At 40.0% G+C, this 72089-nt stretch overlaps 1 protein-coding gene and 1 pseudogene across 2 annotated transcripts; both read right to left on the bottom strand.

Annotated features, from left to right (window-relative positions):
* Positions 1–2651: 2651 nt before the first annotated feature.
* On the bottom strand, positions 2652–2764 carry LOC133086121 (U6 spliceosomal RNA; annotated as a pseudogene).
* A 4593-nt stretch (positions 2765–7357) lies between these two features.
* Positions 7358–50676, bottom strand: KIF5B (kinesin family member 5B). Of its 2 annotated transcripts, none has more exons than XM_061178072.1 (26): positions 50550–50676; positions 44080–44167; positions 35944–36017; positions 34833–34937; positions 34247–34295; positions 33668–33723; positions 33496–33583; positions 33207–33331; positions 31675–31779; positions 31220–31365; positions 30431–30579; positions 29842–30035; positions 28919–28987; positions 26713–26919; positions 24625–24768; positions 18910–19095; positions 18142–18259; positions 17545–17606; positions 17339–17448; positions 16475–16576; positions 15413–15473; positions 15231–15302; positions 14978–15082; positions 13884–14100; positions 13223–13339; positions 7358–9807 (listed from the first exon to the last, which is right to left on the bottom strand). In XM_061178072.1, the coding sequence occupies exons 1-26, from the start codon at positions 50673–50675 to the stop codon at positions 9791–9793; spliced, it is 2892 nt and encodes a 963-aa protein (XP_061034055.1). In that variant the 5' UTR covers position 50676; the 3' UTR covers positions 7358–9790. The 2 variants fall into 2 exon arrangements, with proteins under 2 accessions (XP_061034055.1, XP_061034045.1); XM_061178062.1 differs by having other exon boundaries at positions 18910–19098.
* Positions 50677–72089: the final 21413 nt, after the last annotated feature.

Consider the following 72089-nt stretch of genomic DNA (forward strand, 5'->3'; position numbering starts at 1 on the left):
TGGCCTAGACCTCACTGGTACTGCTATATACATACTATGTATTATCTTTTCTAAATTCTGAAGAACTCAAAATTCCATAAAACATTTGTCCCCAAGGATTTCAAGTAAGCAATTGTGGACTTTATGCACATAATGCCTGGGGTTTTTTCAGTTCACTTTGGACGTGTTGAATTGCAGGTGCCTGTGGGGTCTTTAAGTGCAAATGGCCTGCAAGCATTTGGATACATGAGTTAGGAATTTATGAGAGCAATTAGGCTTGGAAAAGCAGATTTTGGATTTATCAGCATATAGATAATATTTAAAGTCATGAGGGTACGTGTCAGAAGGCATGTTCTGCCAGAAGAGCGATGGGAACATCCAAATCCAAGGGATGGATGAAGGAGTTCCTGGGGGAAAGGGACAGAGGGAAGAGTGGAGAAGAAAGTGTGAATTGGACAGGGTAGAGGTGCCTCGTTCTGGGCTGGGCCCAAGGCTGCAGCCGTGAAGACACGGCAGTGGAGCTGCCAGCCGCAGAGTTCTCAATGGAACGATTGTTAGACATCAGAGTGAAAACAGACCCTGGAGTGTGTGTGGCGGGCAGAGTAGGAAGGCTCTCTAATGGTTGCCTCTGTGTCCAGGCTCAGGAACCAGGACCTCAACATTCCTGAATAACCAAGCATCCTTTCATCAGGCTTCCTAGGCGGGGGTCTCCAGCCCTCCTTCCTCTCCTGTGAAAGTCCTCTTAAAGGGTCTGCAGCAGCAACATGGATGGACCTAGAGATGATCATACTGAGTGAAGTAAGTCAGACAAAGACAAATGTCATATGATATCACCTATATGTGGAATCTAAAATATGACACAAATGAACCTGTCTATGAAATGGAAACAGACTCACAGACATAGAGCACAGACTTGTGGTTGCCAAGGGGGAGGGCAGTGGGGAAGGGATGGATTGGGAGTTTGGGGTTAGTAGATGCAAACTACTATACATAGGATGGATAAACAACAAGGTCCTACAATATAGCCCAGGGAACTATATTCAATATCCTGTAATAAACCGTAATGGAAAAGAATATGAAAAAGAATATATATATGTGTAATGGGGTCACTTTGCTGTACAGCAGAAATTAACACAACACTGTAAATCAACTATACTTCAGTTACATAAATTAAAAAAAAAGAAAGGGTCTACAGCAGTGTCCCAGCCCTGTCAGACCTCTGTGGGCCCCGCTGTCCAGCAGGCGGCTCGGACCTTGGGGTTAGCAGGTGGTTCCAGCGGTGGGTGTGGGGAGGAGCTGGCCCTCCCCCCCACGGGGCCGGCGGCACCAGAGAGAGGGCCCCGCCTCTTCCTGTTTATTCCTGCAGAGGGGCCACCTCGGGGCCCCTGACAGGGGCATTTAGAAAGTCCTTGCCAGTGGGCAGCCGCCTTGCAAAGAGGGGACTGCTGAGAGGCCTCAGGTCGGCCCCCAACCGGCCTGCTGCAAAATTTTTCCGGCTGGTTTTCTATCAGAAGATAAATCCGTTTTTCATTTTCAGTTGAATGTTCTCAGCCTTCAAATGTGCGCCTTTTGTTCATTCTAATTCGCCTACATTTGCATAAAACCAAAGTTCATTTTCAGAGCAGTATGCAGGGCGGCTGTGCACAATTCCAGTTATTGTATAGAAAAGTTGTGTGCCTAACTTTTTATTCGGCAAGAAAAGAATATATCTAAGATGGTAACGTGGGTGTTTCCTGGAACTCATACTGGTGATGTCTTGTCTGCCTCTCAAGAAACAATGGGCACTTATTTGGGATTTCTCAGATTTAGTTACAGTATTTTGATTTTTCATTTCCAATGGCTCTTGACTGTTAAATGGGTGAAAAAAATGAGTTAATTTCTTGAATATTTTAAATACTTGTCCTCAGTTCTGATTTTACCTACAGTGGAAACATCTGAAAGTTTATAATGTTAATAACATCATTCCATCAAGCTAATATGAACTGAAGAACATTAAATAAATATTTTGGTGTAGACCATGACACAAATATTTCCAGTCCTGAGCTGATTTCTGTGTACACACACACACAAAAACCCCCAAACCAAACACTTTTCTTCCAACACTACTGAACTGTACACTTAAAAACGCTTAAGATGGTAAATTTTATTTTATGTGTATTTTACCACAATTTTTAAAAATCCACTTCTCTTCTAAATCTTCAAAATTTGGAAGCATTCATTTAATGAAGAAAGAAGTACTTTCTGGGAATTGCCTGGCGGTCCAGTGGTTAGGACTTGGCGCTTTCACTGCTGAGGCCCGGGTTCAATCCCCAGTCGGAGAACTGAGATCCCGCAAGCAGCGCTGTGCAGCCAAAAAAAAAAAAAAAAAAAAAGTACTTTCAAGAACTGCTTACTTCAGTTTGAGAGACCTGTGGATTTATTTCCATATAAAGTCAGTGATTAGGAAGGCTTAATTTCTTTCTTTCTTTTGCAGCATGCAAACTCTTAGTTGCGGCATGCATGTGGGATCTAGTTCCCCAACCAGGGACCAAACCCCAGGCCCCCAGCCTTGGGGGCGCAGAGTCTTAACCACTGGACCACCATGGAAGTCCCTGAAGACTTAATTTAAAATAAACAAACCTTTCAGATGTGATCTACATATATATTTTTTTGAACTCAGAGGACATTTAATTAAAAGTAGGCAACAGCTCCACGAATTTGTGCGTTATCCTTGTGCAGGGGCCATGTTACTTAATCTTTGTTGTTTTGTTCTAATTTTTAGCATGTGTACTGCTGAAGAGAGCACCAGATGTTATAACTCTAGACGAGATTACTTGGCATCTCAGAATTACAGAACAAGAGGCCTAAGAGTCACCTCGAGGTTTTCAAGTGTTTTTCTACAAATGGGCAAGTTGAATTCTAGGTTGGGTCAAGAACCTGGGACATGCTTCTGAAGCCATCCTTGGAGGAGAGCCACCCTACAACAGGATACAAACTGAGCCCTGAAAAGTCAAACACGCTCTAGAAAACTTGTTTCAAAAACAGAGGTTCCTTCCACCCCAAACAAAACAGCGGTCCCCTGCCCCACTTCACCTCTTTCCCACTCTCCAGAAGCAGCCACTTTCATTTTGTTTCATCTCCAAATCTCGGCTACTTATTGATTAGTCATGGTTAAGTGGTGCCAGTTGTCTCATCCTGTGGAAGATGAGGATTGAACCCTCTTTCACCACCATCAACACATAGACACAACCCCTCTTCCTCTCAATAAGGTCATGTTGTAAGTTTAGTTACTAATCCATGTTTCCATTACTACTACGATGAAATGTGCCAATCACAGCTGAGTCATGTAATATATACTATGGTGACTTTTCCTCTCTTGCTTATCTTAGGATTCTTTTTTTTTTTTGGCACTTATTTAAAAAAATTTTAATACAATTTTTAAATGTTACTTCTCATTTACAGTTATTACAAAATATTGGCTATATTCCCCATGGTGTACAACACATCCTTGAATCATCTCACACCCAATGGTTTGTGCCTCCCACCCCCCCAATGGTAACCACTAGTTTGTTCTCTATATCTGTGAGTCTACTTTCTTGGGTTATATTTAGGAGTCTTTTTTTTTTCTGTTTTATCATTTGAATTATATTTATTATTTTATACAGCAGGTTCTTATTGGTTATCTGTTTTATACATATTAGTGTATATACGTCAATCCCAATCTCCCAATTCATCACAGCACCACCACCCCCGGATTCTTTTTTGAATAAGTAATTCTTTTTTTAAAAAAAATCAATCAATCAATTAATTAATTAATTTATTTATTTATGGCTGCGTTGGGTCTTCGTTGCTGTGCGCAGGCTTTCTCTAGTTGTGGCAAGTGGGGACTGCTCTTTGTTGCGGTGCGCGGGCTTCTCATTGCGGTGGCTTCTCTTGTCGCGGAGCACAGGCTCTCGGTGCGCGGGCTTCAGTAGTTGTGGCTTGCGGGCTCAGTAGTTGTGGCTCACGGGCTCTAGAGTGCAGGCTCAGTAGTTGTGGCTTGTGGGCTCTAGAGCACAGGCTCAGTAGTTGTGGTGCACGGGCTTAGCTGCTCCGCAGCATGTGGGATCTTCCTGGACCAGGGCTCGAACCCGTGTCCCCTGCATTGGCAGGCGGATTCTTAACCACTGCGCCACCAGGGAAGCCCTCTGACTTTTTTGTGTGTATGACTTTGTCGGCAACTTTCTCAACTTCATCTTCTAACCTTCCTATTGTTTCTATTTTCAAGACTTTTTTTTGTTTTCTCAGTATTTCTTTCTTATGACCCCTTGGTTTTTTGTTTTGTTTAGTGGAGACAAACTCTTTTTTCACTATGTCAAAATCTTGAGGCTCTTACTATTAGGTTTTTTTTTTTTTTCCCCAAGTTCTAGAATTTATATACTAGTGCTATTCTCAATAGACACAAACTGAAAATCACTCATATTGTAATACACATTGGAATAAATTGTTAAGTGTTTACACTATGGAATCCTATGTAACAGTGGCAATGCATGATCACAACAGGCAACCATATAGGTATATTCACAAACAACATAAGGAATAAAAAAGCCCAATCCAAAAGTGGTTATACTGTGCCATAACATTTATATAAAATACAAAATACAGGTAAAGTTACATTTTTGTTAGATACCAGGACAATAGTAAACCTTAAGGGGAATCACTGGAATGGGACCAGGGGGAGCCTCTGAGTATCTGGCAATTTTCTGTGTCTTTATCTAGAAGCTCTGTATACAGTGTATTCAGATGCTGAATTTTCTGAAATTTGTCATTTCCTTACAAACCGTGCATGTTTCTAGTTGTTTTTTATACATAACAAAAAGTAAAAAAGATAGACTAGGGAAGGTAATTATATTAGCACTTTAATATCCATGCTTTTCAAGGTGGAAGTGAAAGGTACTAAATTTAGTATTAGTTTTTAAAAATGTTTTCTTCCCCTTTCATAGTTCCACTTTCCTCCATATTATTATTATTATTATTATTTTCTGTTTTGATCCTGTCATCGTAAAGGCTTTCTTCACAGGCTCCGTGATCCTCGGCTGTCTGTACATATTTAAGGTGGGGACACGATGAAGCTGACTGGAAGCAATTGGTTCATAGGAGTAGGACTGTTGACTGTCGCATTTCTGAAACTGTGCTTCTTTGGGTACTCCTTGTAACAGCTGTCAAACTTTTCACCGAAGTCTTCTCATCTCCTGGCTGGAAAGCATAAGCCTGGTTGCCAGCATTCAGGTAACCAAGCAATGGAAAACGGTTGGGGTTTTAAGTATTCTGATTACAAACGTTCATATTACCCTCTGTATCAGGCCAGGTCAGAGGGGGTTAACTATAAATGGGTACAGAGAACTTTCAAGAATAGTCTAGGGCTAAGGGAGAGTACCCAGGGAAGGAACAGACTTGGAAGGGGCTCCCTCCCCATGTCTGGGGTTCAGATCTCATTGCAAAGGCATGGCTGCAGCCCACTGGATGGTGGAGAAGCTTGCTAGGTTTCCCAGGCTAGAGCTGGTCCAGTCACTAGGTGAGCGGGAAGCATCCCTCTGGGGTGCGGGCAGGGTAGGTCGAGACCCTGGCTGGGACTGGGGGGGCAGGAAACACCTCACTGGATCCCAGTGGGCCAAGGCTGCCCTTCCCCCACCCGCCACCATAGATCAGGTGGGCAGGAAACTCCTCTGAGGCTGAAGGGCAGGCTCCCAGAGGGAGGCCACCTGCTGCCGGAGGGGTGGCCATGTGGCCCGGGCTCTTCGCTAAGGGACCGTGTACGCCTGGTGCCCCCCACCTGCCCCCTTCACACAACTGACAACTGGATGGTATTAGCAAGAGGCAAACCGAAGGAAAGAAAGGAGGACTGCTTAGAGGGTCCAGCTCACTGCCAGTGTCGGCAATCACATGAGTCTGCTCTGCTGGGGCTGAGGAAAGCAAGCACCACAGACTAGGCGAGGTAATAGAAATGGATGGTCTCACAGTTCTGCAGGCTACAAGCCCCAAACCAGGGTGTTGGCAGGGTTGGCTCCTTCAGAGGGCTATGAAGGGAGGACTGTTTCAGTCTCTCCATGGCTTGTAGATGGCCATCTTCTCCGTGTGTCTCCCTCCACGCATCTGTCAAATTTCTCTTTTATAATGTCACAAGTCACATTGCCAAGAGCCACCCCGATGACCTTTAACTTGATTACGCCTGAAAAGACCGTATCTCCAAGGAAGGTCACATTCTTGAGGACTGGGACTTTAACATAGGAAGTTTGAGGGTACACAGTTCAACCCCTAACAGCGACGAAGTGTACCTCTGGCAACGAGGGAATACACTGCTAACTGGCACACTCCTTGTTTTCAGCGCGTCCCCCCACTCTCAACTGCTGCCAGCGTCTGCATCTGGAGACGCTCTATTTCAGCCTTTCTGGGGAAGAAACAGGCTCACGCTGGGATGTCAGAGAGGCAGTGGCAAGCTGTGTGGCGCTGAAGAAGGGACCTGCGGGTCAGACGGAAAGGTCTAGACAGACTTCCGACTGGTCCGATTTCAGCCTACTTCCACTCCTACTTGCAGAGGTACGGAGGTCATATTCATGACCATTCAGGGGTGCTCTGGGGGGGGTACCGAGTTGCTCCCTGGCGTTCCCCACGCTGGTTGAGTCAGGTGTCTGCTGAGTTTTGCTCTCCTGCTTGTGGTCTCCTCTGTTGTTCTTTGTGGCTTGATGCCTTATAAATTAGTAAATAAACCTTTTATTTCAGAATAATTGTAACTTACAGAAAAGTAGCCAAGGTAATACAGAGTCCCCCTCATACTCTTCCTCCTAATGTACCATCTCACATCACCACTGCACCTTTGTCAAAACTAAGAAATTAACTGGCACATTACTGCTAACAGATTTCACCAGTTTTCCCCGATGTCCTTCTACCGTTCCGGGGTCCAACCCAGGACACCGCCCTGCGTCACTGCGTCCGGCTGTCAAGTCTCCCAAGTCTCCTCAGACTTATCTTCCTGGTTTTCCACGACCTTTACACTTTGGAAGAGTACTGGTCAGGCATTTGGTAGAATGTCCCTCTATTTGGTTAGTGTGATGTTTTTCTCATGATCAGACTGGGGTTAACAGTTTTGGGGGAAGAATAACATGGCGAAGTGTCCTCATCACGTATCAGGCTACACTAACGTAAAATAACGTAAGTGAGACGGATGGTTCATCTCTAGCTCTTAATTCTTCAGCCTACATATTTAATACTTGATGTCCAAAGCATATACAATACATTAGGAGACAAAATACATGTGAATATAATGACATATTAGTCACTGTTCTGTCAAGAAAGAAGGCCACTTTGTCATGTAAAATCAACCTAATACGTCACTGAATTGAGTTTTAAGAAAGTCATCACATTTCAAAACATTTTTTCCTCTTTATTTAAACGTAGAAGACATTTACAGCATGCAGGTTAACTAAAATTATATGGCGCCTTCCCAAACCAATTATCTTTGAATGTATCTTCAAGCACTGAAACGAAACCAACACATTCCACAGGTGGACTCAGACTCTTTTCTATCACCTCCTGTCAAATTGAGAGTTATGCACAGCAGTTTTCTTAAATTAGGCAAATAATTAAATTGATCACCATGAATAAATATTACTTTTATTTCACTGAGTTTCTGTTCTGAACCATTTATCAATACCATTCAGAAGAACATTAATATAGTCAGTCAAAAAAAAAGACACTGCAAATTGAAATAAGTGTCAATGTTCCAGATGATCAGAAATTTTCATTTATAAGAGTAAATGCTGTGTTTAATGACCTACCATAGCAAAAGCAGTTCAGTGAAAACAAATTTAGGAAATTCTCTGTACATTTTGTGAAAGTTTGAAATTATAAATAGAAAAGAACCATTAAGATTTTAAAAACCCTAGCATTGTATACTCTGAACCACATGCTAGTTACAATTCATTGTTTGTTACACAGCACCAATACCATGATATATCTTATAAGAATGACACTACCATATTCAGACAAAAGAGAGAAAAAAAATTCTGCTTCATTTAACAATATTGCCCAAAAAAGCAAGCTTTCGTTTGAAAACAAAATACAAATGTCTATGGGAATGCAGCCAAACATTTCTCCATTTAGAAAACTATCACCACAAATAGGCGGTAGCACTTTTTTTTAGTGAACTGCACTGCTTCAATCTTGCTGCTCTACAAGGTTTCATCTCAATTTTTGGAGTGTTTCTTTTGATCATTCCTAAAAACAATACAATAATTTTTAAGGTTGCAGATCATAACAGCAAGGATTTTTGACTGTTAAAAAAATAAATTTATCTTTTAAATCAAAACTATTATAAAAGTGGAAATTGCAACAGTTAAGGAAATAGAAAAATATGCCAATTATGATCTGAGTCTTCTGACTACGGCTCCAAATTTAATACAAACATCTGTATATAAAACTTTTTCGAAAAGTTAATTCTGCCACCCAGATCCTAACACAGAACTTTCCAACTTTCTCTTCTGAGTAACCTTAAATCCCCATTCTCTGCAAATTTCTGCTAACACAGTTGCAGTTACCCACCCCCAAATGATGAAGCAAATATTGAAATCTCTTTCCCTGTTACTTTTATAGCTTCTAAAACAAACTGCTGACTTAGTTTAATCATCTGAGGAAGAAGAACAGGTACACTTAACAACAAAATTACCAGCTACCGCCAACAAAATAATTTATTTGAGGATTGTTAGTGACTTGCAAATAATTTACTACTTCTAGACTAAACAAGAAATAAATTATAGTGTATGACTTAGTGTACCAGGTAAAAAACCTCAGGGATTTCAGACCAAAATTTAACCTATGTATTTATAAATTTACCATATATTTGTCTTGTCCTTCCACATTTTTTCGCAATTTCCATAGGCTATAATTTAGATCAACCAATATGGTACTAACAACATAAAATTATGTTTAATCCTATAGTATCTTAGTTCACTTCACTATATTAAGATGACAAATCATTATCCATCCAATTCTTAATTAGTGGGCTCACCAAAACAAAGCAGGGTGTTTTCATTCCATCAATCTATGTGGATTAAAGCACTGGGAAGAACAGAAATAAATTCCTTTTCCAAACTCTCCTTCTTAAACAAAAGCAAAAGATCTGCTTTTGATATTGTAAAGTATTTCTATTCAAGATAATTCGACAACAGTCATTTCACGAGATAATTAAGTAGCCTTGCTCAGTCTCAAATGTCTAGTTAGGCAGTTTTAAAGGTTACAGTGCTCAAAGAGTAGTTTTCAGAAGCAAACTTCAGAGATGATACAGATAATTTTTAACTCCGAAGTCATTTCAAGGGATTTTAAAGTACAGTACTGACCTGATATAATTTGTGGGCATGTAGTGTTATAAGTGGTAAAATTTAAGACATTTAATCTAAAGGTTCCATTTCCCCTAAAATATTGTTTTAATAAGAAAAGAAAAACAACAAGCAGTAGCAGCTAGGTAAGTTAAACTGAGATTAAAAAATAAACACAAAAAAACAAGTACAAAAAGCACAGTCCTGTATGACACAGTTAGGTTGGCACAGTGAAGACTAAATTTAAGACATGAAAGACAAACTGTGTAATAAATAGGGCCACAGTTGTAAACTGTCGTTTTCCCTTCTAAGACACCAAAATTGCACTCTAGTTGTGTTGGGAAGCAGCAGAGTTTACGAGAAGAGAGGGCAGGAAACAGCTGTACAGGCCAGGTACAATTTATACACTAAAAAAAGGTTGTAATTCTAAAGTTCCCAAGGGATACAGGCTATAGTCATTGATATAATGTCCTCTTCATACTTCAATTACTTTTAACACCTGAAGATGGAAGAAAGCACAGAGAAAAATATTTTTATTTATACAAAACTTGTGTTTGAGATAATCATGAAAAGAATTAAATAAAATATACCAATGAGTTTAAAAACATTTAGCCAACAGCTTCAACCACTTTCCCCAAAACAGAAAAGATGGCAACATTAAATGATTGAATTTCTTTTCCTTTTATATGCCTCCTAAGCAGAGCCATTTAGGGACAGTACAATATTGAAAGGAGGTCACCCTGCATGTTTTTACTCCCCACAAGAGCTATGAGTGAGTGGATGTATAAGTTAGATTTTTTAAAAAAAGAAAAAGATGATTAATAAAATGGCAGCCAGTAGACAGTGGCAGTGACATTAAGCCAAGGACCACTAACTAACTAGTAATGTTACATACATGGTAGCTGTAAGAAACAAAAAGGGGTGGGGTAGGGATAAGCAAGAGGTACATGTGGTGGGGAAAGTGACAGTGAAATAAACAATCCCAGGGACTTCCCTGGCGGTCCAGTGGTTAGGACTTGGCGCTTTCACTGCTGTGCCCTGGGTTCAATCTCTGGTCTGGGAACTTAAGCAGCTGCAAGCCGAGCGGGTGTGGAGAATAAAATAAAATAAAATTAAATTAAATTAAATAAACAATCCCAGCAGCAGGTGTTACCTAGAGGCATCCTTGTGTTCAGCTGCCTATTTACCTCCGTGTTTATTAGAAAACCTCCACCTGTCCAAAGCATTACGCAGTTAGAAGAACCAGCCATGTAAAACTGGGTACTGAAGGTATCAGTATCATTCATACATTGCCATCTTTTCCCAAAATAAACCCAGTGTTTTGAAATGTTTTTCTTAATAATTAATTTTAAAATCTCTACAAAGTATCTAATTTTTTCAACAATTTATCACTTATGTAGACCATATACTCCTCAATCATGGCTTAAGACTGATCGATGCAAGACTTTAAAAAATAATAACCATTATCCTTTGGACCAGAAATGAAACAAACCTGTAGGTGGTTATACTTTTAGTTACTTCAAGTCTTGAAAACCTGGGTTAGCTAGGTTAGCCATCTCCCTCATGTGCTTAAGTGCTGTCATTACACTGCAATCAGCATTCTGCTTTCAAGCTAAAACCTAGCTATATTTAACAAAGGCCATGGACTATCCTCTCTGCAAATGAGATAGGAGTTCAAAGTTCACGTGTGAATTTTAACGTGAGGACAATATCCAAAATGGATAAACTTTTACCTGTATTTATAATTATCCTTTGAAAATTCTTTTGCCCACCTCCACTTCCAGAAAAGGCAGCTTGCATCTACTCAGCACCCGTGCTGTACTAGGTAATGACATCTTAACTTGCGTAATTCTCAAGAATGTCTTTCATTTTATTAGTAAAGGGGCTCAACAAGGTATTAATCCAAAGGGGGAAAAACAGAGGCCATCTCTTAATTGGCAGGAAAACTCCTGTAATGCCTGCTGATGTGACACAATATTAAACACGTATCACCCACAGTGTAGTCTGTAAACATGTTTAAAAGAATCCAATAAATGCTTCTAATAAACAGGGAATTGAGGAACAAGGCAACTACATACAGAAACAACCGAACACATCCGAGAAGGCATATGCTCAAGGAAACTGGCCTAGTCTATTTAGTAAGTCAGTGTCATTAGAAAAGGGGGGGTGTTACTCTAGATTACAAGAGACTCAAGGGAAATAACCTCATGTAAACATCAGTCCTGGATTATTCCCTGGTGTAGACAAACCAGCTGTAGAAGACTTAACCATAAATAAATAATTAGAAAAATCTGAATATGGATTGGTATAATATTAAAAATATTTTGTCAAGTGTGATAATGTTATTGTGGTATGTAGAAAAATGTTTTATTTCAGAGATACATTAAATAGGTCATAAATCCATAATTTACTTTTACACTTAAGAATATTTTAAGAATTTTAAAAGGAGTCAAAACAAGACAAATTAACTGTTAAAAAGTAACTTGCTCAAGCTCATAAAAGTAGAAAAATCAGGATGCAAACTTAGATGGGACTCCAATATCTGTACTCTTTTCACTGTATCAATCCTCTACCGTGTGGACAAAAAACTGTATTAAATTTATGGAAATGTGATTCCTCCAGAATACTGCATAATTTTCCACTCAAACTGAGAGCCAATGTTATGCAAAAATGACAAAGTAAAAAGCAGGATTAAAATAAACTGACTTTAGTACTGTTAGAAACAAACCCAGTCACTATCTCAAAGTTATCTACTGCTTTTAGTTTCCAAACCACCTACACACTTGGGATTTGCTGAAGAATTTAATCTGAGTTCCTGTCATATGATAAAATATTAGGCAGCTATAATCAGTCATGCCGTATAAGAAAATGTTCAGAATATATTGGCAAGTTAAAAAAAGCTGGCTACAAAGTAGCATATATAGAATAGCGTAGTATGTTGGTAGTATGTTATATTAGAATGTTTATTAGACACTTTAAACTTTCTAATTTAAAAGTTATAATATGTAAAGAAAGCTCCAGAAGGATATATACAATATATTGGGTGGTGTCTCTGGATGACATTTATCTTCTTGATAATTATTTTTTTGATAATTCTTCATCCCCCTACAGGGAACAGATATTACTTGTATTTAGAAAGAAACAAACAAGAACTCATAAATCAGTTAGAAAAACCACTCACAACAGGTAAATGGGAAAGGACACAGAAATAATTCACAAAAAACATACGTATATAAATGGGCCAATAAATATACGAAAAAATCCAAATTCATTAATAAATCAATGAGACGCTTATTTTAGCCTATTAAATTGGAAACTTAAAAACTATTAATACTCAGTACTGGCAAAGATGCAACAAAATGCAGTGTCCTTGGCTAAATACAGTTTGGTGCAGTCTTTCTGAAGAGCAGTGTGTTAGTATATGTAAAGAGTCTTAAAAATGTTCATTTTCTCATAATTCCACTTATGAGAATCTTCTGGAAATGATCTGAAAGTGAGGAGGTATAAAAAGATGTTTCATGCTTCAAATTTCATGCACGGAAATTTCAATTTTGGAAAATTTCAAGTATGGAAAAACTGACATAATTAAATGTCCAGTAAAATAGTTATAAACCATGGTATATTCATTAGACAATACCCAGAGCTTTTAAAAATGACCCAATATTACGTTAAGAACAATAGGAGCACAAATTTGAATATACATATAGTATGATCTGAACTATGAAAAAACTAGACGAAACCATGCTAAGTTACTTTTATAATCCCATACATTAAAAAGAAATCATAACACTACTGTGAGAATCCAAAACGCTGTTTAGCCACCAATGGCTGAACATCTCCACGGACAGCTGTGACTCTGAAGCCAGACAAAGAGCACAAACTGGAGGGCGCCACGTGAAGCCACGCCTGCTCACCTCCTCCGCCTCGCACGGCCGCCGGCGGGCCGTTCTGCACAGAGGCACCTCCCCCACGAACTGCGCTGGGATGAGCCGGAGAAGCTGCTGGATGTTGCCCAGGACGAATAGGTTTAGCTGGGATGAAAAACAAACACTGACTTCAGAACAAATAACACACGACCCCAATGACTTGTTAAGTCTCTTTTCTTATTTACAACAAATTCCCAAATGTCTTGTTTTTCTTTGCCTTCTTGTTTCTCAGCGAATCCCTCTATCTCTCTTTTTCTTTTCAGTTACATCCTTTTCTCCAGGACCTATACAATCCTTAGCCTCTTAAAAACCTTATTCCTGCATCAATGCCTAGCAATTAAAGCGTGAAATATCGTGCATGACATTTTCCTGCAAGTCTCTTCATGCTTTCATAACATCGCTCTACACAGTTGCTCCTACACCTGACCAGTCCTGCTTGTCTAGTTCTGATTTATCTCCTTGTCCTGTTAATTAAGGTGGCTACTCCTCAATGCTCTGCATTCCCAACAATGCCACTCTTTGGTAAATTAGAAAATACAAACAAAAACCACCGTGACATCACATAACAAATCAATCAGATTACGTTCTCAAGTAAATAAAAACATTCAAACCAAAGCAAGGTTTAAAGGTTTTATTGTGTCCTACTAACCAATTTGTGCAGAATGCCCTCTTCTGGCCATATTCTTTGACCTGACTGCTTCCTTTATACGATCTACTTCCTGCTGATAGCGTTTGCGATCGCGAGATGCATTTTCTTTGGCCTCTTTCAGCGCCGACTCCAAAGCTTTCACTCTCTCAGCTGTAGCTCTGAGTCGCTTTTCCAGCTTAGGAAGCTCACAGCGAAGATCTGCATTATCACGTACCAGCTAAAGGTATATAGGAAAAATAAGGATTCTGACTTTAACGATGATTTGAAAAAACAGAAACATTTCGTAATTTCTCTTGAAAGAAAAACTACATTTTATATTAAGGTTTTTCCCACTTAGCTAATTTAAATAATTTTGACAGCAACAAAGAATACATATACCCATAAATATCATCCTCACATATGTTTCTCCCCAAAATATAATTTCACTCAATGCTGGGGGACTGGGGAGACTGTTCTTTCTCCCTATGACAATAATATGCTACAGCACAGTGTTAGGTCTCCTCATTAAGATACTGATCTGGTGGAAACAAATATCTTTTTAGATACAGCAAGACCCACAAGTACACATAAACTTGGCAAGTCCAAACATCAGGTTTCTAGTAACAAAGACATACAACAATAAAGTATGCCAAGAAACTTAAGAAGTAAGTAACTGAATCAAATATCAAGCCTTAATAAAAAATAAGCAAAAAACCCCACAGTAAGCATTATTTTAAAAAAAAAATATGAACTGCCTCATTATTGTAGTATTTCAGACTCCGGGGCATTAAATGTATAAAGACCAAAAAAAAAAAAGGGGGGTATTTTAACTCAAAGACTTGTCTACCAGAGATTTTAAAATGACCATGAATAAATTAAGAAAACTAACAGACCTGAAACTCTACAAAGGAAACAACACATGTTTTCATTGACCTCTTGCTAAAGCTTGTTAGGAATATTAACTCCCATAAAAACTGCTAGTTGTTTGTTTATACAATTGCGTGATAAAATAATGGAATGGCTCAGGGTATGAAAATCCTTAGGACTCTGAAGACTCAAATACTTGCCACTCCTCAGATTTTATTGCAGCGAACACCAAATATTCTCCTTGTTACCTGTTTGTGGACTTTGGTGAGTTGTTCAAGATTATTCTCAAGAAAGGAGATTTTTTGCTTCTGAGCAGCACTGCCTCCGGTGTCGTCCGAATCAACCTCGGCGCTCTAGAGAAGACGGGCAAGTGTTATGAGACCAAATAAGGGCGACGCTTACCCCCCCACTCTTATGACAGTGTGAGGCTACTCCACTCAGAATGCAATTAGACACAGTAAGCACCACTATATAAACACCGACCCAGTATTATTTTATTACCTTTTTAACCCTGGTGGCCAGGTCCTGAACAAAGAGCTTCCGCAGGTTGTGTAACGTCTGAAGTTCCTTCGCCTTGAATTAAGAAAGCAGTATTTTTAGAAGTAGGTCTTCAAACTGAGTATAACCAGGGGAAGAACCCATTAAATATTCCCCAATCCTATTTATATCCAAGTTTTTCTTACCACCGTCTCTTCCAAACCCTTCAGGTCTTGTCTCGCTTGTTCTCGTCTATCTTGCATAACCCTAAACAGTGGAAGAATATACAAATACGCTTTCAACTCTGAGTCCATAAATTCTAGATTTATTTAGCAGAAATACTGAATCAAATATTTTTATCTGACAGGATCAATGCTTACATTCAAATAAGTAAAAGATCATCATAGTTTTAAAAAACAGCTTACCAATGTTGTGTCTTTCAAAGAAATTTCTATATGCCTTGTAATTTTCTAAATCTATGGTTTATTAGAAAAAAACTGTCCTAATATAGCAATGGAAGCGATGAAAGAAAATGTGGCAGAATTCAAGGAATAAGGAGTGGTTCTTTTTATATTTTAAGAATATGCATTATCATATAGCATACTGATCTTTATCCAAAATAATTCTGATTAACTGAAAATTACAGAGATTATAAATTATTGCAGACTAAAACATTTTATGCATTTTAAGTTAACGTAACTCTAAACAAAATTATGGCTGAGATTCAGTAGAATTGTTAAAAAATCAACTCTGAGCTGGTCCTGTTGGTGCGCCCATCCTAACCAACTGTTCCTTTGTAAATTGTCTCTGATAAATTCAAGGTATGTGAAAGTTATAATCGTGAGTTTTCTACCTGCTCAGATTACAGAAAACTGTGTGTTGACTATACTTTTAGTCAGTAAATCAAAAACAATAAATGGCAAAAACCTCTGTTCAAAAGGCAAGGCTAAAACAATAATGTTCTTTTATTTATGCAAGATCAAATCTGACAAAAATTCAGTTTTTGTGGCAGATCCTGAAATCTTCTAAATTACCAAACGTCATGTTTTAGGTGACAACCAGTGAAATATTAAGACCTGGCTTTCACTAAAGTATAAGAAAGTATTGCAAGTTTTTAGGTATAAATCAAACCAACTCAGAGGGTTTAAGAAAAACACCCTTTAGCCTACACGAAGTGAAAACTTTATCCACTGGATATTTCTGAGAGTAGTGCCAGTAACTCTCTCGTTTAGCTTTTATTTTTATACTTGAATTAAGGGTCTACTCACGTAAGTTCCCGTAGCTTTCTGCTCTTGTCCTGCTCTGCGGCTTTCAGCTTCTCGTGCTCCGCTCTCAGGCGCCCCTGCTCCAATGCCATCTTCTGGTTCTGGCTGACAAAAGTAAAAACCTCGCAGCGTCAACATCCCCATCTTCTGGAGGCTGCCATTAGAGCTTTCCAACTCTTCAATTCCATAGTCTCACCATTCAAACACGGCAGGCCTCCTCTGTTAGGATGTGCCCCCCAGCAGCAGAAAGAAAGAGGGCTGGGCTACGTTCAGCCACACAGTACTTTTTATACTTTGGTTTGAAACCATAACTTGATTCTGTATCTTTCATCTCCCTGAATTCTTGTCCCTAAATCCATTAACAATAAGCCCCATGTCCCAAACTTTGCCATCGTTTTTTGTTACTCTCCTCTGGTTCCTACTCAAATCATGATTTGGTCACAGATCTCAAATTTCTATAAATTCTGTGCTATACGCATATGGTTCTGGAAGTAGGAAAATGTGTCCCAGAAAAATGGAGACGACAACTCCTATTAAAACACACACTTCTAAAACCCACAATTTCCAATAAAGTTTTTCTCAGTTAAGAATATTTTTTAAAAGTTAAGGAAATGATTCGGAGGAGACAGTGGTATCTATTTGCAATAGTGGCTGAAGTTGGGAATTCTTTACTTTTTACTGAATATTTACATCAAAAGACCTAAGAACATTTTTCAATAATTTCCTATGGAACTTAGAAGTTCCACTCATAAACGAAAAGAATCTTTATTTTCAAGTCAAAAATTGTTTCAAAGAAAAATGCAGGTTTCTAATAAGGATATATTGTCCACCAGTAGTTTCTGCTATCTCAGAGGAAAGCATACTTACTCTTGAAGATCAGTGATAAGTTTTTCTTTTGCCTCGACTTCATCTCTCAAACTACTAATTTGTTTTTGATGCGTTTCTCTGTGGCTTTGGATCTGCTGTTCAACAGCTTGCTAAAATCATTGGGGGGAAAGGATATTAAGTCAGATTACTCAAGATTAACAAGGATGAATTAAAACTGTGAGAATCCAATGCTACATCAAACTTGCCTTAACTTCATTTGCAGTCTGAACTTTATTCAAGTGCTCCTTTTCCATTTCATGCACTTTCTCTGTTTGGGTAGGGAGAGAAAACAGAAGAGAGGAAATGAGCCTTAGAGTTCTTGATATAAACCAAGGGGCAAATGGGTTTTATGAGGCTATGTTCCTTAACAGTACTTGACTTTAAATTATCCAAATGCCAAACGGTAAATCTTGCGCTCTACGCTCAAGACATACTGACTAGTAACCTTAGTTATAGTCTTTGTGTTGATATTATGGTTTCCTTTACTTTCTTTGCCGAATCCTGGAACAGATGGGTTAGCACATGGTAGGGAAATGAAACAGCTTTCCCCTGTGTCAGGACACACACACACACACACACCACTTTATAACTTTGTGGGAAATTCCTAGACTGGCCACTTGACTATTCAAACACGATTTCAAAAGTATGTTTCAAAGGCACATTAAAATGTGTTATTTGTTTACTATTCCAAGTTATCTGTATTCCTACTAATCTCTATCAGTGTGAATGCTGACTACAATTATACTAAAGTCGGTAATAACTTACAATAGAGATATAACTCATAAATAACTGGAAGTGAGTACCTTGTGCTCGAAGCTGGACTAGTTCTTCACTGAGGGAATCCACAGACTCCTCCAGCTGTCTTTTCTTTTGCTCCACATTTTGAAGGTATTCAGTCAATGATCTGATTTTGGCTTCATGCTTTTGGGAAAAACATACTGATATGAAGTGGAATAAAATCTGACACATACTTTGTTGTTCAGAATATTTGAAAGTAAGCAAGTTTCATCGACATTATCTAAACATGTAATACATTTACAGAATAAGATATTTAAACCTAAAATGTTCAGGGGCAAGATTTACAATGATAAAGAATTTAATCAATGAAATGGTCATGTGTACAAGTTTTTAACACTTACAAAATAAGGCACTAAAGGCTGACATATGAGATAATATTCTTACTGTTATCTCCAACTAACATTATTACCCTCATCCCTCCTGCTACAATTCCTATCTTGGTGAATGGTCTCACCCATTTAGTTGCCAAAGCCACAAAACCAGCCCTGCATTTTTATTCACCCTAGAATTCTTCTAGATTCTTCAATAGTCAAATCAGTCACAGCTTTCTAGTAAATTCCTATACGTAACATACACATTACCAAACATAACCCACTTAAATCATTCATGTTATTTTACTGCAGCTAGAGTAAGAAAAACTAACTGAATTAACCTTTTAATGTTGTTACTCAAAATAACCTACAGAAGGTCATTTTTATTAAAACATTTACAATAAATAAAATTTACATACGGCTGTTCAAAAAAATGAGGAAACTTTGTTCTGTAACACATACTTGAGAGATACGAAGCTGGCATGCTGCTAACTCCTTTTCATTTTCTTCCATTTTTTTGTTGCTCTCAGTTTGTGTGCTTTCTAGCTGTTTGCAGCGTTTCACCATGGTTTTCACTTCTGACTTCATTTTGCTAATGTAGAGCCTTGCAACAGTGAACTCTTCATCTATCATGCCAGTTCCCTCAGGCTGCTGTGAGAAAAAGGGAAACAGAAATGAAAGACAGAAATGTCCAGTTTGTGTTTACCCAATTACAACTCTAAAATCTTAAACAAAATTAAATATTTTTAATACTACTCAACATTTGTAGGAAGTCTGGAATTTTTCCTTTTATTAAATATTGTTTTTAATAAAGGGTGAGTAAAGCAGAGCTTAATTTTTGCCTTCCTTACTTCCTAAAACTTAATGTTAATACATGCCTACAAGGAAGATGGATGTAAGCGTAAAAACAAACAAACAACACTAATGAACCCTGCCTCTTTCAATTTTTGGATTTCCTCCTCAAAGGCCCTCTTCAGTAAATTCACTGTTAATCATGTATATGTCCAGTTCAAAACTTAACAAATAATGATGTTTAGGTGGCAGGGAAATGATGACTTTTAAGTTCTCCAAGGAGGAACTGTGGTCAGTGTACATTCCTTAGTAACTTTCATTACAAAATTTCAGTACAATATTCAGTGTCAAAAATAAGGAGCTCAGGGGAATTCCCTGGTGGTCCAGTGGTTAAGACTCAGCACTTTCACTGCTGGGGCATGGGTTCAAGCCCTGCTCAGGGAACTAAGATCCTGCAAGCTGCACAGCACGGCAAAAAAATAAGAGCTTGACCTTCCTGCTAAAATCTGGAACAAGACAAGACACTCTCACCAATTCTATTCAACACAGTATTGGAAGTTCTAGCCAGAGCAATCAGACAAGAAAAAGAAGTAAAAGGTATCCAGACTGGAAGGGAAGAGGTAAAACTGTCATTATATGTAGATGACATGATATATACTATATATAGAAAACCCTAAAGACTCCACACAAAAACTACTAGAATTGATAAAAGGAATTCAGCAAGGTAGGAGGATACAAGATAAACATATACAAATTGGTTGCATTTCTTTACACTAACAATAAAACAACAGAAAGGGAATGTAAAAAAACCAGTATCTTTCAAAATTGCACCAAAAAATTAAAATACTTAGGAATAAACCTGATCAAGTAGGTAAAAGACTTAACTGCCAAAGCAATCCTGAGGAAAGAGAAAAAGGCAGGAGGCATAACCTTCCCAGACTTCAGACAATACAAAGCTACAGTAATCAAAACAGCATGATACTGGCACAGAAACAGACCTATGGAGCAGTGGAAAAGAACAGAGAGCCCAGAAATAAACCCACACAACTACGGTCAATCACACAGCTTTGACACACGAGGCAAGAATATACAATGGGAAAAAGACAGTCTCTTCAGTAAGTGGTGCTGGGAAAGCGGGACGGCCACATGTAAATCAATGACGTTAGAACACTCCCTCACATCATTCACGAAAATAAACTCAAATGGCTTAAAGACTTAAACATAAGACATGACACCACAAAACTCCTAGAAGAGAACATAGGCAAAACATTTCTCTGACAGAAATCGTACCAATGTTTTCTTAGGTCAATCTCCCAAGGCAACAGAAATAAAAGCAAAAATCAACAAATGAGACCTAATCAAACTTAAAAGCTTTTGCACAGCAAAGGAAACCATAAACAAAATGAAAAGACAACCTACGGACTGGGAGAAAATATTTCCAAGTGATGTGACTGACAAGGGCTTAATTTCCCAGATATACAAACAGCTCACACAACTCAGTATCAAAAAAACAAACAACCCAATCAAAAAATGGGCAGAAGACCTAAACAGACATTTCTCCAAAGAAGACATACAAATGGCCAAAAGACACATGAAAAGATGCTCGACATCATGAATTATCAGAGAAATGCAAATCAAAACTACAATGAGGTACCACCTCACACCGGTCAGAATGGCCATCGTTAAAGTCTACAAATAACAAATGCTGGAGAGGGTGTGGAGAAAAGGAACCCTCCTACACTGCTGGTGGGAATGTAAGCAGCTGCGGCCACTATGGAAAACAGTATGGCAGTTTTTCAAAAAATTAAAAAAAGAGTTGCCATATGATCCAGCAATCCCACTCTTGGGCATCCCCTTTTGGTTGCCAAGGCGCAGGAGGGGAGAGAGGAGTGGGAGTTTGGGATTAGCAGATGCAAACTATTATATATAGAACGGAAAAACAACAAGATCCTACTGTATAGCACAGGGATATATATTCAATATCCTGTCATAAACCATAATGGAAAAGAATATGAAAAAGAATGTGTGTGTGTATATATATATATATATATATACACACACATATATATATATAAGTGAATCACTTTGGTGTACAGCAGAAATTAACACAACGTTGTAAATCAACTATACTTCAATTTAAAAAAAGAGAGCAAAAAAATAAGGAGCTTGAGAAGGAAGAAATAAACCTGTCTTTGTCTGCAGATGACACGGTTGTTTAAATGTAACATAATATGTATAAGATCCAGATGACAAAAGAAATCAAAGAAGGACTACATAAATGGGAGACGGTCCATATTCATGGATAGAAGACTCAATATTGAGATGTCAGTCTTTCCCAACTTGATCTACAGATATAATATAATCTTAATCAAAACCCCTCCAAGTTATTTTGTAGATATTGACAAAGTGATTCTAAAGTTTAAATGGTAAGACCTTGAATAGCCAACATAATATTAAAGAACAACAGAGCCGGAGGACTGATGCCACCCAGCTTCAAGACTTATTATAAAGCTAGTAGTAATCAAGATGATGTGGTATTGAAAAAAGAACAGAAAAATAGGTCATTAGAAATGAATGGAAAGCCTAGGAATAGACATACACAAATACAGTCAATTAATCTCTGACAAAGGGAATTCAATTCAATAAATTGTGCTGGAAAAACTAGTCATCCACATGTAAATACAGAAAAATTTAATTTCAGAAAAAAATTAACTCCAAATGGATCATAAACCTAAATGTAAAGACAAAACTAAAAAACTTCTGGAAGATAACACAGGAGAAAATCTAGGTGACCATGGGCTTGGAGATGAGTTTTTAGATATAACACCAAAACCACAATCCATGAAAGAAAAAAATTGGTAAGTTGGACTTTGTCAAAATCAAAAACTTCTGCTCTACAAAAGACACTTAAAAGAATGAAAAGGTAAGCCAGACTGGGAGAAATATTTGCAAAACACATATCTGATGAAGGACTATCATCCAAAACATACAAGGAGAACTCTTAAAACTGATGGTAAGAAAACCAACAACCAAATGCAAATTAAAACAACAATGAGGACTTCCCTGGTGGCGCAGTACTTAAGAATCCTCCTGCGGGGCTTCCCTGGTGGCGCAGTGGTTGAGAATCTGCCTGCCAATGCAGGGGACACGGGTTCGAGCCCTGGTCTGGGAGGATCCCACATGCCGCGGAGCCACAATTGCCGAGCCTGCGCGTCTGGAGCCTGTGCTCCGCAACAAGAGAGGCCGCAATAGTGAGAGGCCCGCGCCGCGCACCGCAATGAAGAGTGGCCCCCGCTTGCCGCAACTAGAGAAAGCCCTTGCACAGAAACGAAGACCCAACACAGCCATAAATAAATAAATAAATAAATAAATAAATAAAATGTAAAAAAAAAAAAAGAATCCTCCTGCCAGTGCAGGGGACACGGGTTCGAGCCCTGGTCGGGGCAGATCCCACATGCTGCGGAGGAACTAAGCCCATGCGCCACAACTACTGAGCCTACGCTCTAGAGCCTGCGAGCCACAACTACTGAGCCTGAGTGCCACAACTACTGAAGCCCACGCGCCTAGAGCCCGTGCTCTGCAGCAAGAGAAGCCACCCAATGAGAAGCCCGGGAACCGCAACGAAGAGCAGCCCCCGCTCACCGCAACTAGCGAAAAGCCCGTGCGCAGCAACAAAGACACAAGGCAGCCAAAAAAATAAATAAAAAACAAAAAACACCACAGAAAACCACAACAATGAGATAATATCACACATCTGTTCGAATGGCTCAAACTAAAAAAGCCAATGACCTCAAATACTGGTGAGGATGTGAATTAACAGAACTTTTATTCACTGCTGGATGGAACAAAAAATGCTATATAAGCCAGTTTGGAAGCCAGTTTGGGAGTTTCTTACAAAGCTAACACAGTCTTAACATATGGTCTAGTGAACCATAATGTAAAAACACAAAACAAGCAGAGCTCAAGCAGCACTTACTGATGCTTATTAACAAGAAAAGAACTGCATGCAAAACACAAAAATATCGAGGAGCCTTTTTTTTTTTTTAAAGAACCTATTTGCAAGGCTGACTTGTTTTCAAAATACTGTAATGGTTTAGTGAAAAAAGCAGTTTAGGTGTCAGGGTATCTGTACTATTATCACTGGCTCTGCCACTAGACATAAGCCAGTCTTACTCTTTATTTTCTCTATCTTTACCACTTTTTCACTTAAATTAAGATTATTTGAACATGAAATGGAAGGATTTTTCTAAAAACAAGTCACAAATCTACAAAGCAAATTTTGAACAACACCTTTCTAGTGTTCAGTAATATGAAGGAAATCTACTTTTTCATCCCAGAAGATTCCCACAGAGCTCGATCAATCTCACATTGCTTCACCATAAACAGGACAGGGCAGGATGTTCAGACTGATGGGGAAGAAAGAGCAAGCCATGTCATCCAGCATTTAATAATAACACTTTGCTCTGTTTCGATGAGGTGAGCCAGCATTAAAAAATGACATGATTACGAGAATGAAGGCTTGCCTCTATCAACAAACAGTAGCTCTGAATAACATCTAACAGAAGGAACGTGTACTCCACAGTGAAAACTTTTATTTCATTTCCAATTCTTGTTAAACTGGGCTGCTTAGTTGGTTCTCACTATAAACCCAAGTTTAAGTTTGTTCTTTTTGTTACTATAATTAGACTTTAATCAAAAAAGGAAGTCTAAACAAATACCTACTACAACATACAAATCTTTCATGTTACATGTATGTTTTTGCAGTTAAGAGTCTTTGGTTTTTTGGTCTAAGTTTTAAAATCTACCAGGTCACAATTTTTTTTTTTTACCACAAGCTAGTGCTAATATAACCAGTATTAGCATCCTGAAAAAGATTATTAGAAAAGAAAAAATAAGTGTGGCAAAATTTTGATTGCTGATTTAACTCTAAGGTTCATATTATTCTCTTTACTGTTATATGTTTGAAATTTTTCAAAATAAAGAGAGAGAGAGAGAGCATTAATTAGCAGTGCTCACCTTTCATCTTTTTAAACATTTAAAGCAATCAAATTCATTCACAGTTTACTCCTTGAGCTAATTTTCACTGTTGTTTCAATTACATACTTCCTGTGTGGTAATTTATTAACATAATTTCTAAGCTCAAAATCTTTACACAGAGGAAAAAACCAAACATGGGGTCCAAATAAATGCTACTTACTGAGCATGTCTCCCCAAGCACCCCTTATTCTCCCCCTTGTTCCTCGGCTATTTAAAATGAAGTTAATACCATCTACTACAAATGGCTGTTGTGAGGAGGAGATAATGGGTATGAAAAGAACTCTGTGAAAAATGAAAGTATGAATTGTGTAAAGATTATCATGCTTAATATTTGGTAGTTACAGTTACCTTCACGTCGTTGTTTCCTACAGCAATCCCTATTTCTGCCAGGTCTTTTAGTAAAGATGCCATCATCTCTGCTGCTCGCTTTTTCTGGTGGTTGGTCATTTCCTTAAGTTTCTGAAGCTCAGCATCTATACTTGCTAAACTTGCCTAACAGAACCAAAACAAAGGTACTGTTAAATCTATTAAATGAAAGATCAATTCAAATATTGACAGGTATTTCAAGTTTTCACCTAGTACTCACAAAACCATTATTTTCTGCTTTCATTTCCTTGAATTCTCTACTGAGTTCTGCGAAAGCTCCCAGCTCAAACTTAAAAAATATTTTAGGCCTAAGAGACCATGTAAAGTAGCTATATTGTAATTCCATTAAGGGCAAACAGTTTGTATTATTTCACTCATTTTTGAGATTGGGTAATGTTTTCTACTTAGAAATGGAAAACTTCCGAATTAACTATATTTGATTTTCATTTATGACCACAGTATGGTATGTTTGTGGAAACTGAGTCTGAGAAAATAAATGTTAGAATGCAACTGACAGTTTTCTAGATGGCTGGTATGTTTTCTTCATCTGCTTTTTATATACTACTTAGTCTCTGAAAAGAATCCACCTGATAATTACTACTACTTTTGTACTATGATACAAGCAATTATCCAGGAGAGAGTGATAAAGTAGCATTACTAACAAGCAATTATCCAGGAGAGAGTGATAAAGTAGCATTACTATCTGAGTTTAATTACTATAATTATAAATTTAAAATACTAGCTGGCTTACCAGCAACAAAGTCGCCACAATTTTGAAAACCCAACCAAATCTGGTTGCTTTAAAACTATTCATTATATCACAGATCAGATACTGCATTTTAAATGCAGGTTATTGACTTTTAGTCAATATCTTTTAGTAAAGATACCATCATTTCAGCTGCTCATTTCCTTAAGTATCTGAATAGCGGTATATTGTGTGTTCACTCAGTTTGACCTACAGTGTAATACCAGGTCTAAATTACCAGACATTTTCTCTAGCAGCTGAACAGCAATATTGTAAGCATATAAAAAGATGCAGAACACTCTAGGGGTTTCTAACTCCTTACCAATACAGTGCTGATATATAAACTGGGACACAAACAGAACTGTCTTAAAGACTGAAATCAGTGACCAAGGACCCACTTACAGTTTACAGAGTTGTAAGAAACTCCTATTGTTCTTCCAAACAGAAATTAGGTTTGCTAATAATGCAACTCAGTTAAGAGTTATAAAGGTGTCTTGATCTCCATGGTATTAAATTGTAACTTCAAGCTAACTGTAAGCTGGGAGGTTAAAAAGGGAAAAGGAACTTCTCCAGGGGCAGAAAGCCTTTTAAAAATGCCATTTCATAGTGTTGACTGCTTTCCTTTAGATACTTGACACCGATAGGGAGATAAATAGTGAGCAGTGATCCTGGGTCCAACTCTAAATGTGATTCGTAAACAAGAAGTTAGCATTAACAACAAGAAAACTTTTAAGAAAAAGAGCTCATCCATGGTGATACCCAAAATACTGCAGCAGCAATCACAGCTATATACTATTCCTGGCGTCACTGTTGGGGGGCAGCAATCCCCGCCTTACAGCTATGAAAACAAAACCCTCATCCCCTGGGGAATCACAAGCAAGATCCAACTACACTGTCCTAGGAAGGCACTGGTCCGAGTGCTGGAAACGTAACAGTGAACAAAACATAAGTTACATTAAGTTACATATCCTGCTATTTTATTTTTATGTGCACATTTTTAATTCTAGTTTGAACAATTAGCTAATAACTTTACTGAGCAACTAGAAGCCAACTTTTACTTTTTTAACAGTAGAATAACATTTGGAATAGTCAATATGTTTTAAAATATCATTTAATTACGTATTAATAGATGTTTAGAAACTAAAAAGATAACCCTCCTCCCTCTCCCTTTAAGGCTTCACATATGGGAGGAAATAAAGTTGACACTTGAGTTCCTTAAGAACTGACGTTATCAATCTTGAGCTTATGTAGAAATAAGTTACTGAGGTAATTTTTCAATTAAGAACACTTGTAGTATAGTATTAGGAAAGAAAACTATACCCTACCGACTTCTGATTCAGCTCATCACTGAGTAATTCATACTCCTTAGTTTTGTCTTCAACTTCCTGAGACTTCTGGTCATAGTTGACAGCAAGTTCCTCTAAGGCTTGTAAAACTTCCTTTACTTCTTCTTTAGAGGCATCGTTTTCTGCCTGAAGACGATTCAGCTCAGCCTGCATATTATCTTGATCCCTTCTGGTAGATGCCAGAAGCTATAAAAAGGAATAAAAATATCTGTTTTACCCAAAGTACACAGGTTTTTAAAACGTATACAAGTTAAAAATAACCTATTTCCGTTATCATCTGCAAATCACAAAGGGAATGAAATGTGGATGTTATTATGCATGGTAACATTTATTCATTCAACCGATCTCCTGAATGCCTACTATGTGCAGGCTCTGTGCTAGACACTGTGGGAGATGACAGGAAATCAAAGACTCCTTTGAGGAATCTAGTGGAAGAAAGACAGGTACACAAATAAATGCAATACAAGAGGAAATGTAAGAGCCATAAAGGAGATAGGACATGACAAAATGCTTGGTAGTATAGGAAAAGGGGGGGGATATTTCGGGACAGGTATTCATGGAGAAGGTGGCTGTGACAGGAAGATTTTTGTCATGTACAAACTAACATAACAGAAAGAAAAAGGCATACAAGGCTCACAATAGTGGGCACAGAAAAAGAAAGAAATCAGTAATGTTCTAAAAGTTTAGATTTTCTTTGGGCAACAGAGGGTGGCACCTGAGCCATGCCTCATGAAAACATGTCATCAGTAAATAAAATTTGAACTGTAAGAAGCCAAGAGACTAGTTAGGAGAATACCGTAATCACCCAGGGTCGGTGGCTCTTAAGTAGGGGCATCTGGAAATGTATAGGAGTATTTCTGATGGGGCAGAATGACAATGGCACTTCAAAATGGGAGCCAGGGATGCCAACTGTCCTACTATAATGTGCAGGACAGAACCATATAAATGAAGAATTATGCAAATGTTAGTGCTCCTTTGAGAAACAATGCTAGAGGTCAAATAAGAATAAAGATGATCTGACCAGGATTAATTTGACTGATGCTGGATGTCTCTCACTGAAGCTGTATAGTCTTTGCTCCCATCCCCAGAACAAACCTTAAACAAAGGACCATTTTTCAATTATCCCCCCATTCTGCCAAGTGAGATAAAATGAGGGTCCAAAGTGAAAAACTAGAGAGAAGGAACTTGAAAGAAATAAGATGAAAGTGAAGATGACAGAAATGAACAACAGGTTAGATGAGGGTAGAAATGGTGAAGGGGTAAAAAATGATCTTATTCATTGACATTCTCATTTCCATGACAAAAGTCATACCCTAAACTACAAATTACTAAAAACAAAGGCAATACAATTCAGAAGTCAGTATTTTCTTTAATAATCCCTTTAGACATATATCTGTGTTTAACTGTTTTTTATACTCCTTCCCTCATCACTTCCATGAGGAAATACGCTTCCTAAAGGGAGGGGGAATCTAAGGTTACTCCAGCTCAGTGTAGTAAGTCTTTCCCAAGGATCAGTAGGAAATGGTTTCGGGGGCTTCCCTGGTGGCGCAGTGGTTTAGAATCTGCCTGCCAATGCAGGAGACACGGGTTCGAGCCCTGGTCCGGGAAGATCCCACATGGCGCGGAGAAACTAAGCCCGTGCGCCACAACTACTGAGCCTGCGCTCTAGAGCCTGCGAGCCACAACTACTGAGCCTGTGCGCCGCAACTACTGAAGCCCGCGTGCCTAGAGCCCGTGCTCCGCAACGAGAAGCCACCGCAACGAGAAGCCCACGTACCACAACGAAGACCCAACGCAGCCAAAAATAAATAAATAAAATAAATAAATTTTAAAAAAAAGAAAAGAAATGTTTTGGGGAAAATAAGACAAAACAGCACTGTACAAGGAAAGAAGACAGAGTTAAAAAGAAAAAAGTCATCTTCCCCCCTCCAGTTAGAACTCAAACTGAAAAAAACCAAAAAACCCAACCCCAAAAAACCTTAAGAGGAAGTCAATCTTTGCTTCAGTCTGTATGATGTACCGGTCTCATAGAATATCCACAGTGAAGCATGAACATATTCAAAAATTTTTAAAAATGTACTCGAGTATATTCCGAGCTCTGTAGATGCCTTCATCTTTTATATTTAAGTGATAATGACAAACTATAAAGCTTTTCTGGAAGCAATATAAAAGGTATTCAATTTACCTCTTCCTGATCCAACATTTGTGTCTTCAGTTTCTCTACCAATTGGCTCTGTTGATTAATTTCTTCATCCTAGAATTTTTAGTAACAGGTTAACAAAGTAGCTCACAACCTGGTTCTAACTGATTCCTAACACAAATTGTGATTACTACCCACCCCCCAATATTTCAAAGTCATTTTCTCCAAATTCAACATAGCTTATTCCAATCTCTTATTTTAGGACGGTGTTGAAACAGATGGAATTTCAATTATCAATAATAGTAACATACTTATCACACAATAAGAAAAAAGGCTTATGTTTATGAAAGCTATTCATTAAATACTTTAAATGCTAAAAAGTAATAAACATGTTTAAAGCTTTGTATTGAAAGTAAAGCCATGTAGCCACTTCAAACCTACCTACCATCTCTGTTTAAAATACAATAAAAACATCACCTAATAACAAAAACCAAAAACAAAGCCAGAACAATTTTCTTCTGGTCTCTTTACTCTTGTTTTTCCCACCCTCTCTACTTGGTTCAAAATTGTGCTATTTTTCACACTACTGATATAATCAAAGCAGAAGATGTTATTTCCACTCGATTCTGTTCCCTCTGTCTAATCTCTTGCATCACTTTTATTATTAGAGCCCTCAGATCCCTGATTCTAAGAACATTTCATTAAGGCTCTCCAAGGACCCATGCCAAATTTCCTTTTGAAAGTTCTTTTAGCTTAAAGGGAAAAAAAGATATGCCTCATATACAGTTTCTACATACAAACAGAGATTGTGATTTTATATTTTTTGTTAATACAATGATGTTGAAAAAGTTAACAGAAATCTACGAAGATGTATATAAGTCACAAGGACCCATAATATTGAAATTAGAACATAAAAATACCTATGTCAAAAATGTTCTAAAACAGAATTGAACGTGAACAATACCTACCTTGTCATCAAGTTGTTTGTACAACTTAGCAATTTCTTCTTCACACTTTCTTCTTTCAGAATCAGTAAAGTTTCCAGTAACTCCAATTGTGGCTGCTGGTTTATCATTGGTAATGGTAATATCCTTATCCACTGCAAAAGCTTCCAAGTTGGCTTTCTCTTTGTCAAACTGTTCATCAATAGGCACTGTCTCTCCTAAAATAAGACAACAGAATGGTTAATAAAACCCACCTGTCTAAACTAATTTCAATTTTACTCAATTTCAGCAGCTCTTACCAACTTAATCTGCTCAGTCCCTGAGATACGAAAAGTTGGAATTACCTTTGACTCTCCCCCATCTTCTAAAGCCAGTCATCAAATATTATCATTTTAATTGATTTCACCCTAAGCTAAGCATCTTGCCATCTTGAGACTTCTATAGCTAGCTAGTTGGCCTTTATGCCTCTATTTATTATTTCAGGTAAAATCAGAATTTAATGTAAAAGATTTTATTCATTTTTATCTGATGATCCCTAATGCCTTTTAAATTTATAAAACAGGTCTAAATCTGTATTCAGCAAACTCAAAACAACAAATTCATAAGTTATTACCATTACGCCATCGGTTGAGTTCATTTTCAAGCCACTGAATGGTGTTCCGCAGGGTCTTATTTTTTTCTTTTTCTCTTTCATACTTCTTTTTCCACTGTTCTGCAGTTAACTCTACATTGACACAAACTGTGTTCTTAATTGTTTTGGCCCTAAGAGAAGTAGTTGGGGAAAGGGGAGGGGGGAAGAATGTGACAATTACTTTCACAATCTACTTTCAGGTAGATTTGAATATCTACCTGAAACTTTCCTAGATTTAATAAACAAAAGGCCTATCTACATTTAGATTACGTTTTCTTTTCTTTTTTTTTTTGATATCCCATTCGATTTTATTTAATTCAACAAGCATTTTCTACAGAGGGTATGTAAATGTAATACTTGGTTTTCAGGTGATTCTAGTCCAGAAGAGGAGACAAAAATATAAACCAGTAAGTTAAAATATGGGTGATAATATCAATCACATAAAGACTTCTGTTGCACTTATAACAAGATAAGAAGCAATTGGGATTAACATATACATACTACTATACATAAAATAAAAAACCAACAAGGACCTACTTTATAGCACAGGGAACTATACTCAATATTATGTAATAACCTATAAGGGAAAAGAATCTGAAAAAGAATATACATACATATATATGTATATAACTGAATCACTGTGCTGTATACCTGAAACTTACATGATATTATAAATCAACTATACTTCAATAAAAAAATTTTTTAAAAAAGATAAGAAGTAATCGCAGCAGAGAAGGAAGTGGTATAGACTACATTTTCTTAACAACAAACCTCTGACCAAACAGGAGTGTAGATTTTGTTTCAGATTCATTGTACGATGATGGAGAGCAGCAAATTACAATAGTGGTTCTACAGTTCCCACCTAATGAATCTTGAAGGATTCTTGTCATTTTACTATCTCGATATGGAACATATGTCTACGTACAAAAACAAACAAACAAACAAAAAAACAAAGAGGACCAATGGGTGTCTACGTAATAAAATTTATTGTAGAAATATGCTACTTTACAATAAACTACAAAGTGATTTCAGTTGTTTTAAATGCTAGTTATTAAGATGGAAACTAGGATATACATACTAATACTATAAAATAAATCCCTAAAAGACAACTTATTCATACATACTGATTCAGTGAATCGCTCTCTCACTCACACATCCATGCACATGTATGTATCTAGCTGTAATTCTCCACTAACGACAGGGAAATAGAAGACAAGTATACTCACACTACCCTCAGCCAAAGCAGAAATGACATTTCCAAGAGCAGAAAGGGACTTGTTGATGTTCTTAGCTTCATCCAGCACAGCACCTTCAGCTCCAGTTTTACTAACCTATACATAAGATTTCAGAAAAACGAAACAAAATCACGAGTTTAGCTGATTTTCTTTGATTTTCTAAAAAGCTCAGAGGTCATCAGTAACTAGTAAAAAAGAAAAGGGAAAGGTTCATGATTTTATTTGCCAAGTATTTACTGTAAGTTATCATTATTTATTGAGTATGACTCTTCTGAGATCTTGGTCAAGTAACTAGCTGCATGACAAAAACGGGATTAAGAAGATACCAAATTTTATTTTTAGGTGTGCTCCTGAAATTAACCAATTTACACGTACATTTGTAGTTTACTAATTTGTTACCCCGCCCCCCCCTTTTCTTGGCTGCATTGGATGTTCGCTGCTGCGCGCGGGCTTTCTCTAGTTGTGGCGAGCGGGGGCTACTCTTGGTTGCAGTGCGTGGGCTTCTCATTGCGGTGGCTTCTCTTGTTGTGGAACACGGGCTCTAGGCACGCGGGCTTCAGTAGTTGTGGCTCACGGGCTCAGCAGTTGTGGCTCACGGGCTCTAGAGCGCAGGCTCAGTAGTTGTGGTGCACGGGCTTAGCTGCTCCACGGCACGTGGGATCTTCCCAGACCAGGGCTCGAACCCGTGTCCCCTGCATTGGCAGGCAGATTCTTAACCACTGTGCCACCAGGGAGGCCTGTTAACCCCCTTTAAAGAGAAACTTTAAAAAATTTACTGAAGCATAATGTTGATGTTGTAACTGTTAAAGAGAGAGACCAAATTTATATTATATAAGCAAACTTGCTTCTATTAAAAAAATATAAAATATATATATTAAAGATAATAGAATAATATGTTAGCAATGATGGCTGAAAAAACAGCCTCTCAGTATTCACAAAATTAGAGACGGGCTTTGAAGTATGTGTATAAGACTTTGCGTAGAAGGGAGCAGGTATGTCATTCTAATCAGAAGAAACAACACATTAGCAGAACAGCAAAAAAGTTTCACATATAGGTCAATATTAAAACATTTGAACTTATTTTGATTTTCACATAAACTAGAATCAGATTGTATTCGACTGTAATAGTTAAATAATCGTCGGAAAGAAAGAAGTACAACAAAATCCGAAAGGACTAATGGATAGTTACCAGTTTTCAGAGACAGCCCACTGCCAATATGAATAAAACAGATACCAGAAATTAGGAAAAGGATACCTAGTAAAATTCTTAATGACATACATTCAACACATTCTCAATAAAAGCACACACCTTAAGTCAAGGATAACACTTATTGGTTGAACTGGACTGTGGCCCAAATGACAGTAAATTTGTAATGACAAAGCATTGGCATAACGCTTGTAACTCTCAAAATGTATAATTGGATATACATTTTCAATATATGACAATAAATAATACACAAGCCCAAATCTGAGCTAAAGTTCGTACAAATGCTTAGGTATCTATCAGAATATAAAGATTTTACCTTTTCACTACCAGCTAAATCAACCAGATAAAGTTTTCCACTCAGCTTTTGTTCCGTTTGTGTGTTCTCTTGTTTTACATTAATAAGAAATATACTGTGACTCCTAGAGCTATGTTCATTCATATCTGCAAAGAAACCACACAAACAACTATCAACAAACACGGCTTTCCCTTACTAATAATTTCTAAAGCATTATTTCACCTAAGAAAAATCTTACAATTAATCAACTTGATAAAGATATTTTAAGGCAGTTTGTACGTTAACTAGTGTTAATACATAGGCTACTTACTTGTAACCGCTACGTGTCTGTTGGATTTTCCTTCATCTATGGTGTCCATAACTTCATCTGGACTACATACGAAACGCTCTGTACACCCCTGTAAAACAAATTTTTAAAGTATGTCACTATCCTAAAAAAATGTTATTGTAGGGCTTTTCTAAATATTCTGTATTATACGTACCTTTACATAGGGAACTCGGTTTTTATCTTCATGAACTGAAAGATTGGTCTTTGAAACTGAAAAAGAAAAATAAATAACATTAACAACATTTCCCTAAACTCTAACACTGGCTGTGAAATAGTTAATCAACTGTTTGGCTCCCCAAGCAGCCTAATAGTAATACATAAACTTCAAAAGTATGTAAATATCACTATAAAAGCAAGAGCCTATAGAAACAGTAGGAGGTGTATATAGAAACCAATGCAGCAATATAGAATTTTAGGTCCAGGCCAATGTCTGCCACCCACATTTTGGAGTGGTTCAATGGTTTGCCAAGGACAGTATCTCTGACCGACAGCGGACAGAAGATGAGCGCTCAAGACTCAGGCTCCCGGACTCCAGTCCAATGTGCTAATTACTACTTACAAAGCGCCCACAACATATGCTTTCAATAAGTCCAAAGGCATTCAATTAAAACTTTTTCCTATAATTTAAGTCAATTTCATGTAGGTTACTAAGAAATGGTCTCACATTTACTACTAAAAAAAAAGCAGTACGTGGTATATTGAAAAATGATTGAAGAGCAAGAATTTAACTTACCATCTAACAGGTCCCTTATTTTGTCCAAATAAATTTCAAAATATGAAACCTACAGGGCAGAGGGAATAAAGGAAAAGAAAAATCAACCACTTAAAATTACAAAGTAATTTATTCACTTATTCATTAAATATTTATTGGGGTCTGAGTTCCAGGTACCATCTAGACTATGGGGACAACTCAGCCACAGCTCTTATTCTAATGAGAAGCCCTAAATCCACTAAACCCCTTATGTAACTAAAGTACATAAGGGTACATAAGTACATAAGGGTAAAGTACAAAGTAAATTTTCCACTATGTATCTTCTCCTAAAATTAGACTAATTAGGTGTAATTAGTCAGAACTTTTGAGCTTTGTAGCCAAACTCCCTTATCTTACAGAGAAGGTGGCTAAGGCAAGAGAGGCTCAGCTTAACTTGTTTACCACGGCAGATGAAGGATCTGAGTTTACTAATTCTAATAATCTTTCAGCTACACCTGCCCATAAGATAATTTTTTAAATATTTAAAAATACTTTTTTAAAAGAAAAAGTACTGAACAGAATTATTCTAGGAATAAAATAAAATACAACCTTTCCCCAATGATTTTACCTTAATATGAAATTCCAAATTTTCATCCATGGAGTAAATATAATTAAAAATATCTTGCACTATTCTTGGAATAATTCCCATGCCTTCTGGATCATGAAGTTTACCCTAAACAGAAAACAAAACCAGTTCTTAAACAAACTGTAACATACAAATTAAAAATCAAAACTTTTAATCTATAATTTACAGTCAACAGAGGATAGGAATTCTAATTGTTGCCATTTTTTGGTGAAAAAAAATGTGGCTGTACAAAATACCTAAAAAAACCTAATTCAACTGTTACATATTTTCGTAAGTTACACATAAATAATATATGCCAACCATATGGGCTACCAACTGATCTTAGCCTTTTATTTAATTGTTAGATCAGATTATGCACATTTGTAAATGAACACATTCTAGGAAAATGTTTGTTAGTTGCTGGGCATATAAATCTGCATTGTTGCATCTACTTCAAGTCAAATTCATCCAAATGCTAGGAATGTGCTTGTTCTCTGACATTATGGAAATGAGTAATATGAGTGACACTAAAATAAGCAGTCATTTACTTTATATGGAATGCTCAGATAAATGATAAAAGCAGATACTCTGTAGCAGTGGCAGAAAATTACAGGCTGTGTTCTAGAAGCAAAGCTTGAGCAGGTTCACATTTATTATTAATAGCAGCTCTGATAATTTTGGAGACCTTCTTATCAGAGAAGAGGGGCAAGTATTTGGCTGTGGGTGGGGAAATGGGACGGACACACGGACACGACCAAGGAGAGGAGGAAAAAATTAAGTGCTCTGAATAGAACTGAAAGCACACAAACATTAAAAATTTCAAAATTTCCCATTATAAGGTGACGGAGAATTCTTACTTAATTCTAAAACATTCATAATTTTGTGGTTATGTGGATAAAACAAAGCTAGATATAATTTCAAATATACGGTTTCACCATTCAAACTCAGGAACTGATTAGATTGCAACAACGATGTTACTCATATAGAACGTGTATGAGACAAAGCAATAGGGTAAATAAAGCTGTTTAAGCGTATGGTAAAACGATGTCACAAATAACGAATGAGTGCCCCGTGCGCAGCCAACTACATCTAAGTACAGACTGTGAGATGTTACCTCCATTGTGTGTGTCTTCCCGGAGGAGGTCTGTCCATATGCAAATATGGTTCCATTGTACCCCTCAAGCACATCTATGAAAAAATAAGAGATTTTATACATTAGGGATTTTTCTTTCCCCTTAAGCGAGGCATTAAAGGACATAAAAATATATTAATAGTAATCCTCTTAGTGATGATCCACCTAAGGAACTCCTTTCTCTCCAGCCCAGATTACTTCCTGTTGTCAGTAAGAAGCAAATTTTAAATTCCACTGCTTATAATCATCTCTCCTGTCAATGTACATCTCAGATGTCATTACACCTGTATTCCAAAGCTTTATGTGACCTGAAAGAAAAAAAGTGCTCTGGCAGCTTGCATACATATATGAAATAGCTTTTAGAAGTAGGACTGATTGGTGGTTAACTGGTGGTTAAGCCTCACAAACCCACACAACGTACCTCCTTATACAAAGTGTAACAAGCCCAGTCCTACCTCAAAACCGATTATCAGGGAGGTCCCGTGGAATTAAAAAAAAAAAAAAAAAAAAAACAGCGAAAAACTTTTCTAGCCCTTTGTGTATCCTAAGGCCTACCATTAACATTTAAGTATCTTCCTTTACTAGGCTAAAGGGGGGGCTGGGAGGGATGTGAGTGAACAAGGTGACCTTTTAATTTCCAGTTTTCAGGGATTCAGTTTGTTCTGTTTTTTTTGTTTGGTTGTTTGGTTTTGTTTTTGTTTGTTTTGGTGAAAAGAAAGGTACTATAAAATTACATTCTAGGACTTCCCTGGTGGCGCAGTGGTTAAGAACCCCCTTGCCAATGCAGGGGACATGGGTTCCAGCCCTGGTCCAGGAAGATCCCACATGCCGCGGAGCAACTAAACCCGTGCACCACAACTACCGAGCCTGCACTCTAGAGCCTGCGAGCCACAACTACTGAGCCCGCGTGCCACAACTACTGAGCCCGCGTGCCACAACTACTGAAGCCTGCACACCTAGAGCCCATGCTCCACAACAAGAGAAGCCACTGCAATGAGAAGCCCGCGCACCGCAATGAAGAGTAGCCCCCGCTCGCCACAACTAGAGAAAGCCTGTGCGCAGCAACGAAGACCCAACGCAGCCAAAAATAAATAAATAAATAAATAAATAAATTTATACATATAAAAAATTACATTCTATTTTAGAGGAAGCCAAAGTAAAAAGAGAAACCTCAGTTGGAAACAGCAGATGGTAACAGTGGAAAGTAAACCTGTAGTAAGCAAGTCAATTCTCGTTATTTTTTAATTGACTATTTTTAAAAAGAAGAAGAAAAAAGAAAAGAAAAAATTTTTTTAAAGGTCCCAACATTGGGCACAGCTAACTAGATAACAGATTTGCTACAGAGATATTTAATAAGGAAAAGAAGGTATTACTACTTACTTCCCTGGGAAGATTTTAGGAGATCTCAAACATTTGAAACTTTCATTCAAAATCTTTTCAGTTTTATGAAGGGAAGCAAAATAAGTTCAAGAATCACATTTAAAACAGGTAAGACTGGACTTCCCTGGTGGCACAGTGGTTAAGAACCCGCCTGCCAATGCAGGGGGCACGGGTTCGAGCCCTGGTCCGGGAAGATCCCACATGCCGCGGAGCAACTAAGCCCGTGGGCCACAACTGCTGAGCCTGTGCTCTAGAGCCCGTGAGCCACAACTACTGAAGCCCACGTGCCTAGAGCCCGTGCTTCGCAACAAGAGAAGTCACCGCAATGAGAAGCCCGCGCACCGCAACCAAGAGTAGCCCCCGCAAGCCGCAACTAAAGAAAGCCCGTGCGCAACAATGAAGACCCAACGCAGCCAAAAGTAAATAAAAATAAATAAAAATATGGTACATTTGTTACAATTACCAAAGCAATATAAAAGAATTTAAAAAAGAATAAAACAGATAAGATTACAGTATTTCTTTAACTCTGAAGAAGCAATCATCCGCAGAAAAAAAAAGCACCAGACCCTTTCCAATCCACTTCCTTTACATATAATTGTTCTCAGCATGTCGGTATCATACCCTCTGCTTAAGATCTTTATTTTTTAATCAATCACATAAAACCTAATTTTGTTAGATCTATACATGAAAGGTTCATTCATGATATGATCCAATTACCTAGCAACTACCACAATAAGTACTTAATAAATACTGGTAGGTGAATGAATAAGTGACCTTCCCAAGATCATATTAGTAGCATATGTCTATAGGATATTATGGTAATTCTGTGTTAGGTGAAACACATCATATGAGGGCTCATAGGATAATCAATGTATGCCACATGTCTGTATTTGGGACTTCAAGCAAAACTTAAAAATTTTATATGATTACAGAGATTACGGAATAGTCAATGTTCAAGTACTTACTGAGCACTATGATCTAGGCTCTCTGTTCCGGGAGCAGGGATGTAACAGTGACTAGGTGATTTCTAGAGGCACCAGGCTATCATTAAAGTAATAACTGTTATCAATTAGGAAAATAATCCCTTCTTGCCTACCTTCAAATCCATTCCTGACCTTTGCTTTCTATAGTGATTTAACTGCCAACACTTTATTATAAAAAAGTCTAAACATACAGAAAAATGGAATGAATTTTACAGTGAACACCCCTATAACCACTACCAAGATTCTATCATTAACATTTTATCATTTTACTGTTGGCCTTAATCATCTTAATCCGTCTTATTTATTTAATGCATTTCAAAGTGAACTGCAGACTTCATTTCCACCTAAATACTCCAGCATGCATACACCATTGGCTAGAATTCAGTGTTCTGCAGTTTTTATTCTTCAGAGATAAAATTTACATACAATGAAATTTTAAACATACACACACACACACACACAAATAACACTCATCTCTTTGAAAATCCCAGAAAGCACTCACCTGTAATCAGATAAAATTAGGCACCTTTGGAACTGGCTCTTTTTTGCCTATTCAGCCCCATCTCCCACCATCCTTCCCCTCACACTGCTGTTTTTGTTGGTAAAAATGGTTGAATCTGACAATTTCATATGGTTCAACGTCACAGTCATACCATAATGTATGTTCTTCCCTACACAGGTGATACTTTTCTCATGTGGGCTGCCTTAGTTAGCCCACATGCATCTCTCTGTCTGGAGTAAATCCCTCACTCGCCTTCCCATTCTTGTGCATCCTTAAGACTAGCTTAGGCTTTACTTCTCTCCAATCCAATTCCACCCCCAAACGAATCTGGGTAAGAGTCCCATCCTATGTGTTCTTGTAGCACCTGCATTTAATCATAATACTGATCACTGTGTATTGCAACCATCAGTTTACTTGTCTGCCTTCCTCACTAGCCTGTAAAATCCTTGAGGCCAGGGCTGTGTTTAACTCCTAGCACAGTGCCTGGCACTTAGTAGGAACTCAAATGTTTGTTGGATGATTACTACTATTACTCATATAGCATCTTTCTAAAGTGTCCCTCCCCTTCTATAATATACTTTTGCCTTTCTTGTGAGAAACAGACAGAGGTGGAACTATGGACAAATATTACTTTCATACTTTGTAAACAAGAAAAACATATTTAGCAAGTGAAGGAACAGCTTATCACCTTCTAAAAGTCACTTAATCTCTCTGAACTTCAGCTTCCTCATCAGCAGAATGTCTGCTTAGGGGAAGGCTGTGAGAATTAGAAGTCATCATATAAAATTATTACTGCTGGGCTTCCCTGGTGGCAGTAAATGCCGCAGAGCAACTGAGCCCGCGTGCCACAACTACTGAGCCTGCACTCTAGAGCCTGTGAGCCACAACTACTGAGGCCGTGTGCCACAACTACTGAAGCCCGCGCACCTAGAGCCCGTGCTCCGCAACAAGAGAAGCCACTGCAGCAAGAAGCCCGCGCACCGCAACGAAGACCCAACACAGCCAAAAATAAATAAATAAATAAAATAAATTTAAAAAATATATACATTACTGCTAACATTTGAAAGCATTATGTGCCAGGCTCTAATAATCTTTCATATATGAATGTACTTAATCCTCACAAAACCCTATGGAAGGTACTATTTTTAGTCCCATTTTATAGATGAGGAAACTGAGAAACTGTGGCCTACAGTTCCACAACCAGTAAGATAGAGCTGGGATGCAAACCCAGACAGTCTTGGTTCCAAAGACAAGCTCTTAACTACTACATTATATTCTCAAGGAATAGAGGAACCAAAATAAACACATGGCAGGCTACACCTGGAAAAATTAAGGTGGATACAGTGGCACACAGTCCAGGTCAGGAAGCTATGGTGGGAAACTGGGGACTCCCTGGAGGCCTGGTAAGATGCCTGGCATATAGCAAATATTGAATAAATGACAATTATTTCATACCAGGGAAACCAACTTGTACATGTCACTCGGGTTCAGAGTTCTAGAGAATACAAGTGGATAAACCATGCTCAAAAGAAAACAAAAAAAAATCTATCTGACGAATCTACAGAAAGGAAAAGGTAACAACAGCCCTATACGTAAGTTACACACTTGTACAGATATTTACGAAACAATGCCACCTCGGTGGGCTGGCAGGAGCCCAGAGAACACCAGCTGCTCTCACCTCATTCCCGGCAGCTTGCTCATCGAATCCACATCGCAGAAGAAACACCAGCTCACCCATCATTTTGCCAATCCTTGCCTACCAGTTTCTTACCATGGCCTTCTACTTGATCTGTGTGCCAGTGAGTATCCCAAGTCCAGCGCGCCATGTATTTAACTGCTTTCCTGCCCTGACACCTCACCTAGCCCCCTCCCCCATCACTCTCCTTAAAGCTATGTGTTTACTGCTAACTCCGCCACATTTGTGTCTTGTCCAGGGCGAGTCAGTACTTTTTCATGAATCATCTTTTAAAATCCTCACGGTACCCTTATTTTGCAGAAGAGGAAATGGAGACTTAGAAAGGCTGAGGAACTTGCCACAAGTCACAAAGCTAGAAAGTGGCAGAGCCTAGACTTCAACCTAGGTTTGTCTGATTCCAAAGCCTATGCTCTTAACCATACTGCAAAGAAGGGAACTGCTATCCAGAACTCAGTTCCCAACAGTAAAGCAGGAATCTGCTGGTAAAAGGTAAAAAGTAAAAGGAATCAAAATGTTGAGAAAAGGAGAGAGATTTCAAAAAAAGAATGACGTCATCTCAGAGTTGTAAATAGTAATGAAACAGTACAAAAGGTAGTAGAAACAAGTACCCTAGATGTCAGGACCACAGACTGCAGAGTTCTGAGAAAGGTAGGTATGAGCCTATTGTTAAGAGACTACATAACTGAAGATGTACAAAAGAGATAAAAATCACTAGAACAGTATGAGAAAGGTAAAAGCCCAGGATAAGTGAGTCTTATAAAAACAAAACAAAATAAAAAGTAAGGCCCTAAAGAGAGCTTTTAAAATATTCAGAAGTGAGTAGACCTGCACTGCCTAGAAAAGGTGATTATGTCAACAAACGATGTATTACCGTCTTCTACAACACCATCTGCAAAATGAACAACAGAAAAAACACTGCTGAGAGCGACTTTGGGGTTGAGGTGGGTAGGATAGCCAAAGAATGGTTTTAAATGAGCCCAAGTTTCTAGTTATAAGAGAATTACATCCCATGGATAAAAATTTCACAAAAGCCACAGGGAATGGAGGTAAAAGAAGATGACTAACTTGTAAATGCTACACTCGTTTTCAAAAAGCAAAAAGTCAACAGATTCTGGGAACCTCAGACAAATATACCAAAATTTCACTGAGGAAAAGCTATGGCTGAACTAATCTCATTTCCTGTTTGGGTCACTCAACCAGTACTTTGGGGGAACACCAGAGTCATGCACCATGATTTCACAAAAGAATGCAAGCTTTTCATCATATTCTTGTGGATATGTTGGTAAGCTAAGAACTAGACAACTGTACAGGTAGGAGAATCTGAAGTTGGTTAAATACCATGTATGATTTAACAACTGCCAACAACCTTATTCCGTTTTTAGAAGATTAGGCTAAGAACCATGGCCCATTAAGTACTTTATAAATGATTCATAGTAATACTTTCCAAACTCCACTGTGCTTAAATAAAGACCTTAAAAAAAAAAAGCCTTCAATATCCTTGTCACCATAACAGACTTATTAAAACATGCTGATAGCCAACTCAGATCCCTTGTAAGACAACTGTAAAAACAAAACTCAAAACAGGATTATGAGCTAAAATGAACAAATGGAATCCGCACTTTAAAGGCTTGTGCAGATGCCAGATGAAAAAAATGTGCAATGCTGGTTCTATGCCTGATGAAAAAAACTCCAATACTTAAGTGTGGATTGGGGTCTAATGTTGGCTGCAGCAGATGTGAAAAAGTTTCATACATTTAAACTGCCCATGAATTCATGAATCAACAACTTCATGTTATTAAAAAACCAATCTTTTGCTGTACTGACAACAAAAATTAAGTCAAAATCAAAGAATGTAGTATAATTGCGTTCCATGACAGATCCATCTGGAAAACTATGTGATGCTCACAACAAAAGCTGACACTGCCTGTTCCTCTTTCTTGCAGTCGTTTACAGCATCACCCATTAACTCTCCCTCCAGTCCGCTGTCTCTCACCAACTCCATACCTGTCGTAATTCCTGGTGGTTTCATGTCCACGTAGTGGGTGATCCCACTACTAGATGTCCATGTACTAGATGATACTCTGGCCTCTAGATCCGTGAACCTAATTTTCTCCATGACCTTATCCTTTTCTCCTTCAGATGCCAAGTCCATGGTCACACTCTAGACCTTTCATTACTAATTGCACTGCCTTCCTAACATCAAGTATCCACTTCCTTTTACTCCTTCTATTACCCTGATTCCAAAAAACCTTTGACTCCACTGAGACTATAACACACTAACCTTACCACCTTTTTTCACTGTCCCTTAAATTCTGCCTCCCCCCACCCAGGCAGCTTAGATTCCAGGGTTCACCACTAGCAGCACTCTCGACTACATCGCTTGCCCTTCTCTCCCTCTTTTGTACTTGCCTGGCAAAATACAACTGGGTAAATTCAACTCTCTGGCAGCTAACCTAAGTGGGCTCTTACCGTTGCCTGGCAACGCTGCCACACTTCCCAAGTGGGCTCTTACCGTTGCCTGGCAACGCTGCCACACTTCCCTAATCCGTTCACCTCCACACCTGCTGGAAGACTCTGCACCTTTTCCTAGAACCTCCTCTCCCAGCCTCACTCCCTGTGATGACTTTGCTCCCTACATCAGAGACACACTGGAATTAATATGAAAAGAACATGTACATTTTCCTTCCATCACACGAATGGACCTACTTCTATCCATAAACTCCGCGTTTCCTCCTGTTACTAGATGAAATGTCTGTGCTCCTACTTAATCCTAACCTTCCACTTGATACTGAATCCCAACCCCTCTACGCTGGTGAACACTATAGGAAGACAGATGTTGCCTCAATCTCGTAAGTACTCTTTAACAATTAGACCTGTCAAAAAGTGATATAAAGCATTTCACGAAGTAATGGCTATTTAATCATAAGATCTCTTTGATGTAAGATATTTCTGCAGTAACTGGAAGTAAGTCCAGATAATCACTTAACACCCTCTCAGCTCTAAGGTTCTATGGTTTTAGAAAACATAAACCTGAAAAATACCTTAGTATAGGTTAATAGTATTAACTGGAATGTACACACTTTTCTCATCCTTGGCAACCCCTGTTGAATTCCTCAAGGGTTTCGAAGTTGACTACAAGGTAAGTCCCTGCGGAAGGAATAACAATGGAATGGGAGAATGACAGACTGCCATTTCCTAATACATTATAGAAACCTGTCTAGCGATTCTGTCTTCATCCTCATGCTGCTGTGTTTCTACAACTGCTACCTTAGAAACTCTCCTGGGAATATCTAATAGAAATGCATCTACCAAGAACATGTGTGTAACACTATAATTCTCATAACACCCTTTAATAGGTACTGAATATAAATTAGTTCATGGAATATGAGCAATAGGTTACTAACTATATTTGACCTTTTTATTATTTAAACAACCTCTGCAATTAACTAAAGGGAAAGGGAACGTAAAATGAAAAAGAGAACGTTGGGTAAACAGGAGAGATCACAAACAAAATTTGACTTATTGCTGGGACAACTCAGCAGGTTAAATATACTTACCTTTAACAATCTTCTTTGCACAGTCATTATACACTTGCTCTTGAGATGTGTTTGACTGGAACACCCGGTCAAATGCATAAGGCTTGGACTGAAAAACAGAAACAAGGGTTTCAACTACACAGATTAAAGGTGAACAGACAATTCTAAGCTCCTTTAAAGATGTCATCATATATTTAACCTTCTAAATAGGATACCTACTATGCCTCACTTCATGTCACAGAATCTTTGCGGAAAGGACCTTAGGGCCCAAGAACAAATCTACTAGAATAAACTCCACAAAAACAAGCATGTCTGTTTTCGTCTTTGTTGTATTTCCAGAGCCTAGCACAGAAATTAGCACCACTGTGGTGGGCACTCATATTGCTGAGTGAATTTTTATTTAATGCGTATCTTTTCTGGCAGATATTGAGACCCTATTTTCAATACTAACATCATCTTGCAGGTAAGGAATTAGCATCGTGAAAGGTCCAAAAGTTGTAAATGACAAAATTAAAATTCAAACCCAAATCTCCTGCCTTTCGGTTCAGGGCTCCTTCCACTATTCCATTCAGCTTTTCAGTTTACTGCAACAGCATTTCAACCGTTCATCCACTTAGTAAGTATTTATGGAGTGCCGATTATGCCGGACACCATGCTAGAATGATGACCAAGACAGATTCATTCTCTGCTTTAGTGGAACCTAAGTAACAGTGGGGCAGACATCAGACAAATGATTAAGTGACTAGAATTCCGACTTGCGCAACAGAGTGATAACGAAAGTGCTATGAGAGCACTTAGAGGAGAACCTGAGACTGGGGAAGGCAGAAGAATGCCAGAGACACACTCTGGAGTAGGGATGTTAAAGAATTGAAGAGTAAGTAGCACCCAGCTCACTGTCATTCTCTTCAATGTTACTCATGAGGGAGGGAGAGCGTGGGGAAGTACTCCAGGCATTGGGAACAGGATGCTGAAAGAGCCTGAGGCTGAAGGGAGCTTGTAGCATTCAAGAAACCAAAGGTTGTTGTAAGTTTGAAGTGCAAGGATGCAAAAATCAAATGCAAATGTCAACACGGTGAAAAAGGCAAGTAACATCTCAGTGTTATTTTGAAAAGTTTTGATTTTGTGGGCCCCTTAAAGGATCTTGGGGACACATTTAGAGAACTGCTGATGTAGCCTGAGAAGGAGCCAGAGACATGAAATGAAAAAAATCAAGATTATGATGTCCATGCAAGTCAGGGAAGAATTTTCAAGGAGGAAGTGATTGTGTCAAATTCAGCTGTGAGGACAAAGCAAAACTGAAAAGTATCCAACAACCACAAAGATAAGATTGGAAAAGGTTGAAAAAAGAATAGGAGATAACTGAACAGAAATCTGGCTGTGGCTCAAAGAAAGCTGTTTTTTAAGATAGACAAGACCTGAGCAAGTTTAAATGCTGGCAGGAACAATCTAGTAATCTAAGAGAGAACGTGACCATCTAAAGATGAGAGAGGGAGCAAGGGGATTCCTGGTATTGAAAGTAAGTGTATGACGGCTCTCTAGTCTGTTCTAAAGTAAAGGAAGGGAGCTGGGCCCCAAGATAAACAATCACGACCCCAGAAATAATCCTTAACATTATCGAATACTTCCTAGGTCTTAGCTGAAAAAGACCATACTTTTTAGAAACTCTACCCCACAATTCCCCTCCCCAAAGCTTGGAATAACGGTAAAGATGACGCAAACAGCCCCTAAAGGCCTGTCCTTAGCCATTCCCAATTCCCCGTCCCCTTCGGGCCTCCCACCAGACAGGCTGGAAGCTAACCACCTGCTAGCTGAGTCTCCTTGCAACTAGTGTCACATGACCCAGCTCTAGATACCATGAAGTGAAGTGATGGTCTGCTGGGAGGTTTCAGAGAAGGGTTTTGTTTTCCTGATAAAAAGGACCGCCTCAGCTGAAGCTACCCTTTCTCCTTTCTGGAATGAAGGTCTGGAACTGGAACATCCACCTTGCAAACACGACAAATACGACGAGGGAAAGTCAATAACTTAGGATGACAGAGGGTAACAGAGTCAGCAAGTAGAACTAAAGGCCCATCTCCAGACTTCCTATGTGAGAAAAATAACCTCTTATTTATTTAAACCACTATTAGTTTGTTTTCCCTCTGCAGCTGAAAGCATTCCTGAAGGATATACTCAGATGACCTCACTTTGACATCAATTAAATGTAGGCATCTCAATGTCTGATTATTCTTTGGCTACGACATACATAAAAGTGTCCTTTTGCTAAGATTCTGAGACATTAACATTCAAATCTACAGGTGTGGCTAATAAAAGATAATCTATTGTTTCACTGATTGTACAAGATGTATTCACGATAAACAACTGTGAAAACAAACACAAGTACAGTAAAAATAACAGAAATAAACCATACTAATATTTTTTCTATCAAAAAGAAAGTAATTTTCCCTCTTCATTTATCCAGCAAACATTTATTTAGCACCTATAAGGTATCAGATATTGTAAATGAGTAACAATTTTAGAAATGATATTAATTAGTACAGAGAGTAGGGTTCAAAGAATAATAGAGGATAAGGCTGGATAGATTCTTGAATACTAAGCTAAACAACTATATACTAGGATCGAATATAAGTGGTCAAGTAATGTTAACTAAATCGAAATGGAGACAGCTTCTAGGGTTAAAGAACTCATGATTAATTTTAATTTTACTTGCAAGAAACAAGTTAACAAAAAACAGGTAATAGTGTGACAACTGCATCTCTCCAAAATAAGGCAAATAATATTTTTTTTTTGCGGGGGAGATTTTGTTTGTTTGTTTAATTTTTGGCTGTGTTGGGTCTTCGTTGCTGTGCGCAGGCTTTTCTCTAGTTGCGGCGAGCAGGGGCTACTCTTTGTGGCGGTGCGCGGGCTTCTCATTGCGTGGCTTCTCTTGTTGCGGAGCACGGGCTCTAGGCGCGCCGGCTTCAGTAGTTGTGGCACGTGGGCCCTATAGTGCAGGCTCAGTAGTTGTGGCTGGTACACATGCTTATTAGCTGCTCCACGGCATGTGGGATCTTCCTGGACCAGGGCTCGAACCCGTGCCCCTGCATTGGCAGGCGGATTCTTAACCACTGTGCCACCAAGGAAGCCCTTACCTTAGATTTCTTAAGTGAAGTGGTTCCTATTTGAATCTGCACGGACCCGGCTGAACACCAAATTTGGTCACAAAGGACACCCTCTGGCAGGAATATGTCTTTCTCTGGAATTCTGAATAGTGATTTTCAGATCACATGGGATTACATCATATTAGGTTTTCCTTAGTTAGATTACTTAGATAGATTATGGGTGAACATTCCACAACTGTAAAGGTACATTATGATGGCTCCTTCTCTTTTAATTTTCGTATTTAAGGTAATCAGGATCAAACACCACATCATCATTCATTTGAAAGGGGAAATCGTGTTGTGCTAGAGGTAAGAAACTGGGTCTAACTTCAATGAACTACAACAGCCTGTTTTGGGTTCCGTCAGCCTCTACAGTATACCACATAAGGAATGATGATTAGTAAAGATGCTTAACGATGCAAATATGCATGTTCCACTTTCACGATGCATAAATAAATGTAGGAATAACCTTTTCTATTGATTTTTTTATTTGGTGTTTTCAGCAGGCTCCTTTGAACTATATAAGGTGTTGCCCTGGTCCCCCAGTTTTTGTGGATAACAAGTTTGCATATCTAAAGCAAATCTGTATCATTCAAAGTTGTTCAAAAAATAATGCATTTATTTCATTCAATATGTGATATTTATAGCACTTCACTGAGCACTTAATTACAAAAAAAAAAAATCTGTACAAAGGCTGTAAAGCACAGAGAAACACTACAAGATTACATTGTCATGGGGTCACATTACATTAAAATCCCTGATTATATGAGTAACAGGAAAAAAGTTTGGACAAAATATTGGAAACTGAACTTATAGGAAAATCAGAATCCTAAAAAATTATCTTCTACGTGAGCACTGATTATACGTACAATTCAGTTAACACTGTAAACTAAAATACTTATTTTTTAAATTTTGATTTAACCAGAAAGCTGTGTACAAAATGTTGTAAAATCGTTTAAGATAATTTAATTTTAAATGCTGCACTGCAGCAATTCCTTCTTAAACTATTTACTTTGAATCAGGATCAGGATCCTGTAAAATGAACAAAATAAACCACGAGATGACTTTTACCTAGAGATTTTCTAATTCCACTCCTCCTAGCTGCCCTTATAAATTCCCAGACAACGTTTTAAAAAGATAAAATGAAGCACTTTAAAAAATTGGAAAAAAAAAAATGACCTCAGAGTAATTAATGACTTTACTATATGCAAAAGATTGGTTTCAGAAAATAATGAATTAAACATGTTGCCTTACACTTTTTAAAGCTGTATCACACTCAGTTGTAATGTATTTTTGCTTAGACTTAAACAAAAAACAAAAACAAACGACTAAAACGCTTACCAGTTTATCTAAAGGCCAACTGTTCATTACTGATTCACAACTCAAATCACTCACCCATGATTTCTAATATTATCACTTAAATTTATTTAAATGTTAAGGAAACCTAAGTAAAGAAATTAAAAGGAAACAATCTAAAATAAACGTTATGCTTCCTGTGGTAATTGTTTATATTCTTTTAACTCTTTCCTCATATCTTATGTCACATTTGGCCTGCGTTAGAAGGTTGCCTTCTAACCTAATCATAAAACATTTTGTGAATCCTAAATTCTATCATTCCAACACATAAATCTTGATAATACTTATAGATTTGTGTAAATACGCACACAAAAAAAATCTGAATAAGACATTCTTACTACAAATCTGAAAGGAAGACAGCTGTGATGTTCAACCACTGTTGAGAGGCTGAATAATCATAAAAACTCTGTGAGAAACTAGCAGCCTACCAGTGTCTGCCAACTAACAACCCAGGCCTTGCAAGCGTCCTCTGATTCCACGCACGTACAATATTATCACCCTAAAGGAAAAGGATGACTATTTTCGTGCTTAACTTCTTGGCCTCACCATGATGTCATTTATAGCCTGAGTTTTTCTGTGGACTTGTTAACAAAGAACCAGCCTGACAGTCCTCACACAGTAGTAGCTGGCAGTTGTTGGGAACCTAACTACTTGTTTGCCAAAATCCTCCTGAGCCACGTGGAGCTATGACATTCATATTCTAGAGCTGAACTTTGGAAACGTTCACATAAAAACTCTAAAGAACTTGAGTTCTGTCTTACATGTCAATGCTTTTCATCTTCCATGTTCCATCTCCCGTGATCCCTTTGTCCGGTTTCCAAATTAAACTATCCAAACATATGCCAAATGTGGAATACCACTAGAGAAAAAGTCAACGTTAAAACTGGGTAGCATGACAGCAATGTAGAAGCAAGTTGTGCCAAACGGCATCACCAAGAAAGATGACTTTCATGTCCAGTCACAGCTCACCGTTCTGTGGGCAGTATCTTGCCACCCATTTTAATCTCCGTGAGCTGGGGATGTTATTTTCAGAGACCTTTCAATACCAGAGATCAGACCTCAAAAAAAACCAAAAATAAAAACAGACACCAACCCCACCTTACTTTCTGGTCTCTGAGAAGTTGACAATGATCCGCCAACTCTAGTCATGTTATGGTTTATACTACGAAGGACAGTATCTCACCATCCTCGGCATTATCAAGTTCTTCAAGGCAGCTCCTGACTGTAGACGTAGGAAGCTGACACTAACAAGAAACCTAGTTTACTGGTCCAATTTTACCTTTTTCTCAAAAAGACTGCTGTTGTAATACTTTGATATACACACAAAAGAGTTAACACTCTTTCCCATACCGTTACCCCGTAAAACCCAGTGAGAGTGAGACTCATTTATAACCCAGCGTGAATCGGCCAGATCCGATGCAAGACGAAACGAAGTCGAGCGCTCCGAGTTCAAAAGACACCTACTTCTTTTCGCAGCCCTCCCCGTCCGCCGTGTGTAACTGTAAACCCGAAGGCGGGCTGGGCGACCACCCAGGGCACGGGTCCAACTGCGCTTGGTGCAGTTTCCCTTCTCCCGCAGGGGACACGATGCAGTCTAACGCATACGGCTTTCCCCGAGACCACGCATCATGACTATTTAAGGTACGGAGGGTAGGTCTCAGAGCTCAACGCGCCCGAATGGGAAGTCGGGGGGAGGCGGCGGCGCGACCCCCCGACAGCACCTGCACCAGGACCCGCACGCGCACGGAAGCCGGCCCCGGTGCCCGCAACCCGCGCCCCGCACCGCCCCTCCCGCGCGCGCCCCAGGTGCGGGAGGGCCGCGGACCCAGGGCGGGTGCTTCCCGTCGCCGGCGCCGCAGACCAGGGCGGGGCGACCCAAGAGCACCCGAGGAGGCGCCGCGCCCCTCCCCGGGGCCATCGGGGCCCCCAAAGCTCGCTCCCCGCTTCCCTGAACTCCAGGAGCGGCCGGGCCCGAAGGAGGGGGCCAAGGGCACTCACCGCGATCGTGATCGTGTCTTCTTCCTGAAACTTGACGATGTACCTGTCGCCGCGGTTCACCTCGGACTCGTTCAGCGGTCTGAAGCGACACATCACTTTGATGTTGCACTCGGCCGGGTCCGCCATCTTCCTGGCTGCCGGGGCCGGAGGCCGGGAGCCACTCCCCGCCGCTTAGTCTTGAAGGAAACGGGCCGAGCCGAGGGGCTGGGGTCGCGAAGGCAGAGGGCCCGCGGTCCGCGGCGTCGCGCTTCCCCGGCGGAGCGGCCGGGACCGGGGCTGCAGCGCCCGCGCCGGCACCGTCGCCCGCAGGCTCACTTCCGACCCATCATGGCAGCCATGGCGGCGGCGGCGGCGGCGCCGGGCGGCGGCGGCTCCTCAGCTTCTCCTTCGCCGGCGGGGCAGGCTGCGGGGCTGGGGGATCCCGGAGACCGGGAACACGACCTCCTCTTTCCTCCTCGGAGAGAGCAGGCCGCGCTCACAGTCGGCCCGCCCTGCTGTCCGCTCGCCGGCTCGCCGGCTACCGCCTTCTCATTCCAGAGGCCGTGGACTGGCGACGGGCGGTGGGAAGGGCGGCGCGGGGCGGGAGGAGCATTGCGCACGCGCGGCGGGCCCGGCACCCCGGCGACCAATCCGCGCCCGCGCCGCCGCTCCGAGCCGGGGTCGCAGGGCCAAGTTTCCCGACGCGCACGCGCAGAGGGACCTGTGGACCCCGGCGGAGGATTCGCCGCAGTTGGCTGAAGCGGTAGCTTTATTTCCTTTAGAGTACAAGGGACTTGTTAAGACTACTTGATGTTGTGGTTTAAGTAAAACACTATAGTCCTGTTGGGAAGTGTTTGCTTTCTATTTGGTCTGGAAATACATTGATTCCTAGCCCACCTTTTTAGAGCGCTTTGCCAGAAAAAGGAAGATTTGAATGAAGGGCGGTACCTGGCTTCTGATTCAAGCGGTCGCTCATTCCCGAGAGAGTGGGTTGGGAAGACAGGACTAAGCAAGAAAAAGGAGATTTCGTCTGAGGAATACAAGGTGCTGAAGAAATGTGGAACAGTAGGGTGAGGTGGGAGAAGGCCCTCGGGGAACTGGGGGTCCCTGTGACCCCGTAATAATCGTTATGGAACTCGTCAGTCTCGGTACCTGGAGTGTAAAGACGGAAGACCTGCAAAGACAACTAGAAACCCTTCTCCTGGTCCCCAGGATTTGTCTGTGAAATGGAGGAGTGTACTGTGAAAGCCTCCCATGCTCTCTGTCCTCGCCCGATCGTCCTAATGCCCCCAGAAATGAATCTAGAGTCCACAGATTCAGGTTTATTGATCCACGGTAGTGGGGGAGAGTTCATATCTAAGGAGCCCTGGGGCATCTCACCAAACACAGAAAAAGATGGAGTTGTTACAGGACTTTCGCGGAAGTGTGGAGTTTAGGTAAAATTTAAATGAAGTTGTGTTTTGATCGGTCCCAACAAAGCAGAGCTGTGAGTGGCATCATGTCTGGACTACAAGTGGACCCAAAGTCTCGTTTCCTTGGAACTACAAGGTTAAGATAGATGTGGAACGTTGTCTCCAGAAACCCCTTACCCACAGCTCTGCACCTGGCTTAGAAATCAGTCAGGGCTGCCTCTCTGTGCCTGAGACTCTTCGGCAAGAGTGGGATGTTTTCTTCTTACTGATGTACTTTCAAGGGGAAGTTTCTGATAGTCTGTGATTTTAGAGAACAACGTTTTCAGTAAGAAAGCAACAGTCACTCCAGGAGGTTGACGTGGCAGGTGGGTCACCACTTTTCATCCTTCGTAGCAGGGTCTCATAAAGCTTCTGTTCTCAGCCCTCTACTCTTTTCTCTCCGAACTCACTTCTTAAGCAGTTGTTGGAATCTCTTATCTACAGCCCTGACCTTTTCACCTGTGTGACATTCCCATCTCTCCAGCTGCTTCTAGGCCACCTTGTTTAGAATGCTCTACCTTAACCTCCGATTTAGCATTCCAGAGATGAAAGTAATTATCGTCTGCTCCCTGCCAATACTGAGTGCAACTACTCAGCTCTCCATTTTTGATGACCAGCATCAGCATTCTTCCATACTCCCAGGCTTAAAAAGTTCCAAGACCTGTCATTCCCTCATCCCCTCTACGTGCGGAAGAGAAACACGGGAATCTGTGTATCTGAAGTTCCTCAACCTCCGTTCCACCATTCCCGACTGTTCCCCAACTCTGAAGAGCTGAGGAATCATGGTTCCAGAGCAGTGATTTTCAGATTCTGCTCTCTGGAGTAGAGGATCCAAAGAAGTGACTCAGGAGGTTTCACGGGTCTGGTGAGGGAATGGAGGTGGATGGAAAGGCGAAGCCGTGAAGCTCTGGGAACCTCTGCTGTTCAAGGTCCTTTTGTTGCCTTTCAACTCTCGCCTTTCCCCTCCTCCTGCACGACAGATTCTGGAAGCTCAGGCTTTATGAAAACACAATCCAGAAAGGGAAGTGGCTGCAAGAGTCTTCTGCTTTCAGGTCTGACATACACACTTCTCCTGTGCGAGGGGGCACAAAGGACCTGACTGCAGAGAACCAGGAAGGAGAAGAAGGCTATGTGAAAAACAAAATCTTTCTTTTTCTTTTTTCTTTCTTTCTTTCTTTTTTTTTTGGCTGCACCGCGTGGCTTGCGTGATCTTAGTTCCCTGACCAGGGATTGAACCCGGGCCATGGCAGTGAAAGCACCGAATCCTAATCACTGGACCACCAGGGAATTCCCAAAACCAAAATATTTCTAAAAATTGCCCTATCACACGAGTGAGGACTAGCAGGCAAAAGGGTTTAAGAAATATTTTCATAGGAAAATAGAAGAATGATTTTTAAAAAATGGTTCATCTCAGTTTTTCTTCCAAATCTAGAAAAGACCACCATTATTCAACATTAGCAGTGAAACAGTAGGTTTTCTTGAGGGTATAGTTTGAGACTCATCAACATAACTTTTTCCTTATGAAAATGTGAGTGGTACTTTCACCTATACAGATTTTTTTTTTAATTAATTAATTTATTTTTGGCTGCATTGGGTCGTTGCTGTGCGTGAGCTTTCTCTAGTTGCTGTGAGCGGGGCAAGCAGGGGCTACTCTTTGTTGTGGTGCACAGGCTCTAGGCCCGCAGGCTTCAGTAGTTGTGGCACACGGGCTTCAGTAGTTGTGGCTCATGGGCTCAGTAGTTGTGGCTCACGGGCTCTAGAGCGCAGGCTCAGTAGTTGTGGCCCACGGGCTTAGTTGCTCCGTGGCATGTGGGATCGTCCCGGACCGGGGCTCGAACCTGTGTTCCCTGCATTGGCAGTTGGATTCTTAACCACTGCGCCACCAGGGAAGCCCCACCTATACAGTTTTAGAACATTAAATCTCCACTGTGGAAGTTAGCCTCCAAAGAATGTCCTCCAGTAAACCATGCCTACTTGGATCACACTGTTGTGTAGCCTCTCTCCTTGACTCTTGGCTGGCCCTTTTATTCACTTGTAAGCAGTACAAGGTGACAGAAGTGTGATGCTGCAGGCTATCTGAAACTGGGTGAGAAGAAGCCTGTAGCTTCCACTTAGTTCTCTTGGAACACTCTTTCAGGGGCTTCTGAAATGCCACATGAGAAGACCAATTACCCTGAGAACACCATGCTGGAGTCAACAGAACCCAGCTGATCCCAGCCTTCCAGCCATCCCCACCCAAGCACCAGACTTGTGAGGGAAACCACCTTGTACAGTCCAGACCAGCACACCCACCAGCTGAGTACCAGTGAGTAATCCCAGTTGGTACCCTTGGAGCAAAAGAATCACCCAGCTGAGGCCTGCCCAAATTCCTGACCCATGGAATCATGAGATGTAATAAAATGGTTATTGTTTTAAGGCACTCAATTTTGAAAATTGGTTACATAGCAATAGATAACTGGAATAATCACCTACAACTTGGAACTTAAAATTTATCTCCTGGAAATAATCCTATAAAATGTTACTTATGTATAATAGGTGTATTTAGGTTGGACTGTATTTTAGAGTAATTATAAATAGTTGGAGGGGGTCTGAGAACATAACCACTGTTTATAACATTACTATAAGAAAATTTGTTTCATATTTAATGTGAAGTGACTTTTAAAAATGGGCATTTTGAATAGGAAATTAGAGTATTTCTCTTTTTCAAATGTGTTCAGGAAATACCTGTTCCTTTCCATTGCCACTACTCATTCCTGGTCCATGGCCCTACTACTTCGTGCTTATATTCCTCCAACACCTCCCAGCCTCTTTCACATTTGATCATTCAGGAAATACAGGTTGAGCTCCTATGAGCATCACAATAGGTGCTGGGGATGTAATGATGAAAAAGACTAAACAACTGCCTCCCATATCCACTAGTTGCATACAATTTTCAGATTAAATTTCCTAAAATACTGCTTTTATTACATCATTTCATTTCTCAAGAATCTACAAGTCCCTTTTTTCTCAAACAAGTTCAAGTTCCTCTACTTAAATCCCAAGTCCTTCTTCCATCTGACTTCCCCTTATGTAAGCAGGATTTTCCCACTGTTCCACAACTTACTTTCTTTTTTTTTTTTTTTTTTTTTTTTTTTTTAATTTTATTTATTTATTTATTTATTTATTTATTTGGCTGTGTTGTGTCTTCGTTTCTGTGCGAGGGCTTTCTCTAGTTGTGGCAAGCGGGGGCCACTCTTCATCACGGTGCGCGGGCCTCTCACTATCGTGGCCTCTCTTGTTGCAGAGCACAGGCTCCAGACGCGCAGGCTCAGTAGCTGTGGCTCACGGGCCCAGTTGCTCCGCGGCATGTGGGATCTTCCCAGACCAGGGCTCGAACCCGTGTCCCCTGCATTAGCAGGCAGATTCTCAACCACTGCGCCACCAGGGAAGCCCCACAACTTACTTTCTTGACTCCTGGCAACTGGCCATTTCACTGACCCCCCCCCCTTATAATGTGCTAATTTCAAGGTCATGTTGATCCCACCCTGAATGTCTCTCCCTTGTGTCATCCAAATCCTACCCATCTTTGATCAAGTCCCCCCTTCTGCAAATGGTTTTTCAGCACAGAATTATTTCACAGATCAGACAGAAAACCCCTGTACTCTACTAACTATCATAGTTTAATTCTTTAGGACATTTTTAAAAATTTTTTTAAATTAATTATTTATTTTTGGCTGCGTTGGGTCTTCGTTGCTGCACACGGGCTTCCTCTAGTTGCAGCGAGCGGGGGCTACTCTTTGTTGCCGTGCGTGGGCTTCTCATTGCGGTGGCTTCTCTTGTTGTGGAGCACGGGCTCTAGGCGCGTGGGCTTCAGTAGCTGTGGCTCGCGGGCTCAGTAGTTGTGGCTCACAGGCTCTAGGCGCAGGCTTCAGTAGCTGTGGCTCGCGGGCTTAGTTACTCCACAGCATGTGGGATCTTCCCAGACCAGCGCTTGAACCCGTGTCCCCTGCACTGGCAGGAGGATTCTTAACCACTGCGCCACCAGGGAAGCCCCTAAAATATTTCAATAAAAATAACACATGTTCTAGTTTAAAAGTAAAATTACAACAATGAAAAACAGAAGTTCTTCCTCCACCCAGTCCAATCCCCATTTCTATTTTTCAAAGCAATCACTTTGAGCAATCTCTTCTGGTATTTCCCTTCATATTTGTTTTCTTTTCTTTCTTTCTTTTTTTGCCAAATGCTTTCATTTATTTTTTTTCTTTATTGAAGTATAGTTGATTTACAATATCATGTTAGTTTTAGGTTACAACACAGTGACTCGGCTATATATATATATGTGTGTGTGTGTGTATACTTTTTCAGATTCTTTTCCCTTACAGGTTATTACTAAATATTGAGTATTTTTGTACTCAATAATACCTTGTGCTATACAGTAAATCCTTGTTGGTTATTGGTTATCTATTTTATTTTATTTATTTATTTTTTAAATTTTTATTTATTTATTTATTTATTTTTGGCTGCATTGGGCCTTCCCTGCTGCATGCAGGCTTTCTCTAGTTGTGGTGAGCGGGGGCTACTCTTCATTGCGGTGCACGGGCTTCTCATTGCAGTGGCTTCTCTTGTTGCGGAGCACGGGCCCTAGGCACATGGGCTTCAGTAGTTGTGGCACGCGGGCTCAGTAGTTGTGGCTCATGGGCTCTAGAGCGCAGGCTCAGTAGTTGTGGTTCACAGGCTCAGCTGCTCTGCAGCACGTGGGATCTTCCCGGACCAGGGCTCGAACCCGTGTCCCCTGCATTGGCAGGCGGATTCTTAACCACTGTGCCACCAGGGAAGTCCCTGGTTATCTATTTTATATATAGTAGTGTGTATATGTTAATCCCAACCTCCTAATTTATCCCTTCCCCCTACCCTTTCCCCTTTGGTAACCATAAGTTTGTTTCTATGTCTGTGAGTCTCCTTCTGTTTTGTAAATAAGTTCATTTGTATCTTTTTTTTTTAAGATTCCACATATAAGTGATATCGTATGATATTTGTCTTTCTCTGGCTTACTTAGTATCGATATGATAATCCCTTCATATTTCTAAATAACATTCTTTTACTGCTGCTGCTTTTTTTTTCCTGGCTGCGCTGGGTCTTTGTTGCAGCACGTGGGCTCTTCGTTGTGGACTTCTCTCTAGTTGCGGTGCGCAGGCTCCAGAGCACTGGAGCTCAGTAGCTGTGGCTTGTGGGCTTCTCTCGAGTTGTGGCATGCAGGTTTAGTTGCCTGCATGTGGCACCTTAGTTCCCAGCCAGGGATTGAACCCGAGTCCCCTGCCTTGGAAGGCAGATTCTTAACCACTGGACCACCAGGGAAATCCCTACTGCTTCTTCTTGATTTATTGTTTTTTATTTTTAAATGAAGTTATAACTCCTTTGCACTGCCCTTCATCTGAATCAACACACACATTTTCTTCCCTTTATCTTCCCAATGTATTTCTTTTTTTAATTTAATTTAATTTATTTTTGGTTGTGTTGGGTCTTCATTGCTGCGCACAGGCTTTCTCTAGTCGAGGTGAGCGGGGGCTACTCTTCGTTGCGGTGCGCGGGCTTCTCATTGTGGTGGCTTCTCTTGTTGCGGAGCGTGGGCTCTAGGTGCGCGGGCTTCAGTAGTTGCAGTATGTGGGCTCAGTAGTTGCAGCACGTGGGCCCTAGAGCATGAAGGCTTCAGTAGTTGTGGCACATGGACTCAGTAGTTGTGGCTTGCGGGCTCTAGAGCACAGGCTCAGCAGTTGTGGCGCATGGGCTTAACTGCTCCACGGCATGTGGGACCTTCCCGGACCAGGGATCGAACCCGTGTTCCCTGCATTGGCAGGCGGATTCTTAACCACTGCGCCACCAGGGAAGTCCCTTCCCAATATATTTCTATCACCATTTTAAAATTAGTGTACAGTGTTTACATTCTAAATAATCGTTATTCACAGCTTAGCCATGTAATGTACTATGATTACATTTTCTATCTTGTACAATTTTTTGTTTTTCCTGGAGTTAATAATTGCCTCACTTTCCCCCAGTTGTTTGCTGCTGACACATTCCAAATCTTCATTAGAAGAATAAAGCTATTCTTGATAGTCTGAAGGCATTTGTCCACTGTCTTCTAGCTCCTATTGCAGTGGTGGAGAAGTCTGATTTCCCCTGAGTCCTGATCATTTGTGCGTTATCTGCATTTTTCTTCCAGGCAGCTTTTAGTATCATTTTATCTATACTTCTCTTTTCTTTCCTATTTTTCATTTCCTCAGTTTTTGTTCTCCTTTTTGAGAGATTCTCTCAACTCTCAACTCTCCTGTTGTGTGTGTGTGTGTGTGTGTGTGTGTGTGTATATATATATGCATATATAATTATATATTTATATAGATGTAATTTTCTGAATTTTTATTCTCTAAATGGATGTTTTTAGTGAAATTGGTTCTTGCTTCATAGAACAATATCTTCTCTTATTCTGAGGCTCTGTTTTGTTTTTTAATTTTCTAAATTTTTTCTGTGGTTTGTTTTGGTCTCTGTCACTCACGTTAGAGGATTTTCTCAAATGTGTGGTGGCCCTTGGTGTCCTAATACACTGAGTGAGAAACTTAAACACTTAGAAGCTCTGTACATGTGAGTAGGGTTTGGAGATTGATGGTTTTCACCACTGTGTGATTGGGCAGGACCTAGCAATTTCATCAGGGAAACTCTAAATTGTCATTTTACGTAGACATTTCTTTTGGACTGGTTAGTTTCCTGAGAGAGGAATTCTCCGATTTCTTGGGAGGTGAACATGAGTCTTGTGGCCAGTTTTCTTTGAGGTGAGTAGGTTTGGGTGATGTCAACATTTCAGTTTGTATACTTTTATTGTGTCTCCCTGTCTTCAGTCAGGCAACTCACCTCTGTCTTCAGCAGAGTCTGCTGTCCCAGAATCCACAGATTTTCTGGTTCAGCTTCTCCACAGTGAGCTTCCTTCCCCGTGTTGTGCTGGGGAAGCTGCAATCTTCTGGCACTTTGGTTGGGAGAATTGCATTTTAACAGCTCCCTATATAAACTTCCAACTAAATCTTCCTATTTTCAGCTCTACCCTGCACCCCTGCCTCCTGATGTCTGCAAGCTTTCTGGTTTTCTGTGTGGAGAATTGACTGACTTCTTGGCTTTCTGCCCTGCAAGCTTAGGTTTTAGCGATCTTGGGGCTTTTTAGGCAGTTACACACTTCCAACGTTTTGCTGAAATCCTGTTTGCTGATGATCTTTTTTCAAGTTTTCTCTACATTTATGGCTTTAGGATTTTTGTAATTCTGTACTGTTACTTTAGTGGAGCGTCAGGGGAAATCAAAGATAAATGTGAATATTTAGGTTATCATATTTAATTGGCCACCCTTAAATGGTCTCTAGCTGTTTAAGTGGGTTATAACCCCAGGAATATAACATGTTCCTGGAGGGTAGTAACTGTGACTCATTTTCTCAAACAATGTTTAGCTTGGTGCCTAAGATCTCATAAGTGCTAATAAATCCTGTACTGATTGAAACTGGAATTCAATAAGGGCCTATTAATTACTATGCTCAAGAGGTAGAGGGATACAGATGTGAATAATTTCCCACTGAGGAAGGCCTAGTCTAGTGGGGGAATTAGAATAAGTATACATCACAGGGATAGGTTCTGTACAAGCAGTGCCATGACAGCACAAAGAATGGATATTTGGGGTAAACTTCCTGACATTTTGAAGTTGATATCAGGGATGACTGTCAAGATCTTTCACAAAATCTGCCAGAACATTGGGCTGGATGTACCATGATTTGACCAGGTACATCTTGGTCATGTCTTCAATGCCCAAGGTCTCATTCTTATTCAGAGAGTCACTCCATATTAACAATTAATTGTATTATAAGGAAAATACACATAATTGAGAAAGTAGAAACTGAAGTCTCTCCTATTCATTCATATATTTACTGTGATTTGACAAGCCTGTTAATTCTATTTTCTAAAAACCAGACTTGTATATATTCTACAATTTTTTATTTTGACCAGGTACACTCATTTCTAACTGGTCAGCAGAATCAACTCCTTCCAAGTATGTTTCTTAATGTTGAAGAACCTTTGGAACCTTGAACCTTGATGTGTCACCACTGCCCACCTGCCTTTCAATTCTGTTCATTACTGTCACTCCACAAGACTAGAAGTCAGGACAAAGCCTATTTGGAAAGGTAATGAAAATTTCTCTCTAATTTTGGAGGCCCTGAAGTATGATAATTATCAAGAATAGAGTCTGATATTTTATCGTAGGCATCTTAGTTACAGACAGGATTAAACGAGGAGAATCTTTAAGTCAAGAAGATGACGTATCTCTTACCCTAATCCTAATCATGCTGTAGCATGTCTATTCCGGTTAAACCTTTTGCAGGAGTGTCCTACCTTTGGGTTTCACCTGAACAAATACGCAAAGTAATCAAGTTACTTACAAAGCTGTATAAATACAATCTTTATAAGGGTTATGGTCTTTTTCAAGATCCGGGATGGTAAATATATCCTGTATGGGTGGTAATTAAATAAAGCCACAGTAAAATAGTATTATAATAGCTTGTTGGCTGGATGAACCTATTAGGTTTCAAACCTTCTATTCAACAACATTTAAATGGATGTGATTGTTTGAAGTGTCTAAAGGTGATTTGTACTCAGCCCATTTGCAGTTGCTAGTTCTCATGTTCATGAGGATGAAGAGCTACTTTACTAGTGATGAATGAGGAAACCACTAGAAGGAAAATGTGTCGTTTCATTCAAATCAACAGCAAAAACAAAGATTTTAGGTAGGAGGAATCTCTGGTACTAAGCTTTTTTTTTTTTTACTGGCAACTCTTCCTCTTCTTTGATTTACTCTAAAGGTTATATAGATTTATGTATTAAAATAAAGGGAAGAGGTTTTTTTTTTTTAATAAATTTATTTATTTATTTATTTTTGGCTGCGTTGGGTCTTCGTTGCTGCGTGCGGGCTTTCTCTATTACGCACATATCTGTGATACATACTTTATGTACATATAATCTGTAATTCGGGGTCCATCATTTGTTTCTACATTATTATTTCCTCCTTGACCCCCTCAAATCCTACTTCCCTGTCCCACTTGTAATAACCTTAGGAAGAACAAACAGCCACAAATTCTGTTCCTGCAAATCCTCAAGGGAGCTCTGTCAGCCACCTAATGAAGTCAGGATAACCTCGCATCACTCATCACTCATCAGTGAGTTTGTTTATTTGCCATCAGAAGTCAGTGTGACAGTTGCATTAGCTCAGCTGATGAGGAACAGAAAAGAGGGTGGACTCGGGACTCAGCTCCCCGGCTCCAAGCCTCGGCAACAGCACGGATCACAGAAATCCTCCAATCCACAGCGTATCTCCCAGGACTGAGGTCTTCATTCAACAAATATTTACTCACCACCTAGTAGACACCAGGCCCTGGAGTTACAACAGAGGAAAAAAAAATAGGCCTGGAGCAGTTCAGTGCAAAAGACTAGACCATGGGGATAATTGAGGTAGGGATCCATTTTTTTATGGACAACTGCTTTTCACAGCACCATTTATTAAATAGTTAATCATTCCCCGCTACTTTATATTGCTAGTCATACACTGAGCTCCCATGTACTCCTGGGTACGTTTCTGGGCTCTCTATGATTAAGGATTCTATTGATCTATTTGTGTATTCTTTTGCCTTTAATTTTTAAATTTACAGCAAGTTTTTTTTTTTATAAATTTATTTATTTTATTTTATTATTTATTTTTGGCCGCATTGGGTATTCGTTTCTGCGCGCAGGCTTTCTCTAGTTGCGGCGAGTGGGGGCTACTCTTCGTTGCGGTGCGCGGGCTTCTCATTGTGGTGGCTTCTCTTGTTGCGGATCCCAGGCTCTAGGTGCACAGGCTTCAGTAGTTGTGGCACATGGACTCAGTAGTTGTGGCTCGCGGGCTCTACAGCGCAGGCTCAGTAGTTGTGGCGCACGGGCTTAGTTGCTCCGCAGCATGTGGGATCTTCCCGGACCAGGGCTCAAACCCATGTCCCCTGCATTGGCAGGTGGATTCTTAACCACTGTGCCACCAGGGAAGTCCCTCTTTAGGATAATTTAATGTTGACCAAAAGAACCATGCTGGTAAAATAACCACCAAAATGAGTTTACTCAGGAATAGCAGAGAATTGTAATTTGGGACAAGAAAATTAATGGCGAACCATAGACAAGGCTGGAGAACACAGGAGAGGGGCTTGCTCATATAGGCGGAAGAGGAAATTTGGGAGGGCTGGGGTGGTTTTTCATTAGCTGCAGGTGGTGGGCAGCTGCATTGAAGGCTGGGGTCCATAAGCTGCGATGAGTGAGTGCGCCCCCTTCAGGGCTTTCCCAGCTGCATTTAAAAGGAGGTCGCCTTTATCCATTTTCAGTTTCTTTCTTAAATGTGCTTTTGCTCTTTTCTGTTCTTGAAAATTACTGAGTATTCATGCAGATGTATATGTGTGTCTGTGTGTTCTTGTTTAAACTAAGATCAAAGTACCGGGCACATAATAAGTCCTCAATAAAAGTTAATTATTATTAATAATAAGAATCCTGGACTTCCACTGATGATACAGGATGGAGGCTCAGACTATTCCTATTTCGGCATAAAGGAAGTGAACTCTTACCAGGTTGAGGCATTGGGCATATCTGAGTCACAGATTATTACAGAATATTATTGCCTTATTGTCTAGTTACCATGGTTAATTTTTCAGAGAAATGAATGCTACCTATTGGGAAACTATTGGCTAGAGATTTGTGCTTGAGAGTTAGGTGGATAAACAAAGGAGAGCTTTAAGACATGGAGGGAGACAGAAAAAATTATGGGGAAAGTATGGAAGGACTCAGATTTCCCAAGCTCCCACTCTCTCCTCTCCTTCCCCTTCAAAACCTCTCCTCAGTAGAGGATTTTATTTATTTATTTATTTATTTAACATATATGTATATATATATTTTTTAATATTTATTTGGCTGCACTGGGTCTTAGTTACAGCATGCAGGATCTAGTTCCCCAACCAGGGGTCGAACCTGGGCCCCCTGCATTGGGAGCACAGAGTCTTAACCACTGGACCACCAGGGAAGTCCCCAGTAGAGGATTTTAAGCTTAGTCACAATAAGGTACAAACTAATAACCGTTTGAAGTATTAGCCTCCCCAAGGGGTGTTTTCACTTTAACTGGGATTCAGTTTTAATTTAGACTCTACGGGGCTGCCTGTAACATGTAAAACAAGTGAGCAAAACAGCCTAGTCCAAGACCACAGGGTCTGGTGGAAGCTGTGTAAAAATTCAAGCTCAAGTTTTTGAAAATCACCATGCTAAACAAGACGTGTTGCTGGACCAGATTCAGTTTGTCGCCTGCTGGTTTATAACTCGTGGGTTAAAGAAAATCTAAATGTGGAGTGGGGGAGAGATAAATTGGGACACTGGGATTGACATATACACACAGTCCTTTTAAAAATAAGCCATTATGAATGTCTGACTTGGGCATGTTTTGGGTTTCTTTTCCCTTCCTGTGGATGTGTGGTGTGTAGTCTAGGTTAGGAGATTGATGAACAATTTGCTATTCATCTCTGAGACTTATGGTCTGTAAACTTTAATATGGAAGACTGCCTGATAGCTAATCCTATATAAAATAGACAACTAATAAGAACCTAGCACAGGGAACTCTACTCAATGCTCTGTAATGACCTGTATGAGAAAAGAATCTAAAAAGGAGTGGATACATGTATATGTATACCTGATTCACTTTGCTGTACAGCAGAAACTAACACAACGTTGTAAATCAACTATACTCCCATAAAAATTAATTAAAAACAACAACAACAACAACAACAAAGAAAATCTAAACGTGAAATTATCATCCAGTGGGTGGTTGAAAACGATATGTATGTGGGTCTTTTTTTAGGGGGGGTAGAGAGGGAAGGGTAGGAAAAATAGAGGGTTTAGTAGTGTCTCCAGGCCCTTATGTGGTTCCTGGGAGGTTCCCTGCTCTTAATCAATGGAGAGAGCTCAGGCTTCCAGGGCTGTGTAGCCCTGGTTTCAAACTCCTATTGGATGAAGCTAATTAATTGCTGCAGGACCTTAAATAAATCACTGCAACCCTCTAGTTTACTCATCTGTCTAATGAGAATGATTCATACCCTGTGGGCTATTGAGAGGGCTCAATGAAATCACACACAAAATGCCAACCTCATTATGTAGCACCAAGCACATTCTGTCAACCGCTGGTTATTGATTTCTAAAAGTGCCAGGAACCACGGTAAATAAGAGACACTCTCCCCTCTAGTGAGCAGGGCAGCCTTTAAAACAAATACTTGCATAACTAGGCATCTAGTAAATGTTGGAGCCATTCCACATTCATATAAGAAGCCATCCCCTCCATCGTGTGTGTGCAGATACATGTGAACGGGAATGAGTCCCATTTCCCATGAGATATTTCATTCTTACAGAGGCATCTATAAAAAAATAACTTCTGTGGTGACTGTAAGTCTGCTCCAATTTGAGAAATGCCTTCATGGTTTTCCAAATCAAACAAATAAAGACTCTAGTCAAGGTCAACCAACCAAGAAATAATTGTTGTACTTCAGGTAAGAATAATGCCCAGGGCTGGACACCATGGGAAATAGAGGAAAGCATGAAATCCATGGCCTTCAGGTATCAGGTGCTTTTAAAAATAAGCCATTATGAATGTCTGACTTGGGCATGTTTTGGGTTTCTTTTCCCTTCCTGTGGATGTGCGGTGTGTAGTCTAGGTTGGGAGATTGATGAACAATTTGCTATTCATCTCTGAGACTTATGGTCTGTAAACTTTAATATGGAAGACTGCCTGATAGCTAATCCTGTCATATTTTATGTAACTAATTCGTTCTATAATATAAACAAGCATTATGACCAAGAAAGATCTTAAGACCTGAAAATCAGTGGAATGAATTCTAACAGGAAAAGAAGGGTCCTGATATCTGACAGCAGCCCCGTCTGGGACATCTCTCCAGGCTCCTAGGACTTTCCTAACTTCTCGGAGTCAGTTCTTCTCTGTGAAGCAGGGATAATATCCTCTTCTTCTCAGGGACTGGGGGTGGGGGTTAAAAGAGACAATGGATGTTCACACTGAGTGAATGAGAGCTATTTCAATCACCATCCCCCTTCTCTGGTGCAGTTTGAAGTCACCCATTTCAACCCCCAGCTCTTTGTTCCGATTCTGGCCTGTTCTTGCCTGGGTTCCTGCGACAGCCTCCTTGCTGATCTCACGCCAAGCCATTCCCTATCCTGCTGCTGAAATAATGTTCCACAACCTCTTACACAGCAACTTAAGAGACTTTCAACATCTTCTTTTATGAAGGTATTACTTACATGCAGTCAAATTCATGTATTTTAAGGTATTTGACGAATTTTGGTAATTGTGTGTAATTGTGTAACCGCCATCACAATAGTCCCCCAAAACGCACCAACTGCCCCTCTGTAGTTGGGTGCCTCTCCCTACCCCCTCCTCTAGGCAAACATTGGTGGACTTTCTGTCACTATAGTTTCTTAGAATTTTATATAAATGCTTCCCATTACCTTTATTTATTTATTTATTTATTTATTTATTTATTTATTTATTTTTGGCTGCGTCGGGTCTTCATTGCTGTGCGCGGGCTTTCTCTAGTTGAGGCGAGCGGGGGCTACTCTTCGTTGCTGTGTGCGGGCCTCTCATTGCGGTGGCTTTTCTTGTTGTGGAGCATGGGCTCCAGGCACATGGCCTTCAGTAGTTGCAGCACACAGGCTCAGTAGTTGCGGCACGCAGGCTCAGTAGTTGTGGCATGCCGGACCTAGAGCACGCGGGCTTCAGTAGTTGTGGCTTGGGGGCTCAGTAGTTGTGGCTCATGGGCTCTAGAGCACAGGCTCAGTAGTTGTGGTGCACGGGCTTAGCTGCTCCGCGGCATGTGGGATCTTCCTGGACCAGGGATCGAACCCGTGTCCCCCCGCGTTGGCAGGCGGATTCTCAAGCACTGTGCCACCAGGGAAGCCCCAGCTTCCTATTACCGTTAAAAAATAAACTTTAAAATTTTAGATTTACCAAAAATTGCAAAGCTAATACAAAGAGTTTTCATATACCCCAGACCCATTTTCCCCATCACTAACAACTTACATTAATATGGCATATCTGTTATAATTAACAAACCAGTATCAATACATTATTATTAACTAAAATTCATGCTTTATTCAGGTTTCCTTAGTTTTTACCTAATACCCTTTTACTGTTCCAGGATCCCATCCAGGACACCACATGACAGTTGTTCATCATATTTCCTTGGGCTCCTATTGACTGTGACGAGTTCTTAGACTTTCCTTGTTTTTGGTGATCTTGACACTTCTCCTCATTCCTTTTTAATTTTAGATACATATTCATTTTTAATTGTGGTCTTGGAGGCCCTCTAATAGCCTATCCTACCTGTATTAGATTACTAGGGCTGCTATGACAAGGTATCACAGGCTGGGTGACTTGGAAATTTATTTCTCACAGTTCTGGAGGCCTGAAGTCCAAGATCAAAGTGTCAGCAGGTTGGTTTCTTTTGGGGCCCCTCTCCTTGGCTTGCAGACAGCCACCTTCTCAACGTGTCTTCACAAGGCTTTTCCTCTGTGTACACACATGCCTGGGGTCCCTCTGTGTGTCCAAATTTCCTCTTCCTATAAGGACACCAGTCAGATTGGATTTGAGCCCACTTTTCTGGCCTCATTTCAACTGAATAACTTCTTTAAAGACCCCATCTCCAAATACAGTCACACTGTGAGGTCCTGGGGGTTAGGGCTTCACCTGTGGATTTGAGAGGGACACAACTCTGCCTGCAACATTACCTGGTGGTCTGACCTTTCACTCTACCTCTAGCCCCAGCCCCACATTCCTCGCTCCTTTCTCCAGCATCCATCTCCAAGCTGCCCCAAGTTTAGCAGCTTTTCCACCAGTAAAGCCGACCTAGAGGAGAAACAGGTCACTTCTGCCCTGCGGCCACCACCAGTCAGTGTGCAGTGTCACTTAGAACTTCCTAAGAAATGGCTTTATTTATCTCTTGGCTAAAGGAGGTACTTCTGAATACAGAATCGCCATTCTTCTTGTTAGCCAAGCCATAAAATGCAACTACCTAGTCCTTGGAAAGTGTACTACAATTACCTTTTGTATAATTTATGTTGCTGTTTCTTTGCGGGTATCCTGAACTCATGGTCTTTCCTGGATTCAACTTGTCCTAACTACATTAACGATAACGTGTGTTGTTCCAGAGGCTCTTTTCACAGTGGGAGACTCTTTAAAGCTAGTTGCTTTGCCCTTGAGCTCTGTTTCTGGCCTCCTTAAAGGCATCCTTGTTTTTTGGCAAAACATGATGTTCCAAAACCGTCCTGATTTTTCTCGTCCCAAGACATGGAATCAGGTACCCTCCAGGATTCCTTTCTCCTATTAGTAGAGAATAATATTAGGGCCCAACAGTTGTGATTAAGTAAATAAATAAGCTGCCATTGCTGTGGGACCAGATTTAATTGTGACAGAGCTAGAAAAGATATGTCTTTTTTAAAGCCAGAGTCCATGATGATTTTTCCATCTTTACATCTGTTACTATACTTTCCTTTTCTTATCAGCAGGGAGTTTCATCTTCATATAGCGAAGAAAAGCCACTCCTTAGCAGCAAGAAGGAAAATCTCATTCTAACTGCTGAAAATTCAATTTGCCAAAACCACTCCTGGGGAACATTACCTCCTCCAAAATCATCCATTTTGACTTCTAAGCCTATTTAATTAAACCAGTACCATAACTGGAGCATTCTGAACTCTCTGGGGCCGAAGATCATCTCCAAAATCAGCGCACGAGCGCTGTCAGTGTTACCATAACCAAGCTTAAATGATTTTCCCTCTGTTTTCTAGGGACCTTGGGAGCTCAAGCAATGAAAATTTTAGCTTGCACAAAGGTTTTGCAGACAGTTCTCAATTCTCATTGAAGGGCTTTGTGTCCTCTTAATTTGGGGTTTCTTAATTATCCAAAGGCTGAACGCTCTGAATCATTCACATGTCTCTTTCATAACATTAAAAATTGAACACTTCCATTTTTAGAGCAAGCAATTTACTTCTATTGGCATTTCTTGGGTAGTCTCCCAGCCTTCAGGACAAGTGACTTACTTTAGCTCTGTTTCTGGCCTCGTTACAGGTATTCTTGTTTTTTGGCAAAACATGATGTTCCAAAACCATCCTGATTTTTCTTGCCCCAAGACGTGGAATCAGGTACTAACTGAGATCACAGCCACATTCTCAGCTGTGAGCTTCCATTGCTGTGAGTTGCCCAGACAGGGGGCACTCTTCAGCCTGTCAACACACATTTATTGAGCCTTGATGACACTCCTGGCCCAAATATATATAGGAAATAGAGGTTGGGAGATGAAAACCATTTTTTTCTTTCCTCTTAGACACCTCCAAAAGCTAGCCTAATCTTTCAGAGCCAAGGATGCAGTACAATACTTCTAAGAGGACCAGTCAACTGCTCAGTGTTCCGTGGGAATGGGGTCAGTCCTCACGATGACTCATGGTTTGAATCTGGCCTTGGATAGATCAGCAGTGGCCCTGATTGTGTGTTTGTTATACAGTGGGAGGAAAAAGAAAGGGGAGATGCGGAATAAGGAGGCAAGTCAGGAAGTGAAAGGACCACAGACATCCAGACAGGCCCTTCCTGGAGGGATTTGAATGCCAGATCTGGCCCCTGGAGGACCCCTTGGACCACACTGAAACAGACTCAGAACCCCAAGGCTGGAGCTCTTTTCCCATCCAGGGAAAGCTGATCGGAGGCTCATCTCATTCCATTCTATTTCACATGAGTCCGGGCAGCTGCTCACACTAGCACCGCCTCTTTCCTGGGATCAATACTGCACCTGCCGAGAGTGTGTTTCCTTGCACTCGGAGTGTTTAGGGAGCTAGTAGGAGAACTAGTATTTCAGACATCAAAGAAACTGTGTTTGTTTCAGAAACAAGTTTCAGCATTTAATCCTTTGGTATCTCCAGATGATGATCTTCTCTTCCTTGCATTTATTCCTTCACTAATTCATCGACTTAGCAAATATTTATCAAGATCTTTATGTGCACAGAGCAGTAATTAAGAAGCTAAGGGATTAACAAGAGCAAAATGTATTCTGTACGTAGGTAACAGCAGGAATTATAGAGTGTGACAAACCCACAATTTAGGGACAAGTTTTGACAGTGACATTCTCCGAATTTGAAGTTAATTCGAACAAAACATAAAGTGCATAAGATTAGCCATCAATAGAAGTTACTCCACCTGGACGATATGGATGTATCAGTCTCCCCTGAAATATCCACTATAACTGTAACTTTATTTGTGACTTGGGGAAACAGAACACGAGGCTGTGTTGTAATGCTGTAATGACAGAAGCATTAGTGTCTGGGAAAAAAGTTGGAAAAGTATTTACCCGCGTGACTCCAGTGCTGTCCAGGGAAGAGGAAATCATACATGAATATTCGTTATCTAGATGGAGATACCTCCAGAGACAAGGCTAATAACGCTTGCAGAGTGCTTTAGTCTACGAAGTGGCTTCGTGTACATTATCTCTGTCAACATTCACAATTGCCCCATAAACTCAGTGCCATTATCAGTTCTGTTTTATTGAGGTGGAAATGGAGGCTGGGAGGCTAAGTGACTTTCCAAGGTCACACTGCTCCAGAGGAGCAGACTACAAGTGATCTGACTTCACAGTAAGACTACTCTCCACCACCCCTTAGCTGTCTAACATGCACCAGAAAACCCCACCACCCTAAGTTAGTGGGACACGCACAGCTTCTCGGCAACACCCAACTTCCTATCTGACTCTAGGCTCACCAAGTCACCTTTTGATCAGTAATTTGGTCTCTTGGGAGAGGCCAACCTCCAGAAGATTATCATTGCACTCAGGACATGCTTCATGGGTATATAACCAGTATAGTTCCCCAGGGCTCTGTGCTTGGAAAGGCCTCTTGGTTTAATGCTTTGCTGTCACTGTCTTGAAATTTTTAAGGATTTTTGAACAAGGGGCCCAGTATTTCCATGTTTTCACCAGATCCCACAGATTAGGTTGCTGGTCCTGACTGCACAAATGATGGCTTCCGTCTGGGCACGGGTCCCTGGGTCATCAACCAATGCCTTGGGAATTTAATGGGATGTGGGATTTAGGAATGAGGACAGGAGAGGAAGTGGAGGACAGTCTTGCTGGGGGAGAAACTTTGGGAAGGCCGAGTGATAGAGCTGACAAGCCATGTTCTCAGCAGTAATACCATGTTGCAGGCTTGCTCCCTTTGGTTCATTCCAAAATATCACTGACAGAAGAGTTCTCACAGCAGGTCTGTATGCTTACTCCTTACATGTCTCCAAAGGAACCATGATTGACCTTTGACCAACACCTAGGAATGCGACCCCCGGAATCTTCTTTACGTTAGCCATTGATAATTTGTTATATATGCTTGGAGATACTGGCTCATGCTATACTGGCTGGTCAGGTTGCTTTGCACAGATCTCAAGAGTGATGATGTGCACCTGTGTTGATGAGTCTTGATTTTGGTTGTCATGGCTGGTTGTGTAGCAGAATATACTTATGTGACCTGCCCCCTATAAAGGGACAGGGACATTCCACGTAATCCCAAACAGCTCTGCCAGAGAGAAGGTGGTCCTGTGTGATCTTCAAGGAAAGACATCAGAAGCCTGTGCTGAACCTCTCTGGACACACGGATGCACATCTGTTTCCTGCTGCTTTAGCTCTGCATGCTTTGCTGTAATACATTTTAGCCATGAGTGTAACCTGCCACTGAGTCTTATGAATTCTTCTGGTGAGTCACCAAACAAAACAGTCTCCTACTAACTTCAAAAACAGTTTGTGCACCATGAAAAAATGCTCAACATCACTAATTATTAGAGAAATGCAAATCAAAACCACAATGAAGTACCACCTCATGCCAGTCAGAATAGCCATCATTAAAAAGTCTACAAATAATAAATGCTGGAGAGGGTGTGGAGAAAAAGGAACCCTCCTACACTGTTGGTGGGAATGTAAATTGGTGCAGCCATGGAAAACAGTATGGCGGTTCCTCAAAAAAATAAAAATAGAGTTGCCATATTATCCAGCAATCCCACTCCTGGGCATATACCCAGACAAAACTATAATTTGAAAAGATACATGCGCCCCTATGTTCATAGCAGCACTATTTACAATAGCCAAGACATGGAAACAACTTAAATGTCCATGGACAGATGAATGGATAAAGAAGATGTGGTATGTATATTTAATGGAATATTACTCAGCCATTAAAAAGAATAAAGTAATGCCATTTTCAGCAACATGGATGCAACTAGAGATTTTCACACTAAGTGAACTAAGTCAGAAAGAGAAAGACAAATGCCATATGATATCACTTATATGTGGAATCTAAAATACGACACAAATGAACATATCTATGAAACAAAAAGAGACTCACCGACATAGAGAACAGACTTGTAGCTGCCAATGGGGAGGGAGGGTAGGGGAGAGGGGTGGGAGTTTGGGATTAACAGATGCAAACTATTATATATAGGATGGATAAAAAACAAGGTCCTACTGTCTAGCACAGGGAACTATATTCAATACCCTGTGATAAACCATGATGGAAAAGAATATGAAAAAGAATATATGTATATATGTATAACTGAGTCACTTTGCTGTACAGCAGAAATTAAATACAACATTATAAATCAACTATACGTCAGTGAAGTTTTAGAAAATAGTTTGTGGGCTATTTTCTGCTTTTTTAGTGATCAGAGTCATGTGTTTTTATGGAATATAGTGATTTAATCATACTAAAAACAGATGATGGCAATATTTATAAAGTATAAACTTTAATCCCAATATATCTTTTCCCTTAAACCCCTTTCTAAAATTTGAAAATTGTTTGTTTTACTGAAGACTTCTAGAGTCTGGTTGGATTTGAAATGATTTTAAAAGACTTAAAAAAAAAAAACCCTATATGATTCAGATGCCATTTGACCACTTGGAGAGTATCTTTCATTTTGCAGACATGTGCACTTGCTAAAATAGACTTGGAACAGCTCACAGAGCACATACCTTTG

Source organism: Eubalaena glacialis, chromosome 2 (assembly GCF_028564815.1).
Source record: "Eubalaena glacialis isolate mEubGla1 chromosome 2, mEubGla1.1.hap2.+ XY, whole genome shotgun sequence".
NCBI lineage: Eukaryota > Metazoa > Chordata > Mammalia > Artiodactyla > Balaenidae > Eubalaena > Eubalaena glacialis.

Excerpts from the sequence above, each read along its gene's own strand:
- KIF5B (XM_061178062.1), bottom strand. The coding sequence starts at position 50,675 with ATGGCGGACCCGGCCGAGTGCAACATCAAAGTGATGTGTCGCTTCAGA. Across the intron at positions 19,099-24,624 it reads TAGGAAACAACGACGTGAAG|CAGCCTGAGGGAACTGGCAT; the intron begins GTAACTGTAACT and ends TTTTTCTCACAG. Across the intron at positions 14,101-14,977 it reads TCACCAAAGTCCACAAACAG|CTGGTACGTGATAATGCAGA; the intron begins GTAACAAGGAGA and ends ATATACCTTTAG.